The sequence below is a fragment of the Cavia porcellus genome, unplaced genomic scaffold (genome assembly GCF_034190915.1).
Source record: "Cavia porcellus strain 051 isolate PalLab524CR breed Dunkin Hartley unplaced genomic scaffold, mCavPor4.1 scaffold_5, whole genome shotgun sequence".
Classification (NCBI taxonomy): Eukaryota; Metazoa; Chordata; class Mammalia; order Rodentia; family Caviidae; genus Cavia; species Cavia porcellus.
Genome location: NW_026947488.1, coordinates 91679237 through 91751325, shown reverse-complemented (window position 1 = coordinate 91751325; position 72089 = coordinate 91679237).

The window sequence follows — 72089 nt, the reverse complement described above, 5'->3', positions numbered from 1 at the left end:
CCTGCCTCCATCAGTATTGCTGAGAAAACACCAATTCCTGTTGGGGCCAGTGCAGCCCTGTGTGTGACTGGTGGGGTGTATATTATTGTCTTTGTATTATTTGTGATTTGGTATGTAGTGTTACTTGTGGGGCTACTTCAGCTATAGCATAAGAAACCTGGCATGTGGAGGGGAGGCAGGTATATGCTCCATATGCACAAAGAATTGTCTATGAGCTGGGCATATTGGTGAGTTTTATAAAGCATCCTTTGTAAGTGTGTGCAAGAAGATAGAGTGCCTATATATAAATAAGTTTTAGAGTCATTTGTCTAATGGGTGCATGTTAGGTTTGTAATTGGGATTTTCAAGGCAGAGATAAAACTGGAAAGCATGCGTACTATACATGGGTTGTCCATTATGGTAATTTGTAATAGACAGCACCTTCCAAAGGATGTTAAATGTTAAAAGTCCTGTTTTCCAGTTGGATTGTGCTATAGTGGTGTGAGTGCAGCCAGCAGCCCCCCTCCATATTTAGAGACATAGAAGTTATAAATTGGAGAGAGGGATGTGTGAGGTTATCCAAAGGAGAAGGAGTACCCAGATAAAGATATACATTGTGTTTGCTGAAACAGTTGGGAGTTGTGAAAAGCAGAACTGTGAGTATGAAAGACACAATGAATATGGCTTTGAATGTGACAAGTGATTCCTTGAGAAAGCCTGTTGTAGATGCCATGTGAAGGGAAAGATTATAAAGTAATATGGGATCCAATCTGGGACCAATCTGGTTATCAAAGTATCTGTTAGTGGCTTTTGTGGTTGTTTGTGTTTTCTAAGGTGGAGTGAGGTTGAGAATACATGGTATGATACCCACAGTATTTACTCTGCTGTTCAAGGTCAAGGTTATCAGATAGAGGAAAATATATTTTTGCTTGGGTAATGTGGAACTAACATGGTAGCCTGGCAACCTTAACAGTTATTGGGATCATAAGGTAGACCAGGTGGGGTCTGTTCCACATAGGTTGGACTCCTGGACCTGTGTACTTGGGAAATTTAATACAGATTAAGTCTCCTGGGGTTATGGAAAGATCTAGTTTGGTCCTATCAGAGGATTGGGAAAGACAGAGATTGGCTTGTTGTTTAATAGCTGTTGGAGGAAGGAGAGGATTGGGATGTAGTCAGCAAGAGGAGGGAGACTTTGGGAGGTAGGAAGAAAGGAATAGTCAGGTATATATAAGTTTAAAAGGCCTTAGAAAGGTAGGAGATTTTTGAGCAGGGAAGATTTTTGAGCTTGACTAAGGCTAAGGGAAGAAGTTGAGGCCAAGGTTGGTGTAGTTTTAAAATGAGTTATGAGAGGTGTGTTTCGAGATGAGAGCTGTGGGGAGAGATGGTAAAGGAGAAGTTAAATTTTTGGAGAAGATTTTTACCTAAAAGGGGTGTGGGACATATTGATATTACCAGAAAGCTATGGGGAAGAAGAGAGTTTGGAACCTGCATGGAATTGGCCCTGTTTGAAGAGGCTGTGTAGGTTGGCTGTCAACACCCATTACAGAGACTGAGGATTTAATATAATGGCCTGAAAACTCAGGAAGAACACTGTATGTGGCCTCTGTGTCTACAAGCAGAGGGAGTGTCTTACCTGAGATTTCTTGTGAGACTCAGGGCTCTGAGAAGGATACCTTAATGGGGGCCATGAATCTGATCCCCATCAATCTTTTTCAGCAGCAAGTCCAAGTAGATCATCCAATTATGAACCCAGTCATGATGAGATTTCCTGTGAGGACAAGGATTTGGAAGATGGCTTACCCACTCTCTAGAAGATAGGACAGTCACTTTTGCAATGGCCCTTGAGATTGCAGAGTGGGCAGAGCCCCTCAGGAACCAGAAGTTGGAGCATTGTCTTGCCCATTGTCCTTCCTTGACACATTTGAAGCATGGCCTGGGGACAGGCTTAAGCAGCTCCATCTTGGTTCAGTTTATGTGTCTTAGGTGCCCCAAGTGTCATTGCTAAAAGTTCAGTTTGTTTAGTAAGATTTCTCTTATTCTTTCATCTTTTTGTATTTTGAGTTTTATCTCTGTTGCTGAGCACATAAAAGCCATATTAAGAAAATTTCACTGTGGGATTTGAGAGCCAAGTTTAGCCTTTTGTAATTTCACACAAATGTCAGGGGAAGAGTGAGAAATTGAATAAAAATGAATAAGAATTGTCCCTATAGAATGTTTAAAAAGTTACATATCTTATGCAGAAAATTAGAAATAAAAATTATACCTAATATTATAGCATGACAATCATGATGACAAGATACACCTCCTACTTGTTTTGGTCAGTCATCTGTATCTAACACATATGAAGCTTTGTCTTTTAATAGGACATCATTGAAGAAATTTGTGACATTTTTGGATGGCTCAAATTCTAAGTATAGTGGTACATATATAACACATACATTGAATTAATTTTTGCTTAAAAATTATCATTTGCCTGGCAACCCCATGTTGGCTTGACTTAAATCTCTTGGCTAAAGAACAAGAAAAAGGCAGATGTCTGGATATGAAAGAAGATGTTTATCATCACTTACATTTTAAAAGATTCATATACTTGAAGGCATGAATACATCCTAAGATCAGCAATAATGAATTGGCTTAGCCATACGAAAGCTTTGTATTATATTTTTATAACTTTACCTGGGGTATCTCCGATAAGGCTGTGGAGATAATGGGGGCCTTCAATTAATGAACAAAATCTGGTTGAATTTTTCCAGGTGACCACATTTTTGTTCATCAATTGAAGTCCTGTCCAATATCTCCTCACCCCAAGGAATTTTGTTTAATTATTTTAATAATTTTAATGCCTTATGAAAAACTTAATTGTAGACCACCCTTAGACTCTGAACCTCCACCTTAGAAGGCAGGCTTCTTCCACATCTGCCCTCCCACCACCTTTAGATCCCAGACCTCTACCTCAAAGAGAAAGCCACTTCTGTGCCCACCCTCCCACCAACCTCAGATGCAGGACCTCCACCTCAGAGAACAGGACACTTCTGTGCCCATCTTCCCACCACCCTCTGACCCAGAACCTCCACCTCAGAGATCAGGCCACTTCTGCACCTGCCTTCCCATCTCCCTTGGAAAACCACTCCACCTTCTGGACCTAGTATTGCTGTTGATCTTTGACTGTTTGTCCTCCTCTCAGAACATTGTACTGCAGTGGAAAACCTTATTGGTTTGATGGGAGACTCAGTAACCCTTCATCAAAGAGAACTTCAGCAGCCTTCTATCAGTGTGGTGAGTTTGCCCCTAAAATAGAGGTCTTCAGTGAGCAAACAGGAGCAATAGCAAAATTTCCTCCAACTGTAGGACTTTGGTGAGCTTGGCAAGAGTGTGGGCGAATACCCCCTCCTTACAGGAACATCAGATGGGTTGAGGAGTGTACCAATAAGGCTCTCTCAACCTGGAGAAAATGAAAAGGGCTCATGAGACATCCAATGACATTGTAGGGTCCCAACCAAGACAAACACTATAGACAAGGAGACCTGGTGACCTGGAATAACGTGAAGACATAGAAACAGCAGGAACTAAGAGTTGACTTCTAGGTTAGTCAGCCTAGGAAGAATATAGGATACACCCAAGAAGCGCTGCAGGAGGAATTCAAGTGACTGGCCTTCCTCTTCATTGTGGTATGTAGTTATCAGACAAACACCGACCACATAGTATGACCCTAAGAAACATACTACAGTTGAGACTAGTGGGATTGAAAGACCAAATATTAATTAGCCCAAAAGGTGAAAAATGACAAAATGAGAAAGCAAAATATGATCTCAAACATGTAGTCCATCTGGAGTAAGTACAAGAGACATTGAAATAGAGGACTTTAAAAGTTGTACACCTGAAATCTCTGAAAAGATGGCAAGTGAAATAAAGAAAGAAATTAATGAAGCTACAGAGGAAATCAAGTTAGAAATAATTTCTCATGTAAAGACAGAAATGACAGCGTTAGTAAAGGAGTTGATCAACATAGCTAGAAAAGGAATAGATAAAAATAGTACAGGTGTATAATAAATTGATTGAAGCCTTGAATGAACAATATAGAAAAAAGAATACATAAAAGAAATTCAGAAAGATATACAAAAAATACAAAAAAATATTGAAAGCTGACAAAACCATTTAAATGAAGGTGAGGACAGAATTTCAGACCTTGAGGACAGAATCACAGCTAGCGATCATGAAAGGATAGAAATTTTAAAAATAACAAAAGCAGCAAGAAATGACAATTCAGCAGATTGAAGATGATGGCCAAGAGAAACAATGCAAGACTAATAGGCATCAATGAAGATGAAGGAATCAATGTGAATGACATTGGTAAACTCCAGAAGTAATAGCAGAAAATTTCCCAAACATGAGGAAGGTATGTTATACACAGATAAGTGAGACATATAAAATGCCAAACAGTCACAACCAACATAAATCCACATCCAGACATATAATAATTAAGATCTCAGACATACAGCACATAAGCAGAATACTAAAAGCTGTTAGAGAAAAGACACTACTCACATATCAATAAAAGCCCATTAGAATCACAGCAGATTTTTTAGCACAAACCCTCAAATTAAGATAAGTTTGGAGTCAAGTGTTTCAATCCTTGAAAGAAAATAACTTTCAACCCAGATTGGTGTACCATGCAAAACTTTCTTTCAAATTTAATGCAGGAACAAGATACTTCTGTGATAAAGAACAACTGAAGAAATTCATGTTCATGAAACCAACTGTAGAAAGAGTATTAAAAGGCATAATAGAAAGAGATAAAATTGACCTCAATTTCCACAACAACAACAGAAAGAAACCAACAGGCAGAGCAAGCAGTAAACAAGGAGTAAAAGCAGAAAACCAACAACAGGAAAATAACATGAGAAAGTTGAGCCAGTACATATCAATTATATTCATCAATGTAAAAATGGCCTCAATTCACCTATTAAAAGAAATAGATTGGACTTCCGGGAGAACATGGCAGACAGATAACAGTAGCTACGGAGGCTCTCTGAAAGACTCGGCTCAGAAGTCAGGAATGGTGCAGAGTAAGGAGACATAAGCTGGTGGAGATATGCTCTGCTGACCCAGGAACGAACTGGGCTGAGAGAAACCAACTTGGAATGCAGTCCTGGTGCTAGAACAGGAACAGAAAAGCCTCAGTGTGGAGGCTGGAGCCTGCGCCATTGGAAGCCGCGATTTGGGTTTCCTGCCGCGTGGCGGCTGCCTCTACATAGGCTCGGCAAGGAGAGAGATGCACGGAAGCTCTGAGAATGGGAATCTGCGAACGGAGTCGAAAACAGGACAGGCAGGGAGGCATGCACTGACTTGTGGTGAGGTGAGTGAGAGAAACTGACACTCTACCACAGTTTGACTCCAGCGGAGGACATTCTGGGACTGGGCAGACTTGTGGGAGCAGGGCGCGGTGGCGACTTCAGCCACATATCCCCCTCTCAGGCGGGATTGGTGAGAAGTGCCTAGCCTACATGACCCTGCTGGCAGACCCAGTAGGCTAGGCCAACCCAGATCCCAGAGCCTGAGGGTGGGCTGGAGGGGCGGGCCCCGCGTAGGCTGCCTGGTCTGGAACTTCCTGGTGTGCTGCGGTGGGTGGGAACACCTAACCGGCGCAATTCGATCAGGCTGTGGCTGACAGGGAAGGAAGCTGGGCCTCCTATATAAGCTTGCATATATAAGGAACAAAGAATATGGGAAGAGGCAGCAACAAGAAAGGCTCCTCGGCCCCCAATCCTGAGAAACAGGTAATAGCGGACACCGCACCAATAGACATAAAGCGCCATCTAGAGAGCCTCATAGATCAGTTCAGGAATGAAGTTATCAATGACCTGAAGCTAGAAATAAGCAGAATAGTTAGAGAAATGCTAAGCACCACCCAAGAAAAAACAGATGGTGGAATGGAAGAACAGAAAAAGAGGGGAGAATTGTTTGATGGAGAAAATAGAGAAAGCATAGAATACGTGAAGCAGGTTCAAAGGGACTACCAGGAAACTAAAAGTCTATCGAAAACTGGCATAACAGCTTGAAAGAAACTAAAGACGGACTATCTGAACTGGAGGGCAGATTTGTAATATGGGAGAATGAAATGAAAAACTTCTTAAAAATAACAAAGAAACAAACAGCAGTAATACAAAGACAAGAAGATGATAAGAGGATCCATAACTTAAGAATTAAGAACATAAAAGAAGAAGTAGGGACACAAACAAATGAACTACAAAAGCTACTCACAGAAATAATCCAGGAGAATTTTCCTAATTTAGCAAAAGGTAAAGATACTCAGATGTATGAGGCATACAGGATCCCAGCCACCTACAACCCAAACAGAGCAACACCCAGGCATATAATAATAAAAATTCCAGAAATTCAATACAAGAACAGAATATTAAAAGCTGTCAGAGACAAGAAACAGACCACTTACAAGGGAACACCCATCAGAATTACAGCAGATTTCTCTGCACAAACCATCAGATCATGAAGAGCGTGGGGGGAAATAATTCAAGCTTTCAAAGATAATAATCTCCAGCCAAGATTGAGATATCCTGCACAACTGTCCCTGGAAATTGATGGAAAAACAAGGTGCTTCCAGGATAGAGAGGAACTAGGGGAATCTGCAACCACCAATTCAATTCTACAGAGAGTATTGCAAGATATTCTAAAAAAAGAAAAATACAAAGAATCCAGAAATAGTGGTGGGGAGGCCACAACGAATGGAGCAGAGAACAAAATGAAGAAGACAAACTGACAGCTAATGACAGAAAAAGAGCTCAACAGAAAAGAGGCAGAGAAGATTGGATGATAGGAACAGCTATTTTGGAGAAAATGACGCCTTAATAGGTAATACTGATTTAGTATCATCTTGTTTTGAAGTCTCATCAAGCTTTTGTTCTTCTGTCTCCATTGGTCTAAACAGGTTGTATCTTATTGGATTTTATTATGTATGATAGTATAAGCAAAAAGTTTTAAAGACAAGGAGATTATACAGAAACCATTGTTCATTTTCTGTTAGTCGATTCTAAATACCCTGTAATGCTGTCATTCTCTTAAATGGTTTTTCATTGTTTTGATATATTTAATGCTACAGTATATGAAGTTGTACTCAAGGATTTCAAGGAAAGAGACAATATGGTAACTACTTTTATGTCAGGATTATCTTGTGGTGAAACACTATTCTGCTTAAATGGTTATATTTTGTTTTGATCTGCGCTGTTTGGCCGTTATGCCCTCTTTTATCTCAATCTCCACTCCATTATTTACTTTTTTATTTTTATCCTTTTAATTAAGGGAAAAATAAATAAAAATAGCAGGATATATTATAGTAACCCACTTTGACTTTCCATTATCTTGATTTAAAGTCCTGTATTACTCTCACCATCTTGTTTTTGACTGATGTTCCCCTATTCTGTTTTGCTGGATAGTACCAGGTTCGAAAGTTTAGGCAACAGCTGTGAAGATAGTGAGATTCATTATGACGCCCATTCTCATTGACTATTATCTACTTTTGAAGACCTACAATGTCTCCAATGTTTTGGTTTTGTCGGTTTTGTTCTTTACTGTTTTGTTCAATTTTATTATAACTGATGATATAGACAATTCTATTAGAGATAGCGGGAGGCATTATGGTAACCATTGTTGATCACCTTGTATTATGTTTTTACATTATCTATTATGTCCACCCTTTTGATTTGACCAATTCTGTTCTGTTATGTCACATTTGGTTTTACTCTCTTCCAAAAAAGTAATAAGAACCGTGGGAGCAATAAAACTCAAAATGTGTAACAGTCATTGTACAAAAGAGAGGAAAAGAAAGTGCTCTAAATAATATAACTGCATGTATATTTAAGTGTATAAGATAGAAAATGATATCACTGAGTTTTATTGGATCATTGAACAGAACTGTTTGCAGCATCATTGTTGGAATGTCTACTTTACAAGCTTTAATTTTGTGACTTGAACAATTATTTCTAAGATGACAATATGTAATCCATTAACTAGTGATTTCCTACTGTTTATTTTTTTCTATAAATCTGTATAACTTGTACCCTTTCTCTGCTTTTTTTTCTCCTTAAATAAAATTTAAAAAAAGAAATAGATTTATATAATGGATCTAAGAAACACAATCCCATAATATACTGTATATGAGAAACACATCTGACTCAAAATAAAGCTCATACATTAAAAATCAAAGGATGGAAAACATTATTCCAGGAAACAAGAACCATGAAAAAAGCAGGGGTACCTATTCTGTTAGCAGAAAATGTGAACTTCCAACCAAAAATGATCAAAAGAGATAAAGTCATTACATACTTGTTAGTGGAAAAATTCAAGAGGAAGAACTAACAATTATAAATATATATACATCAAATAGAGAAACACCCAACTATATAAGACAGATACTAATGGACATGGAAAACCAAATACGTAAATACACAATTGTAATAGGGGACCATTGTCACAAAGAAATAGATCAACTAGACAAAAAGTCAGCATATATTGAGTTCTGACCTAGATCTCCAATCTCCCAAGTGAGTGTACAGTGGAGATTAAATAAAAAGAAACATATTGTATGATTTTTAGGGCTCCAAGAGGGTCAAAACACTTTAATTTAGCTCAAGACTTCAAGGGTTAAGATAAAAGATTCTCTGGATCAGTCCACTTATATTAGGACCAAGAATAAGGGCAAAGAGACTCAGGAAAATGCAGGTAATGAGCAGGACCTTGGGAATCACTTCAAGGATGTCTGGAAGTCATGAATCAAGTCAATGCAGAAGCACTGTCTTATCATGAAGACATGGTAGAAGTGAGACTGTAGGAGTAATCTCTGCAGCTGCAGTCTCTACCTTGTTACTTGGGGTTGGAGCCAGAGTGTCAGCAGCTGCAGCCTTATCTTGCCCTTTGAGGTATCTCTGGCCTCACAGGCCACTACAGTCCTCAGCCAGGACCAGTGATTCATAGAGGTTCACTTACTATGAATCAACTCCTGTTGCCAGGAAAGGGGCCTAGGCCTAGGACAGACTCACAGATAAATACAGAAAGCCAATTAGTAAACTTTAAATCCTGCTCAGAGCTGCTTTGTAGTAGTCTCCAACAAATACATAAGTAACAAAACTGAATCAAACTTGTGAACAAATGGACTTAGCAGATATTTATAAAGTGTTCCACCCAACCACATCAGAAGACACATTCTTCTCAGCTAAGCATTGGAAACTTTCAAAATAGATCATATATTAATCCATAAAACATTCTTAAGTAAATGTAAAGAGACTGAAATTATACTATGCATAGTATCTGACCACAGTGCATTCAAATTGGAAATTAATGGAAAAAGAAATTGCAAAACCTGCATAAATACATGGAAATTACATAACAACCTCCTGAGCAATCAATAGGTTATAGGTGAAATCAAAGAAGAAATTAAGCAATGCCTACAATTCAATGACAATGCAAATACAATATACCAAAATCTGTGGGAAACAAGGAAAGTGGTCTTAAGAAGGAAATACATAGCAATAAATTGTCATATCAAGAAAACAGAATGAGCACAAACAAACAACCTAATGCTACACCTAAAGCTTCTCAGAAAAGAAGAGCAAATCAAATCCAAAGCTCATAGAAGAGAGGGAATCATAAAGACTAGGGCAGAAATTAATGCATTGAAACTAAAACACAATACAAAGAATTAATGAATCAAACAGATAGTTTTTTGAAAGAATAAAAAAAATTGATAAACGTCTAGCCAACTTTATTAAGAAAAAGAAAGAAAAAACTCAATTCATGCAGTAAGGACTGAAAAGAAAGAATTACACAGATCCCATGGAAATTCAAACAATCATGAATACCTACTTTGAAAATCTCTACTCACATAGGATGGAAAACACAGAGGAAATGGACATAATTCTAGAAGCATATGAACTACCAAAGCTCAATCAAGAAGATACAACAATTTTGAATAACCAAATATCAGCTATTGAAATTGAAAATGGGATTAAAACTTACCAATAAAAAAAGCCCAGGTCTTGATGTATTCATGGCTGAATTATAAAAGAAAGAGAAGATTTGATGCCAATATTCCTTAAACTCTTCAAAGAAATTGAGAGGGAAGCAATTCCTCCCTAACTCATTTCTGGAGGCAAGTATTACTCTGATACCAAAACCAGAGACAGACCCAAACCAAAAAGGAGAACTATAATCTAGTCTCACTAATGAACATTGATGAAAAGATTCTCAATAAAATACTGGCAAATAGAATGCAGCAAATCATCAAGAAGATTATACATCATAATGAAGTGAGATTTATTCCAGGAAAGCTGGGATGGTTTAACATAAGGAAATCAATAAATGTAATACACCACATCAACAAAGTCAAAAACAAAAATCACATGATAATCTCAATAAACATAAAAAAGACTTTTAATGAAGTTTAATATTTGTTCATGATAAAAATACCACAGAAACTTGGAATATATTGTATTTACCTCAATCTGCTAAAGGCCATCTATTATAAACCAACAGCCAACATTATACTAAATCTACAAAAACTGAAATCTTCCACTCTAAAATCAAGAACAAGACCAGGATGTCCACTATCACCATTCCTGTTCCATATAGTTCTGGAAATATTAGCCAGGGAAATCAGACAAGAGGGAGCAATAAAAGGAATAAAGATAGGAAAGGAAGAAGTTAAATTATCACTATTTGCAGATGACATGATACTTTATATAGAAGACTCAAAAAACTCCTTTAAAAGACTACTAGAGGTAATACACAGATTCAGTAGTGTACCTGGATACAAAGTCAACACCAAAAATCAATAGAATTCTTACACAAGCAAAAAAAAAAAATCACTGAGGGAGAAATTATGGAAATATTACCTTTCACAACAGCATTTTAAAAATGAGATACTTCGGAATCACCCTAACCAAGAATGCAAAAGACCTACATGCTGAAAATTATACTACTCTAAGGAAAGAGATTAAAGAGAATATTAGAAAATGGAAGGATATTCCTTGTTCTTGGCTAGGAAGAACCAACACTAAAAATGGCCATATTCCTAAAACTGTTATAGAGATTTAATGCAATCTCAATCAAAATACCATTAACATACCTTACAGATCTAGAGAAAATATTCCTAAAATTCATTTGGAAATAGAAGAAACCTAGAATAGCAAAGGTGATTCTGGGCAGAAGGCATCTCAATTCCTGACCTATATAATACAAAGCTACAGTGATAAAATCATCATGGTGCTGGTGCAGAAACAGACCTGAGGTTCAATGGAACAGCATACAAGATAGGAAGACAACTGTAAAGACACTCAGCCACTTTATATTTGACAAATGGGCTAAACATGTTCACTGGAAAAAGGATCCTCTTAAATAAATGGTGTTGGAAAAATTGGCTTTCAACATGTTGAAGTTTGAAACCAGACCCATACCTATTATCATGCACTAAACTAAAGTTAAAATGGATCAAAAATCAAAATATTAAAACAGAAACACTAAGTCTACTGGAAGACAAGGTAGGTAAAAATCTTGGAGATGTAGGGGTAGGCAGAGAATTCATGAACAAAACACAAATTTCATGGGAAATACTTCAAAAAATCAAAAACTGGGATGTCATATTTTAAAAAAGTTTTTGCATTTCAAAAGAAATCACCAACAAGGTGAAAAGAAAACCTACAGAATAGGGAAGAATTTTAGTCAGCAATGTCTCAGAAAAAAGACTTATATTCAGAACATATAAAGTATTAAAAAGCATCAAGCCCCCCAAATTCAAAGACCCACTCCAAAAATAGTCATCTGAGATAAATACACATTTCTTAGATGCAGATATACAAATAGCAAGTAAATACATGAAGAAATATTCACCATCACTGGTTATTCAAGAAATGCAAATTAAAACAGCATTGAGATTTCATCTCACTCCAGAAAGAATGGCTATCATCAAGAAATCTACTGACAACAGATGGGGATGAGGCTGTTGTGAAAAAGGAACACTTCTCCAATGTTGGTGTGAGTGTAGACTGGGACAGCAGCTGTGAAAATCAGTATGTCGCTTCCTCAAAACACTAAGATTGGAAGTTCCATTTAATCCAGCTATTCTCCTCCTGGGTATTTTCCCAGAAAAATTGAAAAGGTCATGTCATAGCAATATATGTGCATCAATGTTTGTAGAAGCACAATTTGTACTAGCTAAATCTTGAAAACAACCAAAATGCCAATCAACCACTGAGTGGATGAAAAAGATGTATTTTTATACAACAGAGTATTACTCAGTTATAAAAAGGATGATTTTGAGGCCTTTATAGGTAAATGGAGTCAACTTGAGACTATCCTCATAAGTGAAAGAAATTAGACTCATATTTGTAAATATCACATTGTCTCTCTAGTATAAAAAATAAAAACTGAAAGAGTAACAGGATCCCAAATGTATAATAGACACTATTTGAAAGGATTTTGCCCTAAATAGGACACTACAGCAGTGGGAGGCAGGACCAAGAGACATTTACCTTGAGGTCATTTCCCCATTACTAGGCAATTTACCTGTGGCACGAAAAGAATTCCAATCAGCTGCTTGCACATCAGCAATGCCCCCTTTAGGAACCACCCCGAACCAAAGCTATATGTATGCCCCCCATACACACCTTGTGTCTGGCTAGAGAAAGCCAGGCCTCGGTGGTCATGGAGTTTTTCTCTGGGTCATTAGAATAAAGGCCATTTTTACTTTATATTTTCTCTCTTCTAATTGCGCCAAAAATCCTATTTGGTTCCCGGCCCAGGAAAGGCAGAGTGAGAGGCAGAGTGAGTGGTTCCTGGGAATCCCTCCACCTTTTTGTTCCTCCAGGACTATTTACTTGCTGCCACTAATCTGCATGCAACAGAGACCTTTCTCACTCCACACCAGTAAGCTGCCATCCGGGTTCTTTGCTTGTTTGTTTGCTTGTTTGTTTTGTTCCTTAGCAAGCATGCAGTAGAAAACCCATCCTGCCATCCCCAGAGATACCAGTTTTCACACTCCTTAGGCTGCAGGGCTTGAGGCAAGACTAACATTTTTGTCCACTGGAATCCCACCCGCACTCTTCAGTGACCCAGCCAAAGAGAATGGGTGTGGGGACATTGTGTGTTACACTTACAGAATAGATGGTGGTCTTTTTTGTTATGTGTTGACCCAGAACAGCTTCCACATTCCTTGGGGGGAGCTATCACTCTTACTTCCTGAGATGAAGTTGTTCTCTCAGCTCACTTATAATTCAGTCATGGAGACTACTTCCTCTTCCCCAAAAAACACACCTCTGTGGTACCTGGTTCATAAGCTTGGTCCTCTTGGCTTCTAAAAGGCTACCAAAACCCAAAAAGCTGATCTTTTATTTATGCTTTTATCACAGTGGTGGCAAGTTGGCAAAAACTATTCATTTTTAGGCCTTTTTCACTTTAAGGACATGTCTCTCTGTCTCTATCCCTCCCCACACTTAGGATACAGCTCCTATCTTTACAGCTTCTCCCTTGTATCTCACATACCAAACCCTGCAGCTTTCTCAGCCAAAGGATGAGACCCCCACATCATCCTCTCCCACTTCACCCATCAGGATCTCTAACCCTTCCCCTAGCATTTCTCCCCAGTCTCCAATTACTCAATCCCCCCTGCCTGAGCTGTCTCTCCAGTGTGAAGGTTCTTTGTCTCCTTCCCCTGCATCGCCATTTTCTCTGCCAGCTCAACATACTTGGTCTCGGGCATTCCAGCCTTCTGGTTGCCAGCAGTCATGTTGATTGCCCACACATGCCTGCCAGATGGATCTCTACTCCTGCTTCAGGAACAGGCTGGCCCCAAAATATTAGATTCCTTTTTAACTTTCTGAGCTATCTCAGATTAGCCATAAATTAGGTTTCTTTTCTGGTATTCTTATTTCAAGAGATCACTATTAATTGACCTATAAAAAGGTTCACACTAGTTTATTTATTATAGTTCAAATTGGCCAAATACATTTGAGTGCTCTCTAATTTTATAAGATGATTGTCAGTCTATATGTCTGTTGTCTGTTTGTTCAGTCTATTTATGATGTACAGATCATCTGTCCCTGTTTGTCCATTTGCCTGCTGTGTAAACAGCTGTTCCTTTTTATTTGAGCTCAACTGTCTTTTTGTCCTCTTTTGCACTTTTCAAACCATTTAATTAAGGTTTATTTGGGTTATAGATTTAAAAGCATGCTTCCATCTAGTTTGCCAGCTGGTTAAAATGATGCTAAAATTGGTTAAACAAAATCCCTTGGAGTGAGGAGACATTGGACAGAACTCCAATTGATAAACAGGAAAGTTGGCCACCTGGTAATTTTAACCAGAACTTGTTCATTAATTGGAGCCCCCAATAATCTCCATAGTCTTATGGGAGACACCTCAACCAAAGTGAATATGACTAAGCCAATTCATTGTTGCTGATCTGTTGGTATATTCATGCCTTCGAATATAAAATTGGGATTGTTTCTGCTGCCTGTTTTTTGTGTTCTAGCCAGGAGATTCAAATCACAAATTTCTTCAGTGTGCAAATGTTAAAATACCCATGGTTAATAGGCATTTAATGTTCTATGTTAAGCTTCCTGCCTGTACTGCACTGTACTGTTATCAATCTTCTGGATGTTCAACAACTAAAATTAACAGATAATTATAAATTCATTTTGGATTCCTTTTGCTGGGATCCAACAGATCTTTTCCAGAAAAAAAAAGGTTATATGATGCAGGGGCTGACAGAGCAATGAGAGTGTCACTGAGACTGGGGCAGGGGCCAAGTCTGAGCCTTTCCCCTGTCCATCCACCAGCCCTGGCTCAGCCCTCTGCCAACCAGTGGGTGCTGGGCATATTGGGGCCATAATTAACTATACTCAACTGGTGTTAAATGACACCATAGCTGATCTCTCACCTAAATAAAAAGGTAAAATTAATAAGTAAGATGGCATTAGACATTCTAACAGCATAAGAGGTACTTATACAATTGTAAAACCTGAATGTGTATATGACAAATGAATGACATGTCAGTTTCTAAAATTCCCTGGAACTTATCCTCCTTATGGGAAGCATTACTAAAGTTACAATCATAAATACCCTGTTGATTGTATTATTTGACTCTGCATACTTATTGATTCTTTGCCTTTGTCTCCTTTAGACTTAATTGGTACACTTACCAAGATAAAAACCAGATGTTTTGTGATGGTAGAAGAGACAGATTCCTTCCACTGTGGGCCAGATCCCTAGACAAAAGGGTAAATGTGGCCCTCAAACCCCACAGGGAGACCTTTTTAATATGGCTTTTCATATTTTCAATAACAGAGATAAAATAATAGTCTGATCTTTTAGCAGTGATATTTGGATCTCTGAGATAGGTAAACTGACACAAGGTGAAGCTGCCTAAGCCCCTCCCAGACCATGCTTCAAGTACAGCTAAAAAAGGATACTGGATAAAGGAATGCCCTAATGCTCATGTTCTTTTGGGGCTTTGCCCCAGGGCTACTGGAAGAGCGACTGTGGTAGGCACCAGAGAGCAGGTAAGCCATCTCTAACTCCTTGCCCTCACAGGGCACTCTATCACCACCAGATTCATCACTGGTTGATCTGCTTGGACTTGTTGCTGAAGACTGGCAGGGCTTGGGGCCCACAGCCACCATTAAGGTGTCCTTCTCAGAGCCCCAAGGCCCACTGGAGGTCTCAGGTAAGACATTCTCTATACTTGTGGACATAGAGGCCATGTATAGCGTTCTTCCTGAGTTTTCAAGCCACTATATTAAGTTCTCAGACTTAATGGAGATAGTGGGTGTTGATGACCAACCTATGCAGCATTTGCAGACAGGGCCTATTTCATGCAGGTTCCAGACTCGCTTCTTTGATCTATCCCATAGTTTGAGATACCTCCAATCCTACCTGCTACCCATGCCATGCCTATTTAATCATCTCAGGGATCCTTCAATTTTTCCTTGTGTTCCATGATATCCTATAGCTCCTAAACATTTACAGGGACTTAGAACTATAATGAAGTGCCTTTTAGACAATGGTTTTCTTAAACCTACCCATTCACCCTATAGTACTCCCATTCTCCAGGTACTCAAGCTTGATGAGTCTTATCTTCTAGTACAGGACCTGTATTGGGTGATCAATAGTGCTGTTACCCCACTCCACCCAGTGGGGTAACAGTGGTATATAAGGCCAAACCCTTATATACCATGCTCTCTCATATCTCTCCCTCCACCACTCACTTTATAGTCATGGATCTTAAAAAATGCCTTTTTAAAAATTCTTTTGTGTTTATGCAGACTGGCCCAGACACTTTGAGATTTCAACAGCTTACACCTGATATCTCTAGTAAAACCTCTCCTTAGGGACACATAGCATCCCCTTCCTTTCCTATTCATCAATTTGTCAGACACAACCTTGGTCAAGACTGGCAGATAGATTTTACATTCACATATGCCCTGCCACAAAACTCTCAAATATCTTCTTATCTTTTTTGTACTGTTTCAGGATAGATAAAAGCCTTTTCCAAAACCAGGGAGACTGCTGATATACTTACTAAAGTCCTGCTATAGGAAATCATCTCAAGGACTACAACTAAGGTAGAGTGGCCCCAACTGGTCTCCTTGGCAACCCCAACAGTGGTCAAAGTTGCTGGACTCCCATTCTGGCTCCACATCACTCAATTTGTGCCCTCCCAGCCTCAGATCTAACCATCCTATTGCCCACTTGTCTCTGTCTCACCAAGGCATCACAGCCACAACTCTCAGGCTAAGTCATGTTTTGTTATCCAATTTGACTCCTAATTTCTTACATTCTATTAATTATCCTTTTTACAGCAGGACTCTTAATAGTCTCTCCTAAAGACTCCCACATCATTCAAAACTTGTCTTCATATTGTTCTATGTGGCAACTGTCTTAGTTCTCTCTACCCTGAGTTGTCTAGTCAAATGTGACATCCCTGAAGGCCCAGGCCCTTACCTTCCTTATAGTGACACAGCCATGGCCATCCCCACCCCTCTTATTCTTTCCAGATGAACTCCTGGACCAGAGACAAGTCCTAGCTATCTACACTCTTAACTTTTATCCTTTCAAGATGGGGGAATAATTACCTCTCATAACTTCACTCCTCCTAACCCCACACTTATTTTTCAGAATTCTACCTCACTATGGCAAAAATTCTACTTCACTCAATTCTACTGTAGTAATGACTTTGCATATATAAATCAAAGCCACCTTTCCTTCTACCTCATCTAGGTCCTTAAATATGACAGTAGCCTGCCTCATCATAGCACCTCATTTCTTTGCTTTTCCAGTCTAACTTGTTGGAATTCACCAATGATAAAGTTGTCCTGGATAAAGCACCTGGTCCCAGCTTCTGCATGGCAACAACCATCATCCTGTCAACCTTCCTAAGCCCCATATTGCTCGCCCTTTCAGCAGGAAGTAGTAAGAGAGAGAAAAACTTTGCCTTTTTCCTAACAATAAAAAGGTAGGAATGAAAGGATTTTCCCTATATAGGACACTACAGCAGTGGGAGGCAGGACCAAGGGAAGTTTATCTTGAGGTCATTTTCCCTGCCCCTAGGCAATTTACCTGTGGCACAAAAAGAATTTCAATCAGCTGCTTGCACATCAGTAATGTTCCCTTTAGGCACCACCACAGATGAAGGTTATATGTATGCCCCCCAACCCATGTTTCTGGAAGAGAAAGCCAGGTCCCTCGGTGGTCATGGAGTTTCTCTCTGGGTCATTAGAATAAAGGCCATTTTTACTTTATATTTTCTCTCTTCTAATTGTTCAGAAAATCCTGTCACTATTATAATGAAAGGAAAAGAAAGTACTCTAAAGGTTATAACTGTATTTATGTTTAAATGTGTAAGATGTATAACCATACTACTAAGTTTTTAGTTTATCAAACAGAATAGTTTGTGCTGTCATTGTGCATTTTTTGTGCTTTGATTTTGTAACTTGAACAACTACTTAGGAAATAACTGCCGGACATGTGCTATGGGGGGCATAGATATAGCTTTGGTCTGGAATGGTGCCTAAAGGAGTCATTGCTGATGTGTGAGCAGCAAATTGGAATTCTTTTTCACCACAGGTAAATTGCCTAGGAGTGGGGAAAATGACCTCAAGTTAAATGTCCCTTGGTTCCACCTCCCACTGCTGTAGTGTCCTATCTAGGGCAAAATCCTTTCAATAACAATATGTGATTCATCAACTAGTAATTACTTTGTGGTTTTATTTTTTTTTGAAATTTTGCATTATTTCTACCCTTTTTTTTCTGTTTTGCTTTTCATCTGTAAATTTTAAAAATGAAAAATTCAATTGGAACATTTTTTGAACAGTGATTCTCAAGTGAGTAATAAACAAAACAAATTTTAGCATCATTTTTATACCAGTTGGAAGCCCACAGAAAAGTATGGTTTTTAAATCTATCACCCAAATAAACCTTGATTAGATGATCCTAAAAATGCAAAAAAAAAAAAAAAAACGAAAGAAAGAAAAAAAAAAAAAGAAATAAGAAGATTGTTGAGCTTAAATAGAAAGGAACAGCTATTGGTGAATATGACATACAAAGAAACATACATAGATGATCTGTACTGATTGAGCATAGAAACACATAGTTTAACAGAAAATACCTTACACAATCAGAGTGCACTCAAATACATTTGGTCAATTTGAGCGATAATAACTTTTATAGCTTTTATATCTCTCAGTGCTGGTAACCTCATGAGAGGGATGAGGAGCTGGAAAGCCACTGAAGCTGTGGCTGTAGAAGAGTTGAGAAGGATCAAAGATGGCATCAAGTCAGTGACGACAGAGGAAAGAGGAGACAGAGGGAGCTGGGCATCAGAAGAAGGTGTGTGATGGGCAAGGGAGGGGAGCCAGAGGGTGAAGTGGGTGGCTGGAGAAGGAGGGGAAGGGAAGTGAAGCATGGGAGTGAGGGATAGATAGAAGGCAGAGAGAAAAAAGGAGGGGAAAGACAGTTGACAGAGAGGTGGGGAAGAAAGAGAGAACAACTGGGGGTAATGGCATAAGTGTATGGTAAGGGTGGGGGCTGAGGCTGAGTTCCATGGGGAAGTGGGGAAAGAAGGGATATCATCAGTGGGATCAGAGAGAGAGAGAGAGCCACAGGTGGTGAATAATGTTTTTGAGTTGAAAATGGGGGAGGGCCTGTCCAATGAGCCAAAAGGATTTGGGAGGTTTTAAAGGATTAAATTAGATCAGAGTGTGCTCGGGGTTCAAAAAAGGCCTGTATATATGGACTTTCTGCTCATTTACCGTTATAATACTAGTAGTTATTTAAATGTCTGATAGTATCATAATTACAAATATTTTCCTCAGGCAAACCCTTGGCATTATCGAGACAGTAGGTGAGCTAAGCAGTTTGGTAAAGAATAGGTTGTTTAGGTCTAATGATTTGCTTAAGTCCTAAGGGCTCTAGGTGGCACAGGGACACCTGAAAGGAGTGTGTTTTACAGGCAAGGAATGAGTATTTTTCATAGTGATTGAAATTTGGGTGAACCAATGAGCTGAGAATGGGTTTCAACAAGAGATGGGCCATCACCACAGGAGCCTTCTCGCTCTCAACAACTGAATCTCCCAATTGTCACTGGGGGATACAAAAGGCAAAATGAGTGGACAGGAACAAGTGAGTCATCTGGCACAGGCTTGTGGCTCAAGGTGACAAGGCCCCAAATGAGAGTCAAGCTCACTTGTGAGAGCCTGACAGAATGTAGAAAGGCTGGTGACTGATGGATTTTAGCTAGTAATGGCAGCTGGAAAAAGTCCCAAAAGCAAGAGAGGGAGGGAGAAGGAGAGAGAGGAAAGAGAGAGGAGAGAGACAGAGACAGAGAGCAGTTAATAGTTCTGGGGGACGTCTTGAACCAGGGGAAAGGCCCTCCAGGAGCAACATAGCTCCAACCACTCCAACTCAAAAATGGCACCAACTGATTGAGTATTTTTGGGACTCAAATCTTAGATGAAGAAATAATGAGGAGAAAGACAAAGAATGGAAAGACCTTTAATGCAGTCACAAGAGAGATTCAAACATTGAGATTACAGAGCTCTCTTGGTGGACAAAGAATTGGGGGTCACTTATAAAGATTACATTGGGGGGGGTCTTGTTGGCCGACAGTAGTGGATTATTGCTATGTGTTGTTATGTACAGGTTGGGGATTGGTGAATCCTTGTTGCATACAGGAAAGAGAGACGGAGAGTCTGGTTTGGTTCAAGAAGTCCGATAAAGTGTTCTTTGTGGTTTCATTGCCATGGTAGACCTCTGCCATGATAACTAAGCAGACCCATGTGGATAAAAAACCTATCACAGTCTATGTGAGCAAAAGCATCATTTGTGAAGCCTTGGGCTGTGTGCTTCAATACATAACTGAGAGGTGTAATTCTCAGTTCTCACTTTTGCTAGTATAAGGCAGTTTACAAATAAAAGACTTTAAAGCTCTGGTGAAAAGAAGCAGTGTCAAATTCATTGTGTGTTTCCACACTTCAGTGGAGAGTGTACCTCCATGGTGAGAATGATCCTGTTCTACAAGGAGATGCCTAAAACCTACAATTCATGGTGCTTCACAATTCCCCCATATAGGTGATTGGAAGGCAATATACTGTATCAGCACTGTGGCAGGGAAATTTCCTGCAGCTTAGTCAGCCTACCTGTAAGTTCAGAACAGAGAACAGGACCAAAAATATCCTTTGGCCTGTGAGGTTCTGCTAATAACTGGGATGCACATTTTAAATTTGACAGTTTGTTAAGGTCTGAGGCAGTTTGCATACGTATGTTTAATCACCTCATGTACTGAAACACTCTACAGCTTTTATGTCTTCCCTGGTAATAGCCCAGGGAGAAGAGTATCTCAATGTCCTGAATGACTCGTCTAGGAATTGAGGCCTGGAATGTAGTATGAGTTGTGGCTTAGATTTTCCCATAAGAATAAATGGATGGATAAATATCACTGTGCCGCCTCACCTTGGAAGGTGCCCCAGATGAGCCAAGTTCAATATATGTTTAAATGAGCAAAGCCATCATTTGTGAAATCTTTGAAGTGTGTGCTTCAATGCATAACTGAGAAATAAAGGTCTCATTTCTCAGTTTTTGCTGGTAAAAAGCAGTTTGAAAATAAAAGGCTTTTTAGTCTTGGTAAAAAGAAAGAGCCACTGTTTGCAACTGGTTGCGATTGGTTGTGTGATTCCCTAAGAAGTCCAGAGGAAAAATGTGCACTGATGACTAGAATTATCTGCTCTAGAAAGAGACACATGGAATCTACAAAAGAGGATGCTTTCCAATTCCAAAATGGGAGTGGACAGAAAGTGATATACATGGTGGGCCCTGTAGCAGGGTTTCCCCAGCTTAGGCAGCTTCACTATAAATTCAATACAGACAAGAGAATCTCACAGTACCCTTCAGTTTGTGAGCTTCCACAAGTCACTGAGATATGTCCTTTGAATCTTGAAGTTTGTTATGGTACAAGGCAGTTTGCATATGTATGGTTATACACCCTCATGGAATGAAACACTCTGAAGCTTATTGTGTGTTTTCCTGACAATAACCCCAGGGAGAAGAGTACCTCAATGTCCTGAATGACCCTGCTGTAGGAACTCAGGCCTGGAACATAGTGTGAGTGCTGCCTTATATTTCTCCATATGAATGAATGGATGAATATCATCATACCACATCACCTTAGAAGTTTTCCTAGCTGAGTCAAGTTCAGCATAAGTTTAAATGAACAAAGCCATCATTTATGAAGACTTTAGGGTGTGTGCTTTAATGTGCAAATGAGACATAAATCTCTCATTTCTTGCTTTTAACTAGTAAGTGGCGGTTTGTGAATAAGTGGCTTTGCAACTCTGTTGAAAAGAAAAAAGCCTGCAACTTGTGTGTTTCCCTAAGAAGAACTCTAGTAAAGAAGTGGATATCCATGAATCCAGAATAATCCTGCTCTACAAAAAGGGGACTGGAACCCGCAACAGATGGTGCTTCCCTATTCTCTTTAGGATGGAACGGAAGGCGATATGCACTGTCAGCGCTGTGTCAGGGAAGTTTCCCAGCTTTGTCAATGTTCCTATAAATTCAGAACAGAGATCAGAACCTCCTTGTACCCTTTGGTTTAGGAGCTTCTGCCAGTAACTGAGGCATGCACTTTGAATCTTGCAGTTTGTTAGGTCCAAGACAGTTTGCCTATGTATGGCTATGCTCCCTCATGGAATGAAATACCCTGCAGCTTTTTGTGTGCTTTCCTCACAGTAACTCCTGTGAGAAGAGTACCTCAATGTCTTGAATGACTCTACTATAGGAATTAGGTCTGGAATGTAGCATGGGTGTTGCCTTATATTTCCTCATATGAATGAATGGGTAGATGAACACCATCTGCCATATCACCATAGAAGGTGCACTAGCTCTGATTCAAGTTCAAAATAAGTCTAAGTGAGCAAAGCCATCATTTGTGAAGGCTTTGGGAGTGTGTACAACTGAGACCTAAGGTTCTCACTTTTCAGTTTTTGCTAGCAAAAGTCAATATATGAATAAAAGGCTTTGCAGCCCTGGCAAAAAGAAACAACCTGCAACTGGTTGTGTGTTTTCCTATGACAAGCTCCAGTAGAAAGGTGTACATCCATGACCAGAAAGACCCTACTTTACAAGAGAGGCCTGTAACATTCAATAGATATTGCTTCCTAATTTCCCCATAGAAGTGAATGGAGTGTGACATACATTGTCAGCACTATGGCATGGAAGTTTCCCCAGCTTCGTCAGCTTTGCTATAAGTTCAGAATGGAAAACAGAACCTCATTACATCCTTTGGCTTGTGAGCTTCTGCAAGGTAACAAGATGTACACTTTGAATCTCTCTTGCAGTTTGTCATGTTCCAAGGCTGTTTGCATATATATGGTTATGCACCCTTATGGAAGGAAACACTGTGAAGCTTAGTATGTGTTTCCCTGATAATAACCCCAGGGAGATGAATACCTCAATATCCTGAATGACCCTTCTGTAGGAACTGAAACTTGGATTGTAGTATGCATGTGGCCTTATAGTTCTCCATATGAATGAATGGAATAAAATCGTGCCACATCACCATGGAAGTTGCCCTAGCTGAGTCAAGTTCAGTATATATCTAGGTGAGCAAAGCCATCATTTGTGAAGACTTTGAGATGTGTGTTTCAATGTATAATTGAGATGTAATGTTCTCATTTCTTGGTTTTTCGGATAAAGGCAGCGTGTGAGTAAAAGGCTTTGCTACCCTGGTGAAATGAAATAGCCTGCAACTCCTTAGTTGTTTCCCTAAGAAAGCGTGCCCACTTATGTAACTCATTCCCTCAGTTTTTCTTGATTTAAGCAATTTTACCTGAGCAATTAATATTATTAGTTGAGCATAGTTCTGTCCCAATTTATGCCTGCCTTGTGAATTCTCATTTTTCCCACCTTGAACCCTTCTCACTCCGTGATTTTACTCCTTAAAAGTCCCTAGAAAAAACAGTCTTTGGCAACCCACTTGGGGCCCCTTCTGTCCCTCAGACAGAAGCTTTCTTTCTCTCAATAAAAAACATTCTGTTCTTAAGCTCTATTGTTCCTAAAATTCTGTCTTTAATCTTAAGGAATATGAACTTGTATAGAATACACACAAGTTTCATTTACCTATTTCATTTGGTCTTCCACTGAGATCATTCTTTTGGGGTAAGAATTTGCTTTTGTTTCATAGATTCTGGACTGGGACTCACTTAAGTAGCATTTTTATGCTTCAAATTTGCTTTGTCTTTCCCTATTGTTTATAATTGTTTTTTTCTCTTATATAGCTTTTTAAAAATAATAGTAAATCTAAGTTAAAAGATTGGAAAATTAGAAAATATTTCTTTAATGGAACAATTTTATTATTTTTTCTTGTTCATGTTGCAGTTAGATTAGTTGCTAAATTCATTAGTACACCTTGTTTGGCTGTATTTAGACAATAGCACTAAAGAGAATCATATTAGAATATGTCTAAAAGACTTTAATGTAAATTAAACAATATCTACCACGGAACAAAAATGCATATACAAATTATTGGAACCTTTGAGACAAAATGAAAGCAGTCCTCAGAAGAAAATTTATAGCACTATACTCTCACATTAGCAAAATGGAGAAAACACATATACATAACTTAATGCTGCACCTCAAAGTTTTATAAAAAGAAGAGTAAGTCAAGCCCAAAACCCAGAGAAGGCAGGAAATTAAAAGTACAGAGCAGAAAGTAATGCAATTGAAACTAAAAAAAATACAAAGAATTAATGAATTACAGAATTGATTCTTTGAAATAAATGAAATTGATAAACCTTTGGACAACCTTATAATAAACAGGAAAGAAAAAGCTCAAATCCGTGCAAAGAGAAATGAAAAGGTTTAAATCACTACAGAACCTGCAGGAATATAGAAGATCATCAATACCTACTTTGAAAACCTTTACTCTCATAAGCTCAGTGACATGGATGAAATGAATAGATTCTTAGAAACATGAGTTATCAAAGCTGAATCAAAAGCTGTAAAATTGCTGAATATCCCAATTTCAGTTAATGAAATTGAAAATGCAATTAGAACCCTACCAACAAAGAAAAGTTAGGTTCTGATGGATTCACTGCAGAATTCCACAGGAAATTCAAGGAAGACTTAATGCCAACACTCCTCAAACTCTTCATTGAAATTTAAAGGGAAGCAATGTTCCCTAATTCATTCCTGGAAGCAAGTATTAGCCTAATTCCAGAAAAAGAGAAATATTCAACCAAAAAAAGAAAATTATAGGCCAATCTCTCTAATGTATATAGATGCAAAAATCCTCCATAAAGTACTGGCAAATAGAATGCAACAAGCCATCAGGAAGATTATACACCATGATTAAGTGGGATTCATCTCAGGAATTCAGGGATGGTTCACCATATATAAATCAATAAAGGTAATATACTATATCAACAGAGCCAAGGACAAGAATCATGATTATTTCTATAGATGCAGAAAAAGCTTTCAACAAAATGCAACACACATTCATATTAAAAACCCTACAGAAAACTGGAATAGATGTCTCTACCTCAATCTGATAAAATCCAAATATGATAAACCAACAGCCAACATCTTACTAAATGGATAAAAACTGAAAACTTTCAATATAAAATCAGGAAAAAGAAAAAGATACCAATTACCACCACTCATACTCAGTGTAGTTCTGGGAACATTAGCCAGAGCAATTAGATAAGAAAGAGAAATAAAAGGAATAAAGGTACGGGAGGAACAAGTTAAATTATCATTATTTGCAGATGATATGATACTCTACATAGAAGATCCCCAAAACTCCATTGAAAGTCTCCTAGACAAGTTCAATAACCAAATTCAATAATGTAGCTAGATACAAGGTTAACATACTCAAAAATTAATGGCATTCCTGCACACAAACAAAAAAACTAACTGAGAAAGAAATAAGTGAAACTACATCCTTCACTACAGCATCAAAAAAATGAAATACTTGGGAATCAATCTAAGAAAGGAAGTTAAAGTTCTATATAGTGAAAACTATATTTCACTGAAAAAGGAAATCCAAAAGAATTTCATAAAATGGAAAGATATTCCTTGTTCATGTATAGAAAGAATAAACATGGTGAAAATGACCATTCTCCCAAAATTGTTATACAGATTCAATGCAATTCCAATCAAAATACCATTTATATACCTCACAGATCTAGAGAAATCATTGCTAAAATTCTTCTGGAACTGGAAGAGACCTAGAACAGCAAAAACAATTGTAGGCAACAAAGATAAGGCAGGATACATAACAATCCCCAACTTGAAATTATATTGCAAAGCTACTGTGATAAAATTAGCATGGTACTGGAATAAAAACATATCTGAAGATCAATGGAGTAGATTAAAAGATACAGCCACAACTACAAACACAATCAGCCACTTTATCTTTGACAAAGGGGATCATGTACACTATAAGAAAGATAGTCTCTTTAACAAGTGGGCTGGAAAAACGGGTTCTCCATATGCCAAAAACTAAAATTAGATCCATGTCTATCACCACCCACTAAACTAAAGTCAAAGTGGATAAAAGTTCTAAATATTAAAATTGAAATACTATATGAACTGGAAGACAAAGTTGGTAGAAATCTTGACTACAAGGAAGTAGGCCGAGTTCATGAGCAAAAATCTAACTACATGGGAAACACGTCCCAGAATCAACAATGGATCTCATCTTCTTAAAAAGTTTTTGCATGTGAAAGGAAATCTCCAGCAAAGTGAAAAGAAAACCTACGAATTATGAAAATATCTTAGCCAACTGTTCCTGAACAAAGACTTCTATCTCGAGCTTATAAAGAATTTTTAAAAATCAGGTCACCAAAATTCAAAGACCAAATCCAAAAATGAGCATCTGAGATGAATATACACTTCTTAGATGAAGAAAGACAAATGGCAAATAAATACATGAAAAACATTAACATCAATGGTCATTCAGGAAATGTAAATTCAAACAACACTGAGATTCCATCTTACCCCAGAAAAAATGGCCAAGATCAAGAAACCAACCAACAGCAAATGCTGGAGGGGCTGTGGGGAAAAAGGAATCCTCTACTGATGTTGGGAGTGTAGACTGGTACAAACACTATGGAAATCAGTGCAGAGATTCCTCAAGAAGCTAGGATTAGAGATTCCATTTGACTCAGCTATGCTGCTCCTGGACATTTTCCCAGAAGAACTGCAAGTATCATACCACACTGATATATGTGCACTCATGTTTATAGCAGCACAATTTGTAATAGACAAATCTTGGAAACAGCCCCAGTGCCCATCAGTCAAGGAATGGATAAAAAAGATGTGATATTTTTATACACTGAGCTACAAAGAAAGATTGCATTGAGACATTTATAAGTAAATAGACGTGACTTGAAATCATACACATAAGTGAAATAAATCAAACTCACATCTGTAAGTACTGCATTTTCTCCTTAGTGTAACAAACTGAAAAATTATATATATTCCAAAATCTACAATGAATATTGTGTAAGGGTAAGAAGTTGTTCAAAGAGGAAAAGTAATTAGAATAAGGGAAAGGAGGAAAGACTGAAGAGAAAAGGAAAAAAACAAATGTGTGTGTGTGTGTGTGTGTGTGTGTGTGTATATATATGAGAGCTAAACTGATTATACTACTAATTGTATTAGTTACTGGAAAGAACAGTTAACCTTCATATATTTAAATCAATTTTACATCTCTATATCTGTTAGTCTAAGCAATATTCTTGGTGGTAATAATATACAATATTACAACCATTCTCAAATTCCTATTATCTTGTTTTGTAAACCTATACTGTTATTGTATTTGGTTTCTTGTTTGTTTATCTGTGCAGCTTTTTTGTTTTACTTTTCTGTGTCTTTTTAACCTTAAATAAAAATAATTATTTATCTTTCACAGCAACTAGTAGGGGAACGATTTATCTATGTTAATTAAGAGTAAATAGGCTTTTCTTTTCTGTGTGACTAGAAGGCTGATGTATCTTTAACATAAAAGGTGATTGCTAGGTGATAATTTATAAGCTTAACCTGTGAGCTTCAATGATATCAAAATTTAAATAAAGTATAGCCTTGTCCTATTACTAGGAAAAGTTACCTAGATAATTAAATGAGAGACAAGTGTCTGGGGATTTCTTTGCCCTGGTACATTGGGCAAAATCCCTACAAAAAATTGTTCTACCTATGTCTAGAGGAAAGTTACTTTACAACCTGAGAAGTGCTCTACTTGCAATTCACCTTATTAGTGTATGCTTTGTCCCAATGAACAGAATCAGTAGTTTATTACAAAGTTCCTCTTCCTTCTTTAAACATTTCTGTCACAATAACTTATAAAGGTCATATGTAAACAAAGATCACAGCTACCTGGGAAAATAAGATTGCACACCAGCTGAGGGTGTATAGGCTGATCAAATTTATATTCTACTCTCCAGATGGCATCCTCCTGCCCTGGATCACAGTCAACCTGAGGAATGCCTTGAGGACATTATTGAATAGGAATAAAAAATGGATGCCTTCATTTTTTCCTGTGACTGCACAGTTGGTGGCTCAGTGTCAAAGTCTCTTGCACTACCGGGTTAGAGACAACTTAGCAAAAATTCCTGAGTTCAATTCCTGGTACAAAAAAGGGTTTTATGGCCTTAAATATTGCATTTTACATTAGAGACATGAGCACCTCAATGCCAAAGCCCCTTACTGTTTTGGAATACATTCTTAAGCACTGAAAGATATTCAGTTTCTCTGCCTGTGTGCATGGCCTACCTACTTCCAAGAGTCAAAATGGAATGTAGAGGGAGATATTAATCATGACACTATCTTTCAACTAGAGGCATACTGTAAAAAGGAAGGAATATTGTCAGAATTGTGTTATGCTCAGACTTTCTTTGCATTGAGAAGTATCCTTGGGATTGGAAAATGGCGGCGAGCTAGGGGATCGAGCGAAGAATCTCTCCAGAGAATTCAAACTCAAAGATAAAAAAAGACAGCATGGAGAGGACCAGACAAATCGATAGCGATTCTTATTAACCAAGACAGTACAACTGGAGGATTTAAAGTCGTGCTGAGACCGGAGGCTACAAATCCCGCGCCCTTAAATCAACAAACAGACTCGTGGACCCAGCATGAAAAGCTGAGTTGCTTTTGGAGACCGCGGGAAACTGAGACCCAGATCGAGACTCCAAGTAGCAGCCAGTTCTGCACCGCTGCACCAGAGCGGATGTACAAAGCTCTGGCGATTCAAATCTAAATGGTGCACAGAAATCTGACCGGTCAGCGCTGAGCCGCGAGTGGGGGAAAAGTGGACAGCTTGGTGTGCGGCGGTCCCGGAACGAGGACTTGCACCGGACTCTGGTGAGTACAGAAAACCCCGCCGCTGCTGGGTTTGACCAGAGAACAGCTGGCCCGCCACCACGGGGAAATCAATAACACAGAATCTGGTGCAGACATATTAGCCTGGCGGCAGAAATCGCAGCTTAGTGACATCACCAGGTCCCCCTGTAGGGAGGGCTGGTGGAAGACATCTTGAGTCCTGGCAGAGCCTGATTACTTGTTGGCTTCAGCTCCACACAGAGAACTTAGTGGGAGCCATCTTTGTTTTGGGCAGATCTGCTTTTCTGGTGCACCTATCACAGAGAGGTTTGGAAGAGAACGGCTGGGACCTGGGCAGAATCCTGTGCCATTACTCAGCTGCTTCTGATTCAAAGAGAACTGGCAGGAGCTACTGGGGCTAAACCAAGCCTCTGCTTGGGGCCCAATAAGCAGATACAAAATAGTCACAACTCAGTGACAACCAGAAAGTACAGCCTAATTTATGAACTAACTGACACAGAGGATAGAGTCTAGACTGTACCGCCCCTACATCCCAGCCTACCCCAGATAACAGCAAATTGGGGAGGACAGCAAAAACTCAAGCCAGCACGCTTCTGAAAGGCCCTAAGCAATTCGGAGAGGGCCAGAGAACTCCAGGACAGTCTGAAAGAAACCAGAAACATGACAAGAGATAAAAATAAAAAAAAACCTCCAGCTGTTCAACAGGAGAAATTAAACCCAAGAGAACTAAACACTGAAGAGAACAAGCCCAGTAACCATCTTCTACTCGACACAGCATCAGCCGAAATTAAAAAGTACTTACATGATCTCATAGAGGAATTTAAAGATGTACTCCTGATCCAAGTGAGGCAAGATATAAAGAGATTAATTAAAGAAATGACAAGCCCCGCCCAAGAGAACACAGATGGAAGAACTGAGGAAATCAGAAAAGAAAGAGAAGCATCTGAAGAAGAATTTAAGCATAACTTAGAATACATGAAACAGATCCAAAGAGAATATCAGGAAACTCAGAACTCCATTGAATATTGGCAAAATGCCTTGACAGAAACTAAAGACAACCTTCTGAAACTTGAAGAGAGATTTAGGGCTTATGAACGTGAAAGAAAAAGCCTCTTAAAAATAACAAGGAACCAGAAAGAAGCAATTCTAAAACTGGAAGATGATAAAAAGATACATAACCTAAGGATAAAGAATGTGAGTGAGGAAGCAGGAACATCCAAAAATGAAATACAAAAAATATTCACAGAGATATTAAAGCAAAATTTCCCACGTATAGCAAAAAGAAATGATATCCAGATAAAAGAAGCATACAGAACGCCAGCTACCTACAACCAAAACAGATCTACGCCTAGGCATATAATAATCGAGATCCCAGAAATCCACCAAAAAAACAGAATATTAAAAGCAGCCAGAGAAAGGATGCAGGTTACCTATAACGGGAAATCTATCAAAATAACAGCAGACTTATCAACACAAACTCTTAAGTCAAGAAGGGAGTGGGGAGAAATATTCCAAGTCCTGAAGGAAAAAAATATGCAACCTAAGTTCATATATCCGTCAAAACTCTCTCTAAAAATTAATGAAGAAATAAGATACTTTCAAGACAAGGAGGAACTGTGGGAGTTCATGGCCACCAATCCAACCCTACAGAGAGCGCTGAAGGACATTACAGAGAAAGAGAGGAAGAGATATCAGGATTACAGCTACAGTGGCAGAGAAGCCTCAGTGAACGGGGCAGACCATGGAATGAGGGAATAAGGTGGACAAATTATAGCAGAAAAGTGGAGTAGCAGACATGAGGCAGAGACGGTAAGCTAGTCTTTAGTAGAGACAGCTCTGAAACTATATTTAAAAAAAAAAAAAGCAGAGGTCATTGCTAATGGTGTATAACGATTTAAAAGACACAGTAGTCCTAGTGACATATTTAGATTGAATTAAATTTGTTCTGGTCTGTCCACTCATATCAGATTTGAGGACACAGACCTCTAGAACCAAAAATAGCAGGTTATACCACGGCAACTATCCTTACTTTCCTATTGACTTAGGCTGAAATTCTGTATTACTTACATTGTCTTACTATGACTGATCTTAATTGTATCTGAATCATAAGACTATTGGTTGGCCTTGACTGATCCTATTTGAAATCGGTATGTGTGTTAGAATCAACCCTAAAAGTAGAGGAAACTACTCTGAGCATGACAAGATGTAAAGGATATCCATACTGGTATGAATCAGTAACAGCTCTCAAATACTACAATGCAGTCAAAGATAAGTTTTTATAAAAATAGGTGATAGTATGTTTAACTATAATAAGCCAGTGTTGTCGACAAATCTATTGAAAATAACAAGAGAAAACATAGTAGCTACGGAAGATCATTTATATTATAGTTTTATAAGTCCTATCCATTGCATGTTTATCTAGGAAATTGTTTCGTTGTCTTGTTATGACTTGGTTTTCCCTATAATATAGAGAGGATAGGAACAAATACTCTGAGGAAGAGACCTGAAAAACCCAAGGCTTATTTTGTAGCATTATAATATAAATTCTATCAATCTATTGCTTGCTGATTAAAATGTCTCTGGACTGGTTTCTTCAGCTCAACTTCAGCATATGCAGAGATGGGGACGGCTATCACAAAGAGAATGAGAGATGCGATGGTAGTTGGTATTGTCTTCCCTAATTTGGAACTTGAGGACCTAAAAAGACTCCATCATCCTGTAATGATTTGATTAGTTCTATAATATGCAATAAGTATAGAAAGTGGGTGAAGTTAGGGACAACTATTTGTAAGAAGCTAGAGACAGTTAGATAAGGTAGATCTCCAGTGGACTTGCTTTGAAATCTGTATTTCTTTAAATTGTTTTTTATTTTTTTTAAAATGTTCTGTTCTGTTTTGATATGGTTAACCTTATCCTCTTAGAGATGTAAAACAAATAGGTGGGACTGATAATCATATTACGGAGCTTTTGTTCGGCCATAGAGCAGAATGGTTTGTAGGGTCATTTTTTTTTTGAATGTCATTGTATATACTTTAATTCTATAACCTGAACAGCCATTTCGAAGATGACAATTTGTAACTTATCAACTGGCAATCTCTTACCTTTTGTTTGTCTGTAATTTAGAATTATTTCTACCCTTTTTTTTTAATCTCCATGTATTTTTTTTCGTTTCCTTTTCTTTAAATAAATAAAAAAAAAAAAGAGAAGTATCCTTTACTTATATCCTAAATGTAAGTGTGAGCCACAGAAACACTCAGCACCTCAGGTCTTAAAGGCATTTACTACTTCGGAGTTTGAAATGGCTCCTCCCAAACCTTTGGAATCTGAAGACAAAACAGCCTTAATGAAATCTGCACCCATCATGTTTCCCCTACTTGTCCTTCCAGACTTAAGGATGAGGCTTCTAGACCAGCAGGCCTCTTCAGGAACATACCCATCCTTAGCTGAATTTATGCAAGTTCCTGAAGGACAATGTCCTTTACAGGAATGACATGGACAATATGGGACTTCTACAATTTATATGCCTTTTTCTCTCAGGAATTCAAAACAGGTTAAATCAGATCTCAGGACATTTTCAGATGACCCGGATAAGTACATTGAGGTTCTTAGAGGACTTTCACAGACTCATGAGCTAGACTGGAAAGATGCAATGTTATTCTTAAATCAGATATTGACTTCTAGTTAGAGACAAGCAGCATTGTAAGCTGTTATTGCATTTGGAGATGAATATCATATTGTTAATTTTAAAAGGCCAGAAGATCAACAGTCAGGGGAACCACCAGTTCCCACTGGTGCACAAACAGTTCCCACCCTAGAGCCCAAGTGGCCTGAGAACAAAATAGGAGAATGGAACTGGAGACATTTTCAAGTGTGTATTCTCCAAGGTTTAAGGACAAACCCAAGCCTTCTGCTTGTTTTAAATTGTCAGCTATTTTTCAAGAGAAAAATGAACACTCTTATGACTTCTTAGATTGTTTATTAGAGACACTTATAAAATATATGTTGATAGATCTTGAGTCAATAGGACAGATTTTGCTTAAAGACATGTTTATTACCCAGTAAACTCCAGATATCAGAAAAAAGCTATAAAAGATAGCCTTTGCTCTAGATAATTCACTCGATTCTTTAGTAAAAACTGCTTCCTTACTATTCTATAATCAGGACTTGGAGAAAACCAAGGAGAGAAAACAAAGAGACCAGAAAACTGGCTGCTTCTATTGTGGCCTTAAAATCACAGACTATGTCTGATTCTTGGGTTCCTTGAAGAGATTGACTAAGACACTTACCTGTTATCACTACCACAAGCCAGGCCACTTTAAGAGGGACTACCATAAGAGGCCCCCAAACCATGCCCTAACTGTAAATGTGAACTGCAGGAAGTTAGACTGCCTTCTGAGGCCAAGGCCCCAGAGTTCGGACGCATCCCATCTGATGGTCCAGTAGGACTGGAGGGCCTAGGGGCATTTGTCTCTTCCCTCTGGCCAGACTGTCATCTCAGCCTGTCATCTCCAGGGAGGAGCCCTGAGTATTCACGACAAAAGGTAAAAACCAACTGATTGCTGGACATTGAAACACATCTCTTTATACTTTTCAACTCTAGTCTTCCTTTCAAGCATTGTACCTCAATACAGTCACCAAAATATAGGGTGCTTAAACTATAACTCGGATAACTTTCTATTCACTCATTTCTTTTAGTTATGCCTAAAAGCCTGACTCCACTTCTGGAGAGATCTTAACATGTCTAAATGCTGAAATGTATACATACATATACATATACATATACATATACATATACATATACATATACATATTTCCAAACTGCCAACTAATCAAATGGATTCTGAGATTGGTTTTACAAATACAGTACATATTGTTGTTCATATATAAAAACTTAAGAGAGTTTGTCATTTGTCAAAATAATGTATTAATCTAGTTTTTCAATATTATCAAAAATTTAGTGACAATTAAAACTAAAGATGAGGAATTTATGACAAAAATGTCAGACTCCATCAATAAAAAGACCTAAGAGCCAATGGGTTATGATTGCTGTAACTTAGAAACAGTTTGTAAATTTAACTCTTATCTCTAGTGCGTATGCTTTCATTATGTATGCCTTTGTATACATACTTTGATTATACATGATCTGATTAAAATTTGTTGTTGCCTAAAGGTGCCAAACCCAAAAGCATCAGGCAAATGAAACCAATAACATAGTAGATTCCTTTTTAGATTGTTTTTACTGGAATCCACCAGATATTGTCCAGAGAGCGTTATGCATTTTATATTGAGGCCTTAACTATAGTCAGTGAGCCTTAAATGACACCGCAGCTGATCACTCTCCTAAGTGAAGAAGTCAAATTAATGAGAAAGGTTGTCCTCCAAAGTCAGATGGCATTAGAGTAGCACAGGAGATACTTGTGCAATTACAAAAACTAAATGTATATCCATTCCTGATCCTTCTACTAGTATCTCAATAACTATTCAAGATATTAGATGACAAATCAATAACATGTCAGATTCTAAAACTCCCTGGGCTTTATCCTTATAGGAATTAATTCCAACTCCTCTTGATAAAAATCTTTGTTAACTGTGCTTATAATTATCCCAGTGGCCAATACATACTCAGTTGTTTCTTTGCTTTTGTTTCCTCCAGACTTAAAGCTGCACACCTACACAAGATAAAGACACTTGGTGTCTATTGAAGTCCCATAGATAAAATCTCTGCAGAAGTATCTCTAACTACCATTCAACAACTATGGCCCCCTTAAACCTGAAGAAGCAAGATTGATCATTGTCAATTATCGCTTCATAGCAGTTCAGGTCACATCTTCAGAGGGGAGATGTTATAGGCATCTGAGTTAGTTAGAAATATTATAGACAGTCATACAGATCTGAGCCCTCAAAGGAGCCAGAGCAGATGTCCAGAGATCTTACAACCTTGGAAGAGATAAACACTTCCTATGTGAGCCAGATCTCAAGACAAAAGGCAAAGCAAATGCAACTACATCCTAAAGACTGACAGTTCAAAAGTGCTCTACCACTCTGAGGAAGTCAGAAGTCAGTATACCAACTCCCTATAGGAAAAGTCACTGCTGTTAAGCATCCCTACTTACTATGTGACTCGCTCCCCCATTTGTTCTTGATTTAATCAAATTTACTTGAGCAATTAATCTTAGTTCATCATAGTCTTGTCCCATCTCATGACCATCTGTATTGACAGTTCCCAGTTTTCCCCATCTTGGGTCCATCTCATCTCCTGGTTTGATTCCGTAAAAGTCCCTAGAAAAGAGAATCTTTGGCAAGTACATGGAACCCCTGTATCTCTCTCGCAGACAGAAGCTTTCTTTCCCTTAATGAATATATTCTGCTCTCAAAAAAATAAAAAAGAAGGATAATCAATGTCTTTGTAGCTATTTGGATGCACCTTGAGATTATACTCCTAAGTGAAATAAATTAGACACATATATTTAAATACCACATTGTTTCTAAGGTGTGAGAAACCTAAAGTGTAAATAAGGATCAAAATGTATAATAGATATTGAGGTATGGAAAGAAAATTATTTAAGTGAGAAGTGGAATAATGCAGGAGGTTAGGAGGAATGTAGGAAAGGATGAGAGAAAAAGAATAAAAGATATAAATGAAAGCAAAGTTTTGTGAATCAGTAGTAGAAGAGGGGTTGAAATGAGGACAGGAGATATGGGGAAAAAAGAATCAAGATATGTACAGGTAGAAATTCCCTATGATGACTGTTTATCTATCTATCTACCTATCTATCTCTCTATCTACATAAAAAGTACCAATAAAAAACGTTGAAACAGGTATCTCTTGATAATTATTGCAAGAAGTATGTTCATAGTTTACCAGAGTGCAAGTCCTGAAAAGAACTATTATTAATGAAATCAGGAAAAGGAAACATTAGTAATAAGCCCGCATATTATAAGAACACTGCTTTTCCCTATGTGTCTTCTAAATAATGCATGGCATTTGGATTCAGGGCTCCTCTACTTTCTCATCCTCTTGTAATTAAGGTATCCTTCATTGAAATATTGGTGTTATAAGGGAAAAAGTGACCAGTGTTGAACATCAGGAACACTTTCATATTTCCACTGTACTGTCAATTATTTTATGTATGGACCAAAGAAATCTTAGATTTGGTAGGAAATTGAGAAATATACACATAACAAAATTATTCTCTGTCTTTAAAAAAATTGGCTATTGGTAATGAAATTTTTCTTTGATTTTTGTTTCTGATTTGAAGGATTTACCATGTAAAAACTTGTTACACAAATTTTGTTGAACGTTGTCTTCAGTTCCTGAAAGATAATTTCTAAAGCCTTGGAATATCTTTATTGATTGGAATGTTTTTATTATTCCTGTTAGGCTTATGACTTGCCTTTGTTAGTTTACTCATGTTTGGAGCCTTACAGAGACTATGATCACGAGATAACTCAGGATAAGAGCATTACGCTTCAAAAACACCAGATTGACATTAGATTGAGAGCTTGAGCCATGTTCTGTCAGCCCATGCTCCATAACGTCATGATTGATTTCAACCAGATGGGCATAGATAAAGTCAATAATTCCCATATGATGAAACCACAATAAAATCTCCAAACACTAACTTCAGATAAAATTTGGTGTGGCAAATACTTTGCATACTGCCACACATCCATGTACCGAGATAGTAATCCATCTTTGCAGACAGTGAAATTTTCACGTTTAAGAGTATCTCAGACTTTAGCCTATGAATTTTTCTTCCAGTTGATTCTTACATTGATTTTTAGCAATAATAAAAATATATTATTAAGAATAGTGCTGTGTTGAGTTCTCTGAGTTCTATTGAATTATGGAAACTGGGGTGGCAGTGTGAACTCCTGAACTTATAACTAATATGTGAGAAGTAAAGATGGCTTGGGGACCTGTAAACTTAAATCTGCTGTCTGACCAAAGGGTGATTTTCTATAGCACTTTGTCCTCAACTGTGAAATTTGATTTATTTCTGTGTAATTGATAACATAAGTCACTACATCCTTTGAACACAATCTTTGTGGTTTTTACCTACATTTCCCCCCAAAGTTTTAAAGAGGTGGCTGGATCTAAAATGTGTGATTTTGGAATTAAGGATGTGATGCTAGAAATATTTCATGGTGCCAGTCTAGGATTAAGGCTGCCCCATCCTGGGTGTGAATGCCATTTGCCATAAGGGTGGGTAGTCTGGAGAGGAGATAAGGGACACAAAGAACATTGCTGGTTGTCTCTTGATGCTTTCTGTTTCCTGCCTTCAATGCCATGATCTATTTTTGATTCTCGGTGTTGCACTTCTGCCTTGTCACCTTTTCTGGCACTAGCCAGTTATGAGCTTAAACCCCTAAAGACTGAGAGCCAAAATAAAATTTCCTCCTTTTACTTTAAGTGTTGAATATTTTGTCTTAGGAACTTGAAAAGTAATTAAGATAGAAGAGAAAACTTAAAGGAAATTATACATTTACCAACAAAGAGTTTTTGGTAATGCTCATAATAGTTGTTTCAGTTGCTATTCTCTTTGATCAGACAAAATAACTCATGTCCAAAGTTAAGGGAGAAAGGTGTATTTAGCTCACAGTGTATAGAAAATTGAGTATATGGTTGGCTGGCTCCAAGCCAGAGTGGCTTGGCAGAGGGGCATCTCAGAAGACAAATAGTTCACGTGGCAGCAAAAGCAAAGGTGAATGGCATGTAAACTATCTGCCTGAGGGTAGGTGTAGCATTCACACCCTTGATCCCAGCCAGAGCTAAGCCAAACCAATCAGTGGAGTGATTTACTAATCACACATCATAATCCCTTATCCCACATTCTGGATTCAGTCACCTCTGAAAAATCCCCATGACCACAAAAGGCTTTGGAGGAAACAAACTATAAAACAATCTAGAAACAAACTATAAAAATATGATTGGATAAAGTTCATTTGATTTTTAAAACTACAATTATATTCTAACATGATTTATATCTTTTTGCAGGATGTAAATCAGATGTCAAAGGAATGGCTTTCTTCTCAAAATCTCTACTTACCATTCACACATTACATGTAAAGCAATCCTGTTGCTTAACAAATTGATTACTGTTGATATCTGAGGGAGAGATGTAAATTTGTTGGCCTTATTAAAGAAAAAAGTTGGTCAACTTCATAAACAATTTGCAGCTGATACATAAAGCATGCATCAATCAAGAGAATAAATGAAATAAACAGCATTTTAGATTGAGAAAATGGTGATAGTATAACATCAGTCTAATGACTAAGTTTAAAATCAACAGGCAACTAATACAGTAACTATTAAATGGTTTGGAGGCTGTGGTGAAATGAAGTATAGTGAATCAATACAATGCTTTGTAAATAGATTAGGCAATAAGATTTTACAAATGAGTGTTTCCATCTGCCACTCTAATGTCATTTTAAGGCTAAAGCCCTGTAAATCTTTCTCAGCACATTTAGTAATAGTAGGTAATGTAAAAATCAGTGGACCAGTCATTAATACATGCAAAAAGGGCCAGTTCTAAGAAGACCTTTATAAATTCTTATGGTGTCATCACTAGCTCCTAAATCTTTCTTCTCAATGAATATAAATTGAAAATAATAATGTGCTCCATATACTGAAGAGACTCAGTATATAATGGTGACAGGTAAGAACTGGCTGAACAACATTAGGAAATAGCAAAATATGGTAATATGGTGCTAAATTTTCAAAATGAGAATTTAAAATAATAACAAGACAGGTGCATTCTACAGACCTTTTGTGCAGTGTTGTGCCAATGATTAGTAATATTATGTTGTGCACTTAAAAGTTTGGGAAAAAGGTATATTTCATGCTAAGTGGTCTTAACACAGTAGTTTTTCTTTATGAGAATGAACGTTATATCTCACAGTATAATAATAGTATATTTAGAATTAAAAAAAATAATTTAGGAAGTCCTTAGTAACAACTATATATCACCTACATATTGACTCTTAAGTTCTGAATTTTAGTTCAGAAGTAGTCTGGTATTTCACTCCTTCAATAGTATTGGATTATTGTTTGTCTTTTGTGAATGGATCAGTTTTGTAAGGACTTGGTGAATGTAGCATCTTAGGGTTAAAGTGGATTTTAGAAGTTATTATTTCATGTTGTGTCATCATGTGACCACTTTTCTCACTCATGCCTGACTTGTAGACAGGTGGAGTTTATGCTCAATAAAATATAATCTTTGGTGAAGGAAAAATAACTCCTCATTCTCTTCATGCTGAATATTAATGTTTCTATTAGCATATGATATTTTGAATCATTTTGCAACTAGAAGGTTAAAGAATACAATAATCCTAGAAACCAACTGATTTAACCCATTCTGAAAATGCCTGCTATGATAGATGTTGCATAAGCAACTCTTCTGCTCCTTTCAAGCTATTATCTTCCTAAATAATACAGCTTTTTATTGTTAATTGTGGATGTGCTCAATGTTTAAAGTTCGATAATATGTGTGTTCTATTTCCTGGATTACTGTACTCTTGATTCACAATGGTTAATTTTCTTATGAAAACTAATGCCCCAAAGTTAACACTACACCTCATGCAGGCCTCTAACACTACTAGAGGATGAGAAAATATTAGTGAACATAAACAGTAACAAATTAGAGTCTCATGCAATCCACTGTGAAGTTCATAAGTAGACAGTCTGTGAACACATTTTCTCTGGAAGACAGTAAACAATGCTAAGGCAAAATAAATACACGTGAAGGAGTCCTTTATCTGCATTTGCTTCTCAATAAATAACACTGGCATAGCAAATCCTTTCTGACTTTCTTTCAGTACATTTGTTTCTATTCAGTGCAATGTTACATTGTATGTGCATTTTGCAACTTGTTAGTTTTCACTTACAACATACATTGGCACTTTCAATAATTGCCATGAATGAAAAGAACATATATTTGATTGCTGCTTATTATTCAATAACATTAAAAATATATTTAGTACCTACTTATGATGGGCATTTCTGTTCTTAATTTTTGTTGTAATAGTGAAATATTAATTAATGTTATCCATTTTCATTTTGTAAATAGATGAATTTTTCAATAATCAGTAATTTAGACAGGAAAAATAAGTCAAAGATTATCCAAAGAATAAGCTTTGTATAGATACTATATCGATCACAATGGGCAAAGCTACCACAACTTATGATTATGGTCCATGAAAATGTGAGTTGAAATTTGCTTTTATGTCAGTCAGGATTTACCCTTCACAAAGGTAAATTTTACTAATAGATTATAGCATTTATTTGACAGAGGATATACGCTGGAAATAATTCAAGGTATTTGAAAAACAAAACTATGAGTTTTTAGGTTAAAATTATCAAATTGTGAGGGTAAATCATGTATATCATAATGAGTAATAGTAGCTAAACTATTTATTTTGAACGATGGAGTATTTTTTAAAAATGCATAATATGAACAGATCATGAACAGAGGAATAGAGCCTAGAATTTACTGGCTATACCCAAGAAATAAAAAAGTATTCTAGTTTGAGTGGAACATTCATCATGTGTGTGGGAGAGATTAATAGAATATAAAGCTAATTATGAGCTCCTAGGAAAGATAAAGTCAGCTCCTTCCATTGTTAGGCATAAATAATATATTTAGAGGAAGGATAGTAGTGATGGAAACAGAAGTATTGAGCTGATATGACATTGCAGAGAAGGAATATTCAGAGTTGAGCATGGGAGAGCTATGAAAGTGAAGGCCAAGTCATATGTGCAGCTAGTGAGGCAAATTTAATAGTGTTCAGCCATAAATGAACAACTGAACATGTGCTAAACACTGCCTTTTCTTCAGACACCTGCAAGGCAATACTAAAATAGTTCGACAGAAACTGAATGAGAAGTAAGGGTTAAGAACTTTATCTATGGTCCAGACATCTGTACCCTCAGCAAGCTGTCAAAAGAAACACTGCTTCTAAAGCCAAAGTCACCCAAGGGGCTAATCAGCTTAAACACATGACAAAAGGCACAGACAATTCCAAAGCGCTAACAATGTTAACTAACAGTTCCTCCTGCCAAGGATGTGCACAGCACTGCCAAAACACAAAGAACAGTTTCCTCTGCCGAGCTTCCAGGATTTGTTTTCTTTAATGCTCTCCCCACTTTTAACTGTACTTGGAGAAGTCAGCAGTAGAGAGAGACTTGAGAATATTTCATCTAGTGAGAGACTCAAGTTCAAAAGTTTGACTATTGAGATGCCAAGAAAATATAGTTAAAAGCAAGCTTGTGAGTGATTGGGAGCACAAAAGCTCCTTAAAAACATTTTTCTATTCCAGTCCCCCTCCCCCTTTTTTTTGGTTGTCTTCTTTTCCATTTCTGGTGGTATGAGGAATTAATAGATACTCAAAATTATTTAAGAATCTCTCTTCTTTCTTACATTGGATGTCTCTGATGTTCATGTTAAAAGCTCACAAAGGTCTGGTATGACTATTTCACTATTTTATCTTTCTCTGTCAGGTTTTAATGTGAACCTGCTACAGAGTGAGCATGAATACTAGATTTGAGGGCACAGACAGCTATCCCCAAAATAGGAGGCTATACCATAGTAACTATCCTTAATTTCCTATTAACTTAAACTGAAGCCCTGTATTACTTACATTGTTTTACTATGACCTATCTTTTTTTGAAGCTGGTTTGTTAGTCTGCTATTTTGCCTTGACTGATTTTATTCAAATTTGGTATGCCTGATAGTATCAAGTCTAAGATTAGAGGCAACTACACTGAAGATGACAAGTTGTAATAAGATACCAATTCTGCTTTGATTATTAACTGCTTTTGAAGTCCTACAATATCTCCAAAGTTTTGTTTTTATTAGAATAGCTATGTAATGCTATGTTCAATTATATTATGCCTGGACAATTCTATTGAAAATAACAAGAGAAAGGTTAGTAACTACTGTAGCTCACCTATTAGTATGGTTTTATATGTCTTTTTCGTTTCATGTTTTTCTAGGAATTTATTTTGTTGTCCTGTTATGATCTGTTTTTCCCTATAATACAGAAAGGATAGAAATACAGGATGTAGAGATTCAGACGTGGGAAGAACTTCTAAACTGTTTATGGGGACAGATTATATAATGCACGATGTAATGAACAGATATGCTGAAGAAGAAATACTAAGAAACCCAGTGCTATTTCTGTAGCATTATGATATAAAATCTAGCAATACTATTATTCACTGTTCAGAGTGATTTTAGTCTAGTCTATTATGTTCAGTTTCAGCATACATAAAGATAAGAACAGCTACTATAAAGAGAATGAGAGACATTATGGTAGTCATTATTGACTTCCCCAGTGTCAGGTCTTGAATACCTAAAAAGCCTTCATCATCTTGTAATGATTTGATTAGTTCTATAATATTCAGTATCTGTTCAATGTGTGTGAAGATGAGGACAACTATTTGGAAGAAAACTAGAGACAATAAGATAGTGAAGATCTCCAGTGGACTTGCTTTGAAATCTGTGTTTCTTAAAATTGTTTCCCTTATGATCTATTTTGTTCTGTTTAATATTACCCTCTTTAAAATAAAAAAAAATAAAATGTGTATGAGTCATTTCTGTGAAGCTATTACTCTCTTGTCTGCTTGTGGCTCTATCCATCAGTGTCACTGGTTAAGCTTTACTTCATTTCCTGCACTTCTCATTTGACAGTGACAATGAAACCATGGCATTGTAATCTTGATTTTTCTCAACATGACATTTGGTTTTAATAACTTTATTAGCTACTTTATTTGAAGCATTTCATACTTTAGATATCTGAGTGGTTGATCTTTTATCGTTACTCTTTGGTAAACTTTCAACATCTCCTATTAATTATTTGAAAATGTGGCCTTAAGAGATATTCCTGTTCTCTTTATTAAAAGTTCCTCAAGATTAACCTGCATTTTTGCAGATTTTTAGATCATATTTCTACTTTAAAGTTTAAAGATATATATTTATCAGTTTGCTCACATAATATACTCAATGATGACATTGCAATTCACTTTTTGTTCCTGTTAGCATCAGTCATTCATTTATGTTTTATTTAACATTCATTTAGTGCCTACTTATATGCCATGTACTGTTATAGGTACAGGAATTCTACAGAAAAAAAAATCAGAGATGAATATCTTCTCTTGTGGGTCTGAGATCTGATGGAGAGAGATAGGTGGTAGATGAAATATAATAGGCCAGACTGTTGAGAGGATATGGAGGAGTTCAGTGAGTGTGGGAAAAATCAGAAGTGGGTTGTAGTATAATTTAAAAAACAGTCAAGGAAGGTTTCAATAAAAAAAGCTTATATAGTTAGAAACTTCAAGATTTGAAAGATCACATTATATATTCTTGAGGTCAGAGCAATAAAATTAAAAGCCTTGAGTCTGTTTTCAAGGGAGAGTGAGGAGGCAAGTGTAGCTCTGTAGAGTACAGGAGAGAGAAGCAGGAAGATAAGATCTGAAAGAGATAGAGGGTATGGCCAGAGAACAGTTTATCTACAGAATTGTGAAACATTGCAAGGACTTTGGTTTTTATTTTGAAGAAGAGAGTGGAAGTATCTGAGTCAGAGGAATAACATGAATGAACTTAAATGTATGGGACCAGTAGATTGTCAAGTTGGCAATAACTATAGATTTCCAATGAAGAAAAGAAAAAGACCAATTAGGACAATCTCTATTTTTGCTTTGCATTGTGATCCCAATGTTTGGCATATGGAGGTGCTAAATAAATATTAAACTGTAGTGTCATTATCATTATTATTATGAGTAAGTTTTCATAAATTGCACAAGAAAAATAATAGTATCTGGGAGATATCTCTGAGAAGAAAGAAGTCTGAACTCTTAACAATATGAAGTCCATTAAGTAGGTATTTCTGTAAGAATATTTCACAATGAGATGGATGTTTAGGAAAAGGGGAGAGGACCAGGAGTTAGAGGGGGCAGGTGTAGAGGATATAGAGATTTAAAAATATAAGATGTTTTATGTACATGTATCAATTACCCAAGGTAAAGATGATCACTAGATACTGGAAATATGTACTAAATAATCAAAATAAATTAAAAATAAGTTTTTAAACTTTTAGTTCCTCAAATTTTATTTTCTCAATGGATTGATCTAATACTATACATTGCTATTTTCAAATTTAGTGAACAACTCCCTTTGATGTTTGAACTTAACCCACATAATTTCCAAAATATATGCTATAGTAATGCTTATACTGTACAGATTAGATAAGTAATGTTTTCCAAACTGATCACTTTTTGCTCTTATGGAATGAATACAAACATTAAATTATTTACAGGGCTTCTGAGCACAATAATCTTACTGGCTGGATGAGACACAGATATAAACAAGAATCTACTGTAGTGCATTAAGTGTTAAAATAGGTAAGCAAAAACTTTGGAGGCATGCAGAGAAATATACCATGCTGGAATATGGGCAAGCTGGAAGAAAAATTGGAAATATAATTATACTGTCCTCTCCTATGAATTTGCTCTTCATCTTTAGTTAAGGAGAGCCAAGGAATGAACTTTTTGAAATATAACAATGATATTTGACTTTTAAAAATACTAAACTATAACCATATGACAGTGGCCAGTGAGTGATTCTAATAAAAAAAAATTAGTAGAGACAAATGAATAAAAGTTAGTTTCAAAGCCAAATGGCCTGAATATGTGTAGTATTTTTAAAATATTGTATGCTTTATTGCATTGAAGACATTATTGTCTAACACCATATCTAGTATTTATGAGTATATTATCTTCTGTGCATTTTTGAATAGTTTCTTGTCTACTTTAAAGACCTTGCTATGAGCATAAAATTGAATATGACTCATATTAGTCAGTCTTGGATACCCAGGTTAGTTGAGTGGAAGTTCTGCTCCACTTGGTCATTCAGGAATCAAGCAACCAGTAATTACTTTGTCTTATAGATAAGACTTTTGGGTGGTGTGGGAGACAGCTTCTAAAATAGTCCTCTAAAATATCTATTTCCTGGTATTCATGGCATTGTGTAATTTCTTCCCATTGGTTACCTTGACTTCGTTTTATGGACCATATGATATCAAGGTAAGTCACATTTGATATTAGGTTAGAGCAAATTGTTGTTTCTATCTTACCAGCAAGACACTGTCTTTGTGTCCGTGATGAACCAAGCTATCATGTGGAGATAACTACATGCCAAAGAACTGAAGATGGTCCCAAGCTCATAACCAGTAAGGACTGAGCACTCTATGCAACAATCTTTATGACAGTGATTCTAGTCAACAGCTGTGAAAGCCAATGAGAAAGGAATTAATCAAACTTTCATGCAAAGCTCAAAGCCCTACAGACACTTACAATGCAGCTTTGAAAAATATTCTGAAACATGAGGATTCATTACCTTTAGAATCTGGGAGCTAGCAAATATGTGTTCCTTAGGTTGTTAAATTTTGTTGCATACCAGTAGATAATTAATATAGTAAGGTAAAAGATTGTTTGGACATTGATGGAGGTATAAATTCTCCCATGTGTAAATGTCAAAGATAACAGCTATCTAAAGCTCTTTCTCATAAACTAATCACAAACACCAATGTAACTTCAAGAAAGCTAGGATATTTAGGAGAGCCTAGAAAATGTCTGTTGTCTAATGCTTATTCTGCCACAGATCAACAAGAAAGCATTCTAAACTTTGAATTTTAAATGAGTATTATCATGGCCCAACATTAATTCCATATGTAACCATGTAAGAATGAACTTGATGTAGCGTCTTAGCCAAGACTTTTTATCTCCTCTGTTTTCATCAGCATCATGAAATTAGTCTAGTGACAGTTACATGCATGTGACAAGGTATTTGCATGTCAAGTAGCACACAACCATATAAACCTTATTTTCTGATAGTGATACTACTTTTGCCTATTTTATATATGTTGACCTCAAGATCCCGGTCATATCACACAGTCAGGTGGTGACAAGACTGAATCTTACCCGTGGCCACTTTCTTCAGCATTTATATCACTGCCCCATTTTTTCTTGAACGATAGATTACATAGTGTGGTCTTCCAAACAGGATGTAAGCTTACCAAAGAAAACCATGCTGCTGAATATTAAAATTGTGAACTTGGATGAGTGGTAAGATACATGCTCTAAAATGATGGCTATTATAACTGTAAACTTTACACAAATGTATAATTTCAACATTGACAGTTCTAAAATAATCTATTCTTTTTAAAAGAGAATAAAACAATGTATATCTGTAAAGAAAGGACTATAGTACAATGCTTGCAAAGATAACTCTTGGATGTTATTCTTGGACCAGACATTCATCTTGCTATGAGTTTTTTGGCTTCACACTTGATTGACTTGTACCTCAGTCAATCCAGATGGAAAAATGGGGAAAAAGCCAGAACTTAGTGAAAACCAGATGCTGCAACTGAGCTGGATGTCCTAAGTGAATGAATTGCAAAACATTGTTCAAGAGAGTATGCATTTGAAATATGCTGGAAACTCATGGTCTTTTGCTACATTAAAAACAAAAAGAAATAGAAGTGATTTTTTTTTTACATGCCAGTTGTTTAAATTAGCCTTACATGAACTTCTGAACTCACTTTTGTTTGTAGGGCTCCCTAGTGGCGTAATTTCTTAACAATTTTTTTGGTGGGGGCAATTTTGTTCTTAAACAAACTGTCTTTGTGAAAATATTTGTCATTTTATTTGTCTTTTTGAGACAGTGTCTCACTATACAGTTCAGGCTGGCCTTAAGCTCACCTTGTAGCCCAGGTTGGTCTCAAACTCACAATGATCCTGCTGTCTCAGCCTCCCACGTGCTAGGATTATAGGTGTGTGCTACCATGCCTGATTTTGGCATGTGTTAATATAGATAGGAAAATAACATTAAAGCTTAAAGTGATTATATGATAAAATAACTAAATATATTTCATAAAAAAGCAAAAGAAGCAAGGGAACTCAAAGAAAAAAAGTATTAGCTTTAATATTGCATAAAATAATTTTGCACTTGCATGTCAGTAATTATGAGGACTAATACATTTTTAATACAAGAAAATATGAAACCTAATTATTCTTTGTAAAAAAAATAAACTGGAAACACTAGAATTTCTTGTAAATGGAATTAGAGACTAATAATTGATGTCATTATAAATTCAAGTTACCTAAAATTCAATGTGCTTTTTTGCCTAGGTCAGTCAACATGCTGGTTTTCCATGTGGCATTTCAGAGACCATTTCCTAAACAGGGACAACAGTCTCACGGTGATCAGTTGCTCTCTGATTTTCTAAAGCCACAGATGCAAGAGAGAAGGCAAGAGTGAGGACAAAGGCTAAAATGTATGGATATTCCAGATCCAACAAGCTCTGGAAAGACACTCTCACTGATTTTAGCAATTAATGCCCCACTTTTTTCTTTTCATTGTTTCCCAATAAAAGATACCCAGTAACAGACACCTTAAGAAGCAAATCTGAATTGAGGCTTGAGCATTTTTAAATGCATCATTTACCTTTAAGATTGTTGTCTTGTTTTGATCTGTTTTTCCCTAAAGTACAGAAGGGATAGTTATACATGTAGAGATTCACACATGGGAAGAATTTCTAAACTATTTATGGGAACAGATTATACAATACATGATGTAATGAACAGATACTCTGAAGAAGAAGAGACACTAAGAAACCCAATGCTAATTCTGTAGCACTATGATATAAAATCTAGCAATATTGTTATTCATTGTTCAGAGTGATATTCGTCTCGTCTATTATGTTCAATTTCAGCATGTAAAGATAAAGAGCATGTGTAAACAGAATGAGACACATTATGGTAGCCATTATTGACTTTTTCAAAATCAGGTCTTGAAGACCTAAAAAGCCTTCATCATCCTGTAAATGACTTGATTAGTTCTATAATGCTCAGGACATATTCAATGTGTGTGAAGATGGGGACAACTATTTGGAGACAATAAGATAGTGACAAAAACTAGAGACAATAAGATAGACAGTGAAGCTCTCCAGTGGACTTGCTTTGAAATCTGTGTTTCTTTAAACTGTTTCCTTATGAACTGTTCTGTTCCATATTGTCATGTTTAATCTTACCCTCTTTAAGATAAAAAACAAGTGTGTAGGACTGATAACCAAATTACTAAGCTTTTGTTGGATCATTAAGCAGAACTGTTTGCAGTGTCATTATTTGAATGTCACTTTGTATGCTTTAATTTTGTAACTTGAACAACTATTTCTAAGATGACAATATGTAATTTATCAACTAGTGATTTATTACTGTTTATTTTTCTGAAATTCTGTATTATTTCTACCCCTTTTTTCTGTTTTTAAAATCTCTTTAAATAAAAAAAAATAAAATTAGGCTAGAACAATAATCTTTATGTATTTAAACTTTAGGGAAAATATTGAAAAAATAAAGGACTGTCAATGAACTAATTATATTTTATTTGCCCTAAAGGAGTACTTGAAAATACTCCACAACAAATCAATTGTTATTTTTATCATCTTATTTTTATGCCATTATCTATTATCATTTTTTCTATTTTATATAGACTTTTATGTCATTATCTATTGTCATTACTTTTCTATGTTTATATCTATTGCCTAAAACTTTCCAAGTAACATATATTAATATTCACAGTAGTATTTGGCAACTAGTAATAAGTAGATTTAGCAACTCTTTAAAGTATATTCCCATATTGGTTTGCATGTAAGAATGAATTTACTTCAGGTTGAAGAATCATGACTACTTAATGGGCAAAGACTTAGTGCTGTGAAATCACAAGGTTGATAGAAATAATCACAGTACCAAGAGTTGGCAATACATTATTCCAGCTGAGAGTGCTTTAAGGTAAGTAGTTAGAGAAGACTTGTCTTAAGAGTCACTTTACCACTTTGGAGGGAGACACTGTGACTAAGGAAAACTCTTGAAGTGTTTTGAAAGATCACAATTTACTAGTTGGCAGTAATTTAATAGAGAAATTCTTAAATCAGTAAAACACAGTTCTTCTAATTTCTATTCTTTTATCATGTGAAGAATCATTGTAGTCCAAGTTACAGTTGCTCTCCTTGCATCCTTTTTATCCTGCATGTAACTTGTACTCTATATACAACTATGTCAAGTTTTGGATACACAAATTAGGTTGGAATCTCTCTGCTTCCCATAGTTATCAATTTAATCTTGTTAATTTAATCAATGTTCCACCAATCATCTAACATATTCTCATCTGTGCCTAGACATTCCTGCTTCTTGCCTTCCTTCTTCCCTTTTCAAACATTCTAATTTCTCAGTTGCTGGTAATTTTCTGTAGTCATCCCTTCTTAGGGTGCTTATACTGGCTGTTTTATCCATGAGAAATATCGCATCTTTTAGTTTTGCCTAGCACAAGCTGATACCTGTTTCTGTTTTCATCAGGAAAGACAGCCTTTGCTCTAAAAAAATCTTATTTAAATACTGGGAAGTTCTTGCCATAGATATAACTTGGTGTTTAATTGTATGATTACTTAGTTAATTTAATTGATATCAGTAATAATCCTCTATGTTCTAAACTTAATAAGAACTGTGTCTTGACTGCCTACTCCATATTACTTTAATAGAATGGCTAAAAATGAATGAAAAGAACCATTTATCATGTGGTATGTTTCAAAAAATGCTAACAGAATCATAGGCTAGCAGTTGTACAGGGGATTTAATAAGCATGAGATTTTAAAAAGCATAAAGATTTTTAGAAATAAATTTTCCAGATGATCTATGATCAGTTAACACAGAAAAAGAAACTAAATTGTTCATTTATCAGCTAAGAACTGGAGTTAGTAGTATGGAATATTACATACTTTTTAAAAGTCCATCTTTTGCTTTGAATGCTTCATGTATGTGTAATGACAAGATTACAACTCATTTTCCTCTTATCTCCAGAGTGTGTCATATAATGGAAACAAAATATGGCTCATGTTTGGTGCTCTGTTTTGTAGGCAATATAGTGCTGATTATATATCTAAGACACATATGATAATTCAGATACATAATTGTGTAATATGTCTAAAATACCTTTCCCCAGTGGAAAATTAATTTTCTTCCTTGAAAAAATTTAGTCCTTTCTTCTTAGGTACACTGAAAAGTGGCTTAACCTTGTTACGGTTACTGGATGGCATTAGTTTCCTTCCTCGTCTTCTATCACAAACAAAGAAAAAAAGCACTACAAATTTAAGAAGACTCTGTTGTCTTTTTTTTTAGATTTTTGAGACAGATACTTGCTGTGAAGTTCAGACTAGCCTTGAATTCACTAGATAGCTCAGACTGGCCTTGAAATTGTGGTGGCCTCAAATTTGTGGCAATCTTCCTGTCTTTGCATTCCAAGTATTGGGATTACAAGTACAGGCTACCAAGTCTAGCAGATATTTTAATAAATTGATTCACAAATGTTAACATATAAAAACATCATCTTGTAGTCAATAAATGCATACAGTTATTATTATGATTTGTCAACTAATAGTAAAAAATTATACAAATATCACCAGTGTTAACCAGAGATTTGATCTCTTTGGAAAGACCTTCTAAATATTTCTTCTAAATATTTGAAGCCGATATAGTCTAAAGAATGCTTATAGAGGCTTAAACTTGTTGAATAAATATTCAATCCTGAATATCTTTCTAAATATCTTTTCAAAAGTGCTGTATTTCTTGGGAAACCTTGTAAGATTGTGACAAATATAATGAAACTCAATTTTATTTTTCACGTCAAGCATTTTCTTTGTCTTAAAACATCTCCCTGATCAGTAGTTCTAACCGCCAAATTCCCAAACCTGCTGCTCTACCTTCTTCTTAGAAATCATTTTTCCTAGTAAGTCCTATTCCTGTGGATCTCTTCTTTACAGCAGAAATTTGTGGAGGTATGTAGGAAACCAACTTTCAGGTCTGATATGTGTTTTCTGCTCTACTGAAAACCAAGCTTGCATGTCATGGCAGTCCATAGTGGACAGCAGATTGTGGTGCATCTGTAAAAGCACTTACAGTACAAAACCATCACAAAACCTGTGTACTGGTTCTAGACTTGTAAAGGTTACTTGGACAATCTCCTTGTCATAGTCCTGAGACAAAGCAGGCAGTGATTTTTCTTTAGCATTGTATTTGGATCACTTGACATGTCTGTGAAATGACACATTTCATTTCTTTGATTAAAATATTGTACATCTTGCCAATAAGTTAAAAAACATATGGTGCAGAGAATGTGAGAAGCCCTGAGACTTAACAATAAGAGGATGTGTAATATTATCATGTAGTAAAGAGAGTGAAACATTCTACAGGCATTTCAGGTGATCATGAAAATCAATAAAAGCACATGAAAATAAAGTTATTTTGCTCATAGACAAGTTAGCTAATATAATTTGACCTGGAGAATACTAAGTTTTATAATGAGAGTGATATAAAAATCTCAGATAATCACCAGTTACATACAAACAGTAGTTCTTCAATCAATCAATCAATCACTTTTGTCCCATCTGAACTGGGAATTTGTAGCCATCCTGAGGCATAGTCACTACTGTGGTGCTCTAACCACAGTGATATTCTTTATAGTTCTCAAAGGATGATATTTCAAAGTCTTCAGATGGCATGATCTCCCTGCCAAAAACATCCCTTACCCATAATTATTTCTCTATCAAATTAAATCCTACTCATCTATCACTTAGCAAAAATGTCTTTTCCTTAAAGGACTTTTCAACTGCCTTCAAATTGGACAAGTTTCCCTCATACATGTCTTACAGCTCTTTATAATTTTCTTTCATTATGATTATATTTATTTCAAGTTTTATATTTCATGATCCATTTATTACAGTCTGGTTTCTATTCTGTAATGTGAGACAGAAGATGGCAACAGAGCATCATCACTGCTCATCTCTCTGTACTGATTATAACAGACAATTGAACATAGTGCGTCGCAGGATGACAACTTGAATAAGCATTTTAGATGAACAGTAAGACTGCATTCCATTATCCAAACTACAGCATTTTCATGTCTTAGTAGGCTAGTCTTTGGTTCTAACTGAATATTGTCACACTGTGCTCCTTTAAATCAAAAGCTAAAGGACAGCTATGTGAACTCAGAAGTCACATCTGTACCATAAACCAAATGGAAACTCATTAGCAGGTCCACTGTGGCTTTCTACAAAATGCTTAGTGTCGGTAACATATATTTGTTTTCATGACTTTTAAAGCCCTTTTCTTGAATTTTAGATATGTATGATGTAGCAGTGAATTATTTTGAGGGGAATACAAATTAAGTTTTGACATTTGTAGAGTGAAGTCTTGCTGATTTTGCCAGACTTAGCAAAACTGTGTAGGGACCGATTATCCAATCTGAGTTCACATTTCTCACATAAGCAGCACTTAGGAGAGAGGAGACCACTTGCCAGAACCTTACCACTGCATCCGAAGCCAGATTTGGGGTGACTAGAGTACAGGGTTTTGCACCAGAGAAATGACAGAAAGACAATTTAAAGAAGGAAGCTAGTGAAACCACCGACAAGGTACAAGTCAAAAAGATGCATAGTCAGACTATACACTAGCAACGAAATAGGAGGTTCAAGGGTCAGAATAGCTGATCAACTAAATGTTGAATGGCCTGTACAGGCAAGCAGAGTTAACAGTGGGGAAAGAAGATGTCTATATACAACCATTAAGGAGGGGGCATAGCATGTTTGTCAATGGTTTTTAGTATAAAATAATGTTTGATTAATCTCTAGGGGTCAAATCTCTTGAATTAATCTAGGTAGAGATTTATCTCACTTCTGTGCTAGGCTCACTCTCCAAACATTCCATCTACATGCTAAGTTAAAAACTTTAAGAAGCATTCAGTGCATGGATAATTCTTAATTCCGGCATGATTTATCTGGTTTTTTTTTCCTCACAGTTAAATGTTGACATGGAATTATATGTTGCATTTGTCCATGAATCTTAAAAATGATATGAATAAATTGTAAACAGGTTGTAATATTTGTAGAGAATGAGGGTATGTCAAGTAGTCATAGACTTGGCAATTTAGTAACCTTATGAGGGTAACATTCCTTTAATAGTTTATGATGGGCCTTTTATATATGCACTTTCAACTTCAATACTTAAAATGTTTGGCAATTCTTTCTCCATTTAATATTTTCATTGGTATTTTCTTTTAAACATTGGGATCTTTGTTTTGGCAGATGCTAACTGCCATGGAGAAGTGCAATGACTAAGGTACCTCTTTTTAAATTGTGCAGAATGCTTCAGTAGGGTTTACTGGAAGGAGCACATTGTCTTTTAGATCAAGGCAGGATTAAGGGATTTTCTTCAGAAGAAAGATACTTTGACATATTGAATCATGTCCTTTTGAAATGTGTGATGCCAGGAGCAAAAAGTCAAGGCTGTTACTTTGGTTATGACATATTCTACCTAAGATATACCAATTCTGTGCATTTAAAGTAGCAAGACAATAGGAAGTATACCTGCTTCTGTGAGATATTGCATATGTCCCTGAAATGCTGAATGCTACACTCAAAACAGAAAAATAATGCTGTTTTGGTGCAGGAAAAATACTCTGTCATCTATCTTTATGACAAATCTGTACTGAATCCTTTAGGGCATCACTGTGTCCTAGAATGTGACTATGGTTTTAAATTATAGCTCCACATTTGTTGAGACCTTCATTAGTGAACGCAGTGCTGAATACATCCAGGCATTTTCAAAGTGTCTGTTAAATTAATTTAACATTTTTTTTTGTTAGCAAAATGCTTTCTTTTCTCAACTGATTATTCCCACACTTAGTGTCTTTCTCCTTATCCTGTGCAGCCTTAACCTGCAGTTGTATTCATCCCCAGACATCACAGCATAACAAAGATGTTGGTAATGTAGATAATGCTGCCAGAATTATTCTCTTCCCTCTTGCTTTGATTTGAGAAAGAAATACTGTCAATAGGAAAGGATCTGTGACATGACATCTTTGAGTGATTCATTTACATTATCAAGACTTGTCAAACTGTTTTGTATAACTTTACTACCTCTCAGAAGTCACACTGGGCCCTTTCACTGTGGAAAAATTAAAACCTTCCTTATACAAAAGGGAAATGTTACTGAATTCTCCTTAAGGTAACATTTTTTTTTTTCTTTTGAAAGTCTCCATTATGATACTGACCCTGAGAAAAAAGCATTATTTATGATTTTGTTCCTTTTACTGAAGTGGAAGCATAATAATTACAGGTATTACAATATTGGAATTAAAATATGGTCAATTATTTTATATCAGAGAGGAGATAGAGATTGATACAGACTGGCATACTTTATTCAAAATGTAAACTCTTGTCCCCTTCTGAGAACAAAGTTTACTCTTTTAAATTAAATCAAGTGGATAGGAAAATTGAAACAAAAATCTAAAGTAATATATATGAATGGATTTCAAGACACATGATAAAGCATTTTAAAAGAAACTTATAAGAAAAGCAATTTTTAATACTTGACTACAAAGTGCTGATCCTTTTGTAGTATAGGTATATGTGATTATCATGAAGGAAATAATTACTTCTTTTTATCATTACCATTAACCTTGCTTAGAGATTTGCCATTAGTAAGATTTTATGGAAGGACAAATTATAAAGTTGTATAAATTAGTCATGCTGATATTTATAAAAGCTTTTGTGTTCGAAAAATACTTCCAACCTATATTTTAGAGGCAAAATTTAGAATGTACTTTCTATTACAGTATTTAAGAAAAAAAAAAAAGAAAGAAAACTTTTCCCTCTCATTGTTTCTTCATTCTTTCTCTAGATGTCACTGTAGTACAGGAGAAAGAAAGCGGATGTCTTTTCTTCTGGAAATGTATGAATTCTTCATGCAAATGAAAGAAAGTGGTGATTTGATTTATTAGACCAGGGTTGTCATATCAACAATAAGGTTTCCAAGCAACTAGCAGAATAAATTATTTTATAGATTTATTTGCTTAGCCTCATAAAATGGACCAAATGGAAGATACTTTTTTCCACCCATGATTATGTGGAAATTAAAAAAAGTCATTATGCAGAAATTATGCATTAAATTCACATAACTAAGAAGAACTCAAAATGAATCATGTGAATATAATCAGTGCCAAAAGACTTAATGAAGATTTGCACTTAGGAGGAAGCATTGTTTCATTATGTTTATATGTTTTCAATAATTGGTTCAAGGGTTTATAGTGATGATTTTCATAGAGTTGTTCCAATTTTACTCTCCAAAGAAGCTAACATATACAGCCCTCATTGCAGTGCCCTTTAAACACTCTTCAAAATGACAGAAACCTAATGTTCATTCTATTAAATTTAGTGCTTAGAATCCTGTTCTATTCAAATGGCCTGTACCACTTCTTAAAAAGACTTCCAAAAGTTACTGAACATATTAAAAAATTGAGCATAGTTTTTTAGACAAGCACCCTGGGGGATGTTACATCTTCATTAGACATTCACAGTTCATATTCCCAAAACATCCTTGTGTAGTTTAAACATCTCCATTATTATGTGTGAGGTGCTGCTTGTTTCTGCTTGGGAAAAGCCTGACCTGACTGTAGCAGAGCTTGTGTTTCCTCTTTTTTGTTTATTAGAGTTTTCTCTGAAATTTTAGATTTGCTAATGTAACTGGAAGTATAAAAAGCATGATTTTTGCTCAGATTCTGCTGAAAAATAAAGTATCAAAATTTTTCTCAGTTTAGGCAAAGAAGCAAAAATCTGCATGTCATTTTGTGATAAATTATTTTGGATCCATCTGCCATAAGCACATCTGTCAGTGGAGAAAATTATTATTTCTTACCAAAAGCACACTTTTCTTTTAATCTACTAATTATGATTTTTCCTTTCACTATGGTTACTTCTTGAAATATTTCTTTCAGAAGTGCATATACTGTATAGAGCTAAGTAATGATAAACAGGATTTACATTAAAAATTACTAAGCAAACAATAGTATTCAACTGAAATTTCCTGTTTGAAAATTATCAAAATGTAAGTGTAATTTTCCAAGTTCTATGTGGTGGGACTTTTTTTTTTCTGCCTAATTCAGACACACTTTAGCTATTGCTACCACATTGTATACATCTCTATACACATTTGATGTCAGCAAGTGCAAAGAAAATATTCCCTTCAAACTATATCACCCTAACGTGTTTTCAACACAGTTGTGAAGTAATACTACTTTTGTATCTCAGTCCAACCTTAGACTTCAGGTATTGTCATTCATTTTTTTTTCAAGTTGCCATTGCCTCAGAAGAAAAGAAAATCGATTTTAAGATTCATGACACTGTTGCACATTCCCAGACATTCCAACAAACATCCTTCCTATATTGTTTTTGTTTCTTGTCTGTACTTCATTGCTTCTCTATCTTATTTTCAATTGCATGCTCTTAGGCAAATTTTCTCTATTACCTTTCTGGAGAAGTCAATCTATCTTCCTCTTTCCTTGTCATGCAAAACAAATGGACAAATTTTCAAAGAACATTACCCTGTTTAGTGTTTTTTAAATTTTTTTCTTCACTTTTATATAAGAAATTATAAAATATTTTTTATTTCATAAATGAACTCACAATTATCTTTATGTGCTTACCTAAAAATAAACAATGAGGTCTATACTAATCTTGGAATAATAGGTGGGCAATTTACAAATGCAGAAGAGTTTCCTCCTCCTTCCGCTCTCTTGTCACTGACTTCCTTATGTCCAGGAAACTGGCTTTCCCAGTGGTTTTCAGAGTAGAATATTTGTACAAAATGTTTTCAGCATTGTTATGAGGCATTTTTTTGATACAGTGACTATCTGAGGGTTTGGGGCCTCAAGTGTTCTATGTCTAACCAGTTCTCAGATGTTGCCCATGGCGCTGATTTGCAGACTGCATGTTGCTAAGAAAGATTTTGGATTATTGTATCCAACTTGCGGCCCCTAGACAGCAGCTCCACACTATTGTAAATTTTGATATTATTGTGTGATTTTTTTCATGACTGGATTGCATAGCATGGGAGCACAGGTGGGATTGATGGCAATGTAAGGCTGGAAATGTAAAGTAATGTAAGGGAAGGCATGGGTGCAGGGCTCACTTGCACTAGTCACATTCTATTCTACCCAAACTCATGTGAATCAGAAAGCATAAGCAGCAAGTACCTATCTTGATATTTCATCCTACCAACCACAGCCTGAAAAGATAAGTGATGGTAATCATTAAATGGACTTTTATTTTTCCTTATTTTATTAGTAAATTTTGGCTTGGATTATTTCATAAAATAACTTAATAAGTTGCCGAGGTCCCACTGCAACTTGCTGAGGTCCCGCCACGACTTTCTGAGCCATCCGAGGTCCCACTGCTTCGACTCACTGGAGGCACAGTTACACTGAGATCAGGGGTCGGTGAGCCAAATGGAGAGCTGAGTTGGCAGGGTACCTACATTGACCTATAGTGAGTGATGGGAGTGGAGCCATTCCATAGAAAGAGGGACTCCAGCAGATGACATTCTGGGACTGGGCAGGACTGGCAAGTATAAAGGGCAGCAGTGACTTCAGTCAGTTGTTTCCTTCCTGAATGGGATTGGTGGAGTGAGTTAGGCCTAGGTCAGGTGACCTGGCTGAGACCCAATAGGTTATCCGAAATCAAGTCCCTACACCAGTGGCTCATACTAACTGAGTGAAGCCTCAGAAGTTTGACTGACCTGAAGAGGAGGCGGCACAAAGTAATACAGTGCAGGCATCAGCATGCACTAATCCAGAGGGGAGAGGCTAGCATACATTGTCCCTGCCTGCAACTCAACAGCATATGGCAGTGGGAAGGGTCATCTAGCCAGCATGCTTCAGAAGAATTGTAACCAACAAAGAAACTGGGGCCTCCTGGAAGAAGCAAAAAAGATGGAAAGAGGAAGCAACAACAAAAAGTCCCCAGGTCTCAACCTTGAGAACATTGACCTAGGACAGGTAAGTGAAAAAGAGAATGAGAACAGCAAACATTCAATATCAGACAAGGCAACAGTGGACATAAAGAGATTCAGGACCTCATAGGTGAGTTCAAAAGTGAAATATTTAGCCAAGTAAAGCAAGATATAAGAAGACTAATAAAAGAGATATTAAGCACCCCTCAAGCAGACACAGATGGAAGAAGGGAGGAACTCAAACAAAGGAGAGAACAATTTGATGAAGAATATAAAAATATATAGAATACATGAAGCAGATTCAAAGAGATTAACAGGAAATTAAAAACTCTATGGAAAGATGCAGGTCAGCTTGAAAGAAACTAAGGATAGATTACCCAAACTGGAGGACAATTTTGCAATGTGGGATGATGAAAGGGAAAACTTTTAAAAAATAACAAGGAAACAACCAGTAACAATACAAAGCCTAGACAATGACAAGAGGATCTATAATATGAGAATAAAGAATGTGACTGAAGAGGCTGGGGTACAAACAAAGAAACTACAAAGGCTATTCACAGAAATAATTAAGGAAAACTTCCCAAACATAGGAAAAGGAAATGATGTTCTGATGTATGAGGCATACAAAACTCCAGCCACCTCCAACCAAAACAGAGCTATATCCAGGAATATAATTATCAAGATCCCAGAAATTCAATATAAGAACAGAATATTAAAAGACATTAGAGACAAGAAACAGATAATCTATAAAGGAAGGCCCATCAGAATAACAGCAGACTTCTTGACATAAACATCAAGTCAAGAAGAGCCTGGAGTGAAATATTCCAAGCCCTGAAAGAAAATATCTTCAATCCCAGAATGATATACCCTGCTTAACTGTCTCCAGAAATTAATGGAGAAATAAGACGCTTCCAAGACAAAGAGGAACTTGGGAAATTCACATCCACCAATTCAACTCTACAAAGAATACTGCAGGGCATTCTAGAGAGAGAAAAAAGTACTAGGATTCCACAAACAGTGGCAGAGAGGCCTCAGTGAATGGAGCAGAAAACAGAATTAAGAAGATAAGCAGACTACTGATGGCCAAAAAAAAAAAAAAAAGCACAACAAAAATGAAGCAGAGAAGTTTGATTATAATCTCTAATATAGAAGGCTTTGATACACTAAATTTAAAAAAAAAGAATCACACGTGGAGTAGATCATGAGGCAGGGTCCACTGAGATGCTATTTATAGGAAATATAATTAACATGAAAAAGAGAACATGGATTGAAAATCAAATGTGAGTAAACAATGCTCTATGTGACAGAAAACCAGAGAGTAACTGCGACAACTAGACCAATATTTGTGGATTGGTTGTAAAGACAGGCTTTAATAGGTAAAGGAATACAATTAGAGATCAAGTCCAGGAGAGAGAAGGTTTGGAAATACTTAGGTAAATAGCAGGTTGCCCCCCACCTCAATTTGAAACCAAGGGTTTTGGTGAGACCCAAAAATGCACAGTGTACACTGGGGAAGTGAAAGGGAAGGGAAAGTCTTAAAAAAGATGGCAGAAGATATTAATAGTGTATCAGGATTTAAAACCCACATTACTCCTACCAATCTGCTTAGATAGATTTTATTCTTATTTTTCTGATAGATTTTATTCTGTCCCAGTTTGTCTACTTGCATTAGATTTGAGGGCACAGACAGCTATCCCCAAAACATCAGGATATAGCAAAGTAATCATCTTTAATTTCCTATTATCTTAAACTGGAGCCCTGTGTGACTTATTTTATCATGACTGATATTAGTTAAATCTGGTTTGTTTGATTGCTGTTTGGTATCAACAGATTTTATTCAAAACTGATATGATTGATAGTATCAAGTCTGAGAGTAAAGCAAATACATTGAAGATGACAAGATTTTACGATACACATTCTGGTTTGATAACTGCCACTTTTTAAAGTTCTATACTATATACAAAATTGTGTTTGTATTAATACTATTAAGTATTGATATATTCAATAATACTATGTGTGATGATATAGTCAATTCTATTGAAGATAACAAGAGACAACACAGGAACCATGGTAGAACTCTTTGTTGTTGTTTTTTTAATTTTATGTAAGCAGAAAAAGAAAAAAAAAACAGAAAAAGGGTACAAGTAATACAGCATTTCAAAAAAAATAAGAAATCACTAGTTAATAGATTAGAAATTGTAATCTTAGAAATAGTTGTTCAAGTTACAAAATTAAAGCATATAAGGTGGACATTCAAACAGTGAGACTACAAACAGTTCTGTTCAATGATCCAACAAAAACTCAGTAATATGGTATCTATCTTATACAATTAAATATACATGCAGTTGTATCCTTTAGAGCACTTTCTTTTCCTCTCTTTTTTACAATGACAATTACACATTTTGGGTTTTATTACTCCCACAGTTCTTACTACTTTTTTTTTGAAGAGAATAAAACCAAATGTAACATAACAAAACAGAGTCAGTCAAATCAAAAGGATGGACATAGTATATAATGTAAAAATAGAATACAAGGTGTTCAACAATGATTACCATAATGCCTCTTGCTATCTTAAAAAGCATTGCCTATATCATCAGTTATAATAAAATTGAACAAAACAGTAAAGAACAAAATCAATAAAGCCAAAACATTGGAGACATTACAGGACTTCAAAAGAAGGTATTAGTCAAGCCAGAATGGGCATAATAGTGAATATTATTTTCTTCACAGTTGTTGCCTATATTCTCAAACTTGGCACTATCAAGCAAAACAGAATAGAGTAAAATCAGTCAAAACATGATGGTGAGAGCAATACATGATTTCAGATCAAGTTAATAGGAAATCAAAGTGAGTTACTATATCTTGCTATTTTTTATTTATTTTTTCCCTTAATTAAAAAGATAAAAATAAATAAATAAATAACAAAAAAGGAGATTGAGATAAAAGAGGACATAACAAAACAGCACAGGTCAGAACATAACCATTTAAGCAAAACAGTGTTTCACCACAAGATATCCCGACATGAAAGTTGTTACCACAGAGTCTCTTTCCTTGAAATCTTTGAGTATAACTTCGCATACTGTAGCATCAAACATATCAAGACAATGCAAAACTATTCAAGAGAATGACAGTATTACAGGGTATTTAGAACCAACCAACAGGAAATGAACAATGGTTTCTGTATTATCGCCTCGTCTATAAAAGTTTTTGTTTATATTATCACATATAATAAAATCCAATAAGATACAACATGTTAAGACCGATGGAGACAGAAGAACAAAAGCTTGATGGGACTTCAAAACAAGATGATATTAAATCAGCACTAGCTATTATGATGTCTTGTTTTCTCCAAAATAGCTGTTCCTATGATCTGATCTTCTCTGCCTCATTTCTGTTGAGCTCTTTTTCTGTCGTTTGTTGTCAGTTTGTCTTCTTCATTTCGCTTTCTGCTCCATTCATTGTGGCCTCTCTGTCACTATTTCTGGAATCTTGGTATTTTTCTCTTTTAGAATGTCCTGCAGTATTCTCTGTAAAGTTGAATTGGTGGTTGCAAATTCCCGTAGTTCCTCTTTATCCTGGAAGCACCTTGTTTCTCCATTAATTTCTAGGGACAGTTGTGCAGGATATATCAATCTTGGCTGAAGGTTATTGTCTTTCAAAGCTTGAATTATTTCACCTCATGCTCTTCATGATTTGATGGTGTGTGCTGTGAAGTCTTCTGTAATTCTGATGGGTGTTCCCTTGTAAGTGATCTGTTTCTTGTCTCTGACAGCTTTTAATATTCTGTTCTTATATTGGATTTCTGGAATCTTGATTATTATATGCCTGGGTGTAGTTCTGTTTGGTTTGTAGGTGGCTGGGGTCCTGTATGCTTCATAGATCTGAGTATCTTTACCTTTTCCCATATTAGGGAAGTTCTCCTTCATTATTTCTGTGAATAGCCTTTGCAGTTCATTTGTTTATATCCCTGCTTCTTCCTTTACATTCTTAATTCTTAAGTTATAGATCCTCTTATCTTCCAGCTTTTGTATTGTTACTGCTTGTTTCCTTGTTATTTTTAAGAAGTTTTTCCTTTCATGCTCCCACATTACAAATCTGTTCTCCAGTTCAGATATCTATCCTTAGTTTCTTTCAAACTGTTATGCCAGCTTTCAATAGAGTTTTAGTTTCCTGGTAATCTCTTTGAACCTGCTTCATGTATTCTATGTTTTCTCTATTTTCTCCATCAAACAATTCTCCCCTTTTTTTCTGTTCTTCCATTCCACCATTTGTTTTTTTCTTGGGAGGTGCTTAGCATTTCTTTAACTATTGTACTTATATCTTGCTTTTCTTGGTTAAATACTTCACTTTTGAACTCATCTATGAGGTCCCAGAGATATTGCTTTATGTCTATTTGTGCCGTGCCTGATACTGCATGTTTTGTGTCCTCATTCTCCTTTGCATTTACCTTTCCTGGGTCTGTGTTCTCAGGACTGGGGACTGAGGACCCTTTCTTGTTGCTCCCTCTTCCCATACTTTTGTTCCTTCCATACAAATGTATTTAGGAGGCTCAGTTTCTTTCTTTGTCAGTTGCAGTTTGTTTGAATCATGCCAGCTGGGTGTTCCTGTCCACTGCAGTGTATTAGGGAGACACAAACCTGGGTAGCCTACAGTTGGTCCATCCCTCCAGGTCTGTTAACCTGCTGAAGGCTTTACTGCACTAGGGTGCACTGCCAGGTGCAGTGACCTGGTTTGGGCTAGCCTACTGGGCCTTAGTCCAATCCCGCTTGAGAGGGGAATATGTGACTGAAGTCACTGCAGCATCCTGTTCCAGCTAGTCTGCTTGGTGTCAGAATGTCCTCGGTTGGAGTCTCCTAGTTTATGGAAGGGTCCCTGATCTTCTCACTCACTGCAGGTCAATGCAGGGCTTCCTGCCAGCTCTGCTCTCAACTTGGTTCACGTATTCCTGCTCTCAGAGCTTTTGCGTCTCTATCCCTGCTGTGCCAATTCAGATGTAGCAGTGGTGGCAGGAAATTCAAGCCGCGGTTTCCAGAGGCACGGGTTCCAGATTCGGCACTGAGACTTTAGCTGTTCCAGTCATATTTCCAGGATTGCATTTCCACTTGGTTTCTCTCAGCTTAGTTCATTCCTGGGTCGGGAGGGTATATCTCCCCCTGCTTAGGACTCCTCACACCGCACCATTCCTGGAATCATAGCTGGCTATCTCAGAGACCCTCCATAGCTGCTGTTATCTATCTGTCATGTTCTCCTGGAAGTAAGGAGAAAGCAGTCAAGCAGCACATTGCCTAGCTGCCAGCGGTCTCTGCTCAGGTCTCCATGGTAGAACTCTTTGTACAATGGTCTTGTATGTTTTGTTGTTGTTGTTGTTGTTTTTGCATGTGTTTATAGCAATATGTTTTGTTTTGTCTTGCTTTATTTTGTTTCTCTAATATAGAAAAGATAGAAATACATGTTAAGACACATGCATGTGTGGAATCTATAAACAGTTTATGAAAACTGATCTTATGACACATGATGAAATGAACAGATACTTTGAAAAAAAAGAGACAGAAAAATACCCAGTGCTGATCCTGGACTGTCATGTGAAACCCAGCAATCATATTATTCTTTGTTCAGAGTGATATTAGCCTACTTGCATTTATTCAATCTCAACATAATTGAAGATATGGATAACTGCATGTATATTTAAGTGTATAGGATTGATAACCATATTTCTAAGCTTTTTTTGTTGGATAGTTGAACAGAACTGTTTGCAGTCTCACTGTTTGAATCCCCACTTTCTATGCTCCACTTTAGTATATTGAATAACTATTTGTAAGAAGGCAATCTGTAATCATTAACTAGTGATTTTTTACTGTTTATTTTTTCTTTGAAATTATGTATTATTTCTACCCGTTTTCTGTTTTGTTTAGTCTTTTTTTCAATTAAATTTTTAAAAAAGTTAAAACATAAAAACACAAGTTTTGTTTCTTTAATACATTAACTATATCATGGGTTTTCTATGCAGCCCAAAATCATTACACTGCAAGCCAAAAGCTTGGGCACCTATATATTCAAGTATTTGTTTCTTGAACGTGATGAAATTGAACTTAGAGTGGGAATTTAGAGAACCGAATGCTTTTTGCCATTTTATTACTTAATCTAGAGCTTTTGGCTTCCATACATGAGAAGGCATGTATTTCTTTCTGCAGGCTGTGTGAACAGGTGGATTATGCTAGTTGCTCTGTGCTTAGAAAGTTTCTTTTTCTGTTTTCCATATAATTGGATTATAATTTTAATTATCAAAAATTCCCATGTTTATTCTTCAATAAAACTGACATGGAAGAAAACTGAAATATAAGTGTAGTAATTTTAAAGACAAAGTCCCTAATTTCCCCTTAATCCCAAAGAAATAAGATTAAAGAAAATAAGCTAATTAATCTTTGAGTAGTCACAAACTATTTGATAGCAAAAGAATCAATATCTCAACACTAAAAAATCATGGTTATATTTAAACATGAGGTATTTAAAATTTTATTTTTCTAACAATAAAATAAATGTGATAAAATGGATGAAATTATGTATCTGTAATAGAGAAATCAGTTTTTTAAATTTATTTCTCTGGCAAACAAAAACCAGTCATTTAAAACAAAATGTTCTCCATGACCCTGAATACTGTTTTATTGGTTAGTTCACTGACTCTTGCGCTAACTTCTAGGTTGCTAGTTGTTGTTATTATTTTTCTAGAGGTTAGGCAAAAGCCTCCTTACCCCCTTGTTTTTCAATTTGTATAACTTCTAGCACATTTTGGTCCCTCAGAGGGGATAATTGCATCGGATGCAGTAGTAATGCATTCTGCTTATGTTACATGCAGTTCCTTAGAATTCTGGGAAATGTGGTAGCCGACAAGTGTCCATTCAATAACAACTAATGCATAATCTTAGTTCTAAACAGCAAAGGTTAATAAGAAATTGGCATTTCTGTGGTGAATAATTTGTGATGGTATATGCAAAATTCATTTCCTTTATCATGTGATACCATGAGTGATATTAGGAAGGAGAGGATTTTTTCATGAATGGAAATCAAGAAACTGAAGTAAATGTTACAAATGAAGTTCAGTTCAAGTGGAAAAGGAAGCCTAGAAGCAATGCTAAACTAGGACTGCCCAGTGGAAACAGGAAACTAAAGAAAATCTTCAAAATAAGGCCCAGTTTGGGAAACTATTGAGCCCTTTTTTTTAACAATTGCAAATAAATGATTTGCCAAAGAAACAATGAGGAGTCCTAACATATGTATCAGAGAAATCAGAATATGCCTCAAATTGTATCTCAATTTGTATATTTAGGAGCATATTACCATAGAGAAAATTTACAACTTATAGTGGATTCATTTTGGGGGAAAATGTGTTCTCTGTGTTGCTCAGGCTGGTTTCCAAATCTTTAGAAGATCCTATCACCACAAGGACTACTTTTGTGTACCATCATAATTGGATTTCAATAGATTTTGAAGAGGACTCATGACTACAAAAAATTAAGGTGCAATACTTTACAGTAAAATTCAGGAACTCACAAGTTTTGCTGAAGAGACTTCTTAGTCTCAGATGAATTTTGGTTCAATATTCAAAATTATTATACTGTGCCAAAAATGTTCAGGAATTTCTACTACATCTTTTTTTTTTTTTTTTTTTTTTGGCTTTTTCGTTTTTACCGGTACCAGGGATCGAACTCACGACTGCCTGCTTTTGAGGCAGGCGCTTATGCCGCTGAGCTAAATCCCCAGCCTCTACTACATCTTTTATAAAAACAGAAGTTATGCCTAAAATCTTGGGGTTCCATATTTAAGTTAAAGGAAACTAAATCTTCTCTTGTGACTCTTTTCATAAAACTGTTTTCTGTGACTATTGTATGAATGTGAATTTCAGAAATGTGGAGATTAGTGATTAACATTAAGTTCTGTGAATATGAGGCATTTTACATGTAGTCTCCATATGCTTGCTGTAGCCCAGATGCAGCTTTTGGATATAGAGCATTGATATGAAAATTTAAAACAGAAAGTAAAATATGGGTTTCAGCATATATAGTTTTTTCTGTCTAATTATAATTATTCAGCTTGAGTTAGTCGAATAATTCAATAGTAAAGGAATAAAATATTTTCCCATTTTTAAAAGCTCTTCTGTACACTACTCTGTTTCTTTTTTGGCCAGGCTCCAATCACTGCTGTGCATTTATTAGTACACTTATTTAAAAAAACTATTTCTTTAAAACATACTAAAAATTTAGCATTGCTTTAAACTTTTATGGATTGGGAAAGTAACACTTTATTAAATAAAATTCACCACTTCTCTCATGAATCAGGTTAAAGCTTGTTAAAAGTAAAATATGGGATAGGAAACCAAGTGCAGTACATTTTTCAATAGAATGGACTTCTACAAAACAGTTCCATGGATTAGAAAAAGTTATGCTATCCTTTTAAGAATGAGTTGTATACAATTGCCCTGAAAAGTACATTTGTGTTGTTCGTTGATTGTGTCTCTCATATAAATTAGTAAACTTTCATGTTTCTTTCTCTCAGTCTTTGAATGGAAAGATTATGAGTGATGGTAAGTGTTATGGGTTAGATCTAAAATATCCCCCAAATAGTACATGTTCAAAGGAGGAGCCTGGTCAGAGGGATCATGTACCTGGGGATGGGACTTTAGAGAGTGCGTCCTCTTCCCTCATTCTTTCATTATGTCTGTCTGCTTCCTGGCTGTGATCACCTGAACAGCTTTCTTCAGCCATGCTTTCTGCCATGGCTTCTCTGCCCTGGAGCCAGACTAACATGGACTGTCTCCCTTGAAACCATCAGCCAAATTAAACCTCTTTTCATTTAGTGTTTGGGTTTTGCCCCAGTAAAGGGAAAGTGATTAATACAGATAATAATTTACCTGCAAATTGATCTTTAATGGAACTGCACCCAGAAGCAGCTACCTTCCCGAGATGAACTAAAATTAACCACTCAAAGCTTTTCCTCAGCTTTAAAATGTCATGCTGAACTGAATTCACATATATATTTACATCTACTATAATTCTACAGTAACTCTACAGCAAAAGTGTGTATTGCTAAATCATCAACATAGTCATAATCATTGGATACATTCATATTTTGTTTATGCATCATTGAAATAACAACTAATATTTAAATACATATACAGTGGGGGCACTGAGAACATAAGAGGCAATATACCTCTATTCTCAGTTATTTGAGATTTTAGTTTAAAAAGACTAGGTAAAAATAACTTCTGTAGAGGAGTAAAACTAGGATAAAGAACTGGATGAGGGACTGAGTGATCGGTTTGCATTTTCTTAGAAAAGAAATGTCACTGAAGTTATACAGTCTGCAGCTAGAATATGGCCCTGCATTTTATTGTAAGCCTCTCAGCTGTTTAGACAAGATACTGAAGTGCATTGATACCTAAAATTTGTTTGATAATGTGCATAAAATGTCAGGTTCCTGAACTTTCTCCTGGTAAACTTTGGTTTATTTTGTGTTTATTGCAGAGTGCTGATGATTGAATGGAAGGCATTGCAAATGCTATGCAACTGCTCTACCACTGAGCTACTTTCCCAGACTTTGGCAAATTTTAAATTTTGGGGGATGAAATCATAGACTTTGTATTGTAAAAAGCAAACAAACCAGCAAACAAACAAAGCAAAATACAACAAACAAAAACCCCGAGTGAATCTTATGCAAGAAGTTCATAGACCACTGTTTAAGAAAATTGCTTGTAAACTTCATAGATAAAATTTCTTTCATTTTTTGTTCTATCTTTCCACAAGTCAGTGACCATTTGAGTAACTGAGGCAGGAAGTAGCAGGACTAATTAATGCTTTTGGGTACATAATTTTTTGCATATCTCACGATTTAAAATTTGCTCTGGTGGTGGAGTTTGTAACATTTAGTAGCAGAGCACTTGCTTACCCAGTACAGATTTTTTGAAAAAAATATTCATTTAAAAATTTGCATTTCGTTTTAGCTCGGGAGCATCTGCAGAGGACTATATCTGTCTTCACTTCTTCTGAGTGCGAGAATATTATATTTGCAGGCATTAGATATTCACTTTTTATAGCCACCTATGACAATAGTGTAATGTATTTGGGGAGGATGAAGAAACAAAAGAATTTGAGAATGATAGATCTCATGCAATACACAGTTTGTTAAAACCAACACTTATATGGTAAAAAAGTGTAGAACACATTAAACATGGTTTAGGAAGTATTTTTTTTCATTAATAAACTTTATTTTTTTATTTAAAAGGAAAAGGAGAAAAAAAGCAGAACAAAACAAACAGTGTAAGGGTACAAGTAATTCAGAACTACAAAAAAAAAAAAAAACAAAAAAACAGTAAGCTATCACCAGTTAATAGATTACACGCTATCATCTTAGAAATGGTGTTTCAGGTCACAGGATCAAAGCATTAAAAGTGAACATTCAAACAGTGAGACTGCAAATAGTTGTGTTCAGTAATCCAATCAAAAATATTAATATGGTCTCTAATACACCTAAACACCCTTGCTGTTTTATCCTCTGGGACACTTTTTTTTCCCCCTCTCTTTATTACAACAAAATTTACACATTTTGGGTTTTATTGCTCCCTTAGATCTTATTGCTTTTTTTTTGGTAAAAGAATAAAATCAAACATGAAAAAACAAAGCTGTCAGTCAAAATCAAGGATAGACATAGCACATGATGTAAAAACAGAGGACAAGGTTATCAACAATGGTTACCATAATGCCTCTTGCTTCCTTAAGAAGAATTATCTATCTCATTAGGTATTATAAAGTTGAACAAAACAGTAGAGAACAAGACCAATAAAACCTAAACATGGTAAATCTTTCAGAAACTCAAAAGAGGATAATAGTCAAACCAGAATGGGCACAATAGTGAATCTTATTGCCTTCAAAGTAGTTGCCTATACTCTGATACTTGATACTTTCATACAGAGCAGAATAGAGTCCCATCAGTCAAAACAAGATAACGGGGATATTACAGGACTTCAAGTTAATAAGAAATCAAAAAAGTTACTATACCATATCCTGCTAGTCTTTTTGATTTTTTCCCCTTAGTTTAAAAAAGAAATTTAAAAAATTAAATAATTTTTTAATGAATAAGGGAGAGGTTGAGATAAAAGGGGGCATAACAACATAAAAATACAGGTTAAAGCATGACACTTTCAGCAACCTAGTGCGTCACCACCAAATAACTCGACCTAATAGTAGTTACCATAGTGTCTCTTTCCTTGAAATATTTGAATATAACTTCATATCTATAGCATCAAACATATCAAGACAGTGTAATACCATTCAAGTGGATGAAAGCATTGTAGAGTATTTAGAATCAGCTAACAGAAAAATGAACAATGGTTTCTATATTGTCTCTTTGCCTATAACAATTTTTGTTTATACTACCACATACCATAAAATCCAGCAAGATACAACATGATAAAATCAATGGAAACAGAAGAGCCATAGTTTGGTGCAGCTTCAAAACAAGATGGTATTAAATCAGTACCAGCTATTATGATGTCTTGTTTTCTTCAAAATAGCTGTTCATTGCATTATAGGCCATAATATCAAATAGCCCAAAATAAAGGCATTCCAATTAATGAGTGAAAACTTTATAAGGCTTCAAGGCCACATAATGGGGAATCATGGTTACCACATACTCTTATATATTTGAATCATTTCTTACACTAGGGAAACTATTTGGTTTTCACAGATGCAAGTTTGATTTATTGCACTTATGAGTATGGTTTCAAGCTGTGCCCATTTATTGATAAATACCTCAATGTGATCCTTCTTTATAGCTGAGTAGTACTTCATTGTATAGAAATACCACAACTTTTTTATCCATTCCACAGTTGATGGACACTTAGGTTGTTTCCAAGATCTGACGATTACAAATTCTGCTGCTATAAACACAGGTGCGCATATATCACTGTGGTATGATGCTTTCAGTTCTTCTGGGAATATGCCTAGAAGTGGAATAGCTGGAACAAATGGGACTTCCAATCCCAGCTCTTTGAGAAATCTTCAGACTGACCTCCACAAACGTTGTATCAGTCTACCACTCCCACCAACAGTGTAGGAGAGTTCCTTTTTCCCCACAGCCTCTCCAGCACTTGTTGTTGTTGGTTTTCTTGATGCTAGCCATTCTTTCAGGAGTGAGATGTAATCTCAGTGTGGCTTTAATTTGCATTTCCCTAATGATCAATGATGACAAACATTTTTTCATGTATTTATTTGCCATTTGTATTTCTTCCTCTGCGAAGTGTGTACTCATCTCAGATGCCCATTTTTGGGTTGGGCCTTTGAATTTTGGGGGTCTGAGTTTTTTAATTCCGTATATGTTTTAGAAAAAAGTCCCTTGTCTGAGGGGGAGTTCACTAAGATCTTTTCCCAGTTTGTGGGTTTTCTTTTCACTATGCTGGAGATTTCTTTTGACATGCAGAAACTTTTTAATAAGAGGTGGTCCCACTTATTGATTCTGGGAAGTATTTTACCCTGCAGTTTGAGTCCTGTTCATGAATTCTCTACCTATCCCTATGTCTTCAAGGTTTCTACCTAATTTGTCTTCCAATGGATTTAGTGTTTCTGTTTTAATATTCAGATCTTTGATCCATTTAGATTTAATTTAGGACATGGTACTAGGCTTGGGTCGAGTTTTAGTTTTTAGCAAATGGAGAGCCAGTTTTTCCAACACCATTTATTAAAGAGACTGTCGTTTTTCCAGTGAACCTGCTTGGCTCCTTTATCAAAGATAAGGTGGTTGAGTGTGTTTGTAGTTGTGGTTGTATCTTCTAATCTACTCCATTGATCCTCTGCTCTGCTTTGATTCCAGTACCATGTTGATTTTACTACTGTTGCTTTGTAGTATAACTTCAAGTCAGGGATTGTGATGCCTCCTGCCTTGCCTTTGCTGCTTAGAATTGCCTAGATATTTTAGGTCTCTTCTGGTTCCAGATGAATTTTAGGAGTGATTTCTCTAGATCTATAAGGTATGTTGATGGTATTTTTATTGGGATTGCATTGAATCTGTATAACAGTTTTGGGAGAATGGCCATTTTCAAAATGTTTATTCCTCGTATCCATGAACATGGGATGTCTTTCCATTTTCTGAGATCATCTTAATTCCTTCTTTCAGTGTATTATAATTTTCCCTGTATAGGTCTTTCACTTCTTTCATAAGAGTAATTCCTAAATATTTCATTTTTTTGCTTGCTAGTGTGAAGTGTGGCTTCTCTTATTTCTCTCCCTGTGATTTTGTTGTTAGTGTAGAAGATTGCTATTGATTTTTGAGTATTGATTTTGTAACCAGTTACATTGCAGAATTTATTATATCTAGGAATCATTCAATGAAGTTTTGAGGGTCTTCTATGTAGAGTATCATGTTATCTGCAAATAATGGTAATTTAACTTCTTCTTTTCCTTTCTTTACCCCTTTTATTTCTCTCTCTTGTCTAATTGCTGTGGCTAGTATTTCCAGCACTGTATTAAATAGGAGCAGGATAAGGGACATCCTTGTGTTGTGCCTGATTTTAAAGTAAAGGCCTTCAATTTTTGGCCATTTAGTATGATATTGGCTGTTGGTTTGTCGTAGACGGCCTTTATTATATTGAGGTACAAAACATCTATTCCAAGTTTCTGCAAGGTTCTTATCATGAATGAATGTTGGACCTTGTCAAAAGCTTTTTCTGCTTTTGAACATGTGGTTCTTACTTTTGGCTCTATTGATATGGTGTATTAAATTTATTGATTTACATATATTGAACCATCCCTGCATGCCTGGAATGAATCCCACTTGGTCATGGTGTATGATCTTCTTGATGATTTGCTGCATCCTATTTGCCAATATTTTATTGAGGATTTTTGCATCTGTGTTCATTAGGGAGATTGGTCTGTAGTTCTCTTTTTCAGTTGGTTCCTTTTCAGGTTTTGGTACTAGAGTAATATTTGCTTCCAGGAATGACTTAGGAAGGATTGCTTCCCTGTCAATTTCATTGAAGAGTTTGAGGAGTGTTGGCATTAAGGCTTCTTTGTATTTCTTGTAGAATTCTGCAGTGAATCCATCTGGGCCTGGACTCTTCTTTGTAGGTAAAGATTTAATTACCTTTTCAATTTCACTAATAGATATTGAGTTATTCAGTAGTTTTACATCTTCGTGACCTAGCTTTGGTGCTTCGTATGCTTCTAGGAATCTGTCCATTTCCTCTGTGTTATCAAACCTTTGAGAGTAGAGGTTTTTGAAATAGGTATTGATGATTTTCTGTATTTCTATAGAGTCTGTAGTGATTTCTCCTTTTTCATTC